This window comes from Lygodium microphyllum, chromosome 30 (assembly GCF_053477565.2).
Source record: "Lygodium microphyllum isolate KBCC chromosome 30, Lygodium_microphyllum_v1.1.10, whole genome shotgun sequence".
In the NCBI taxonomy this organism is placed as follows: Eukaryota; Viridiplantae; Streptophyta; class Polypodiopsida; order Schizaeales; family Lygodiaceae; genus Lygodium; species Lygodium microphyllum.
The window spans coordinates 81,302,679-81,374,767 of NC_141164.1; the positions used below are offsets into that span (position 1 = coordinate 81,302,679).

General features: G+C 42.7%; 1 protein-coding gene across 2 annotated transcripts; it reads right to left on the reverse strand.

Annotated features, from left to right (window-relative positions):
* Positions 1-24,083: 24,083 nt before the first annotated feature.
* On the reverse strand, positions 24,084-49,240 carry LOC148010040 (uncharacterized). 2 transcript variants are annotated; one of them, XM_087672757.1, is made up of 4 exons: positions 48,925-49,240; positions 48,784-48,857; positions 48,477-48,570; positions 24,084-24,357 (listed from the first exon to the last, which is right to left on the reverse strand). In XM_087672757.1, the coding sequence occupies exons 1-4, from the start codon at positions 49,123-49,125 to the stop codon at positions 24,340-24,342; spliced, it is 387 nt and encodes a 128-aa protein (XP_087528883.1). In that variant the 5' UTR covers positions 49,126-49,240; the 3' UTR covers positions 24,084-24,339. The 2 variants fall into 2 exon arrangements, with proteins under 2 accessions (XP_087528883.1, XP_087528884.1); XM_087672758.1 differs by lacking the exon at positions 48,477-48,570 and having other exon boundaries at positions 48,925-49,235.
* Positions 49,241-72,089: the final 22,849 nt, after the last annotated feature.

The window sequence follows — 72,089 nt, forward strand, 5'->3', positions numbered from 1 at the left end:
TGCCAAGTGACTACAAGGTTTGCATCACGAGGCTTCTTTTCTTTTCCACTCGTAATGGACCAAAGGCTCTTCTTCATTAGGATGAGTTTGATACGGGTTTGCCAGGTGTGAAACCCGACTCCTTTGAAGTGAGCTGTTAGAGAGTCTTTTCCCATGTTGGATTTGTAGGGACAACAGCAAATAAACTCCAAAATTCTCATATTTTATCAGTGGAAGAGTAGATTATAGTGTGTCAAGAGACACAAGTAATGTCAGTGTGAAAACACACTATGTAAAGACTGTGTCTGAGTTGATGTTGAACTTGAATCTTCTTAGTTCGAGGTTGTCGATCCTTCTTCAATATTTACATGTCCTTACTCTTCTTGATTTGATGTTGGGACAGTAGATAAGAGTGGCAATGGGTTTCTCCAGGTGGTAGGAGAGAGAAAATGATGAGATTTTTGAGCTTAGGTGAAAATGGCTATGTCACACTTAGGGTTTCTAGGGGCAGCTTGGTTTTTCTGACATTGCAAGAGCTATACTTGATCATTTTGAAAACTTTTTATATGGAAATGAAGCTTGAATGAGCTATCAATGCCCTATGGTGGTCGTCAACATCGCAAATTGTAGTGATAGCGACATCAGTACGAATGGCAACAGGCGCATTTTGGGCAGCAGCAGCGACCACAAATTTTGGCAATGTTGAGCTTTGGAGTGGCCAATGTCAAGTTGTTATGTGATAAGAAGCTTTTTCCTAAGCAAAGGCAAAACTCTCTAAAAGAAAGCTTCCAAACATATGACCTTTATGATGAGATATGAAAGCTCCAAGTACAACAGGTCATGTCTAGCTATGGCAGTGTGACTGAAGACGGAGTTGAAAAAATGAAGTCCTGAGTTGAATGTGAGTTGGGCAAAGATGATCAGAGGTGATGGAGAAGTAGTGCTATGCTCAGCTGAGCTCTGATACCATGTGAAAAACATGGAATCTAGAGCATGGTAGATGCGAAAACTATGGAGGTTGGAAGAGAAAGAGTGAGTTCATGAAGACACTGACATGACTGACTGTTACACAAGTGTATTAGGTTCTAAGATTGAGACTTGGACTCATAAACAAAATCTTGTGTATAAGACTGACAATGACCACAAAGACTTTACTGAAGGACAAAAGTACTATGACATTGCATTAGAAAAGAGAGCAAGTACAATGCTTTATAGGAAATTGGATGGTAGCACTTCTCCTATTGTGCATATGGGATTCTAGTCTTGAGCCCTCACTGCTCCTTACAAAGAGACTGAAGTAGGTGTGATTGCAAACATCTCAACAGATGTCACCCAAGCAGAAGAGGGAGAGTCCATGAAGGCAATGAAAAAGAAACTGGGGATGGCTCGTAGGTCAGTGAAGGCCCCGAACTGCAGATGCCGCCACAACCTAGTGGAGTTGGCCCAAGCATGGAATAAAAATGCCATTATATCCTATTGGGAGGCCTAACCTCACACGAAGTGGGCACACTTGGGTTCCTTGAAGAAGAGAAAAAAGAGCCAAGCTGGTAGAGGGAGGTGGATGTGAACTTTGAAATGGGACCACATGAAGAAGAGCTTGTCCCACCACCTCCTTCCCTGAGACCGGAAGAGTAGCAACATGCAGACACCTCCGCAGAAAGGAAGGCAGCACTGAGAGAAAGAATGAAACAAATGGTGGAGAAGACAAGGAGAAAATGGAACTCCAGGGGAGTGAGGCACCTATTCCACCATGTGCGGATGACACCCCCACAAAGCTTCCATGCCGACCTCATAATCTGGGAAAGGCAAGAAATGGCTAGGAGCCCCTTTGACGTCAAGTCCAAATTCCCCACCACCTTGCATAGAGTGTTACCCATCAAGGTGATGGAGGAGGCGATTAATGTCGGAAGCAGGCTGCTCGAACAAAGATGGCTAGAGGAGAGAGAGCGGAACCCCACATTATGGGCCATAGAAGATGCCAAATTTCAACAAAATAAAGTTTTTGAAGTACCACGGTCTGTGCCAGGCTACGAATGCCAACCTACATGGAGAAGAAGGGTCTGGGACACCAACCTAAACACTTGGATGGCCTTTTGCAACACTCAACCCTTCAAGCGGAATGACCCAACCTTTATGCCCTACCCTCGAAGGGTGGGAGTGAATTTTGACTCCAGTGTCCATGGCCGTTATGACTTCCCTGTAATCTATAATCATCATTGTACTACATATGAAAATGCCCTCATCTTCATGTCAAAGAACTTGTATGATGCTCTAATCCAATTAACTAATAAATTCTCTTCATGCCCTAACCCCACCTTTATTATCACTTGTAATTACATTAGGTTGCTTAGGATACTCCTAAGGCAAGACCCCACCCTACAAGAGCGCGGCCTCCCAGTACTCTATTTTGATCCTAACGCTATAGACAGTTGCACTATGACTCGATTAATGATGCAAGCTACTCTATTGCCTTGATTTTTCTTAGCTCTTCTAAAGGACATGAAGGATAGCCACTTCATCCGCTGCAATCATCCATTCCTCTCCACCACCACCCTTTAAGTCCACCTAAACCTCAAGGGATATCTCCAAAATCGTCGATTCCTTAATAAATCTATTAAACCCCCTTCTCCACCTCACTCCAATGACAAAGATTAAACTTCTATCACGAATATGTAACTTTATTATTATTATCACTATTAAAAAAGAGGAGGAACAAAGAGGAGAAAGCAGAGGAAAAGAAAATGAAAAAGATATCACACGTTGCACACCGCAAGTCGCACATCCACCACAACCACTGCACCTAGGGGTCCTCAAGTTAGGTGCATCCAATGGCCTCAATCAGTTGGCTCTGTTCCTAACCCCCTAGCCTCATTTTGATCCCCCACTTCCTACTTAGGGCACATCAAGGAAAGGACACACCTAGGGAGGTAACACTCGCCTATGGTTAGACCTGTCACCCTAAGCTACATGCACTGCACTTCCCTTATGCACAAACTAAGTCCTCATGTGAGCGGCAACACCTAGGCTTGCTCCCATTCCCACTAGCACACATACAATGTACCACACAACAATGGAACACACCCCTAGGTAGTGCGCCTTCTTTTCTTTTCAGGTATAAACAAAGGCCCCAACCACCAGCCCCGAGACCCCAACATCCATTCAATGCATTCCCCATCTTATGCGACAATGTCACCATGCCAGCAAAACAAAGCAGGGGCACACTGAGGCAACCCCAATCAAAAAGTGAATGAAGAAGCTCATTTGGAACAGTGCAAGAGAAGGCAATCGCGGAGGGCCAGGAGACGGATCCATCTAACACCATTTTCAATTTTAAAGATGGATCCTCCCATCAGCCTCTCTCCCCACCAGGATCCATCCAACGCCATCATCAATTTCAAAGGCATAAATCCCTCCAACACCAGGGATAATATTCAACGAAAGGACCTTTCAATTCCAAAAATCGCTCCAGTAGATCCATAAATCCCTCCAACACCAGGGAACATATCCAATGCAAGGGCCTTTCAGTTCCATAAATCACTCCAACACCAAGGATCATCTCCAACTCAAGGGCCTTCAAGTTCCATAAATCCCTCCAACACACCTCCCAACACAGCTTGTATACAAACTCAAAAAGCCACTTGGCTACTCCAACAGCAAAGCTTGACTCACCACCCAACAAGTGCCATGGGACTGGCACTTAACTAGGAGGGGGTAATGTTAACCCTCAAACGATGAAGCACAAGAGGAGCATCAATACCAAATTGTGGTCTAACATCACCTATGCCAATGACATCCAATGCAATGTCATCTCTGAGTCTAACAGAACATGTAATTGTGTATAGTAGTCGTAAAATCAATGGTGATGTGCAATAACATGGAATGGAGCCCTTGAATCAAGAAGTCAACATTGAGATAAGTGGATGGTGCATTGGTCAATTGAGTAGCATCAAGAGATTAAGGTACAAGAATATAATCATCGGAATTGTTCTCCAATGCATTTATCTCCTCTATATTCACACTAGACTTAGGCATAATCTCAATGGACTTTGCATTTTCCTACACTTTTCCCTTGGTTCCTACCAGGGGGTTCCTTCTCCTACTCCTTGGCCCATTTCTTTATTCACAAAGTATTGGACCCAAGCCATTAGATTGCTACTGTCCACCTGGGTCGTAGACTGGGAGTGGAGATGGCGGGGGTGATCAGAGCCTTGCCCTTGCCTTCTTACACTGCAGGTGGCATGAATTCAGGCACATAGGCACTTGAGCTCAGCCCCTCATCTCTGATGGGGCTCGCGGGTTTTGGCTCATCATGCCTGGACTGCTACTCAATGGACCTATGCGTGGCGAGGGCCATGTCTTCCTCCTCTTTTTTTCTCAGCTCCTCCTCCTGCTCTTCCAGCTTTCTCTTCCTTTCCTCCTCGACCTTTTTGGACTCCCTGCAGGCCTTTTTCAAGTCTGCCTTTTCTTGTTTCCTCCTCTCCTCTTCCTGTTGTTCTTGTGTAGTTTTCTTCATCATCTTCTTAGCCTTTCCCTGACTAGTTTTCTCTTCTTGTTCCTTGCTTTCTTCTTCTTCGCTCAATGTCCTTTCGCTGGACTGTGCCTCCCGTTCCTAGTGAAGTGGTGACCTGCTTGGTGTTTCGTCCTACCCCTTCCTCCTTCTTCTTGCCCCTGTCCCAAGGCTTCCCTCTTGATCGCAGTGAGGACCCCACCAAATCCAATGGTTGCAGCCTTTGAAGACAAAGCTTTCATTTTAGCTTTGGTGGCGGGAGATTCTCCTCCGACAGGCTGTCCTCTCGTTGCCAAGGCTTTTGCTAAGGTCTCAATGGTCTTCCTCACAAACCCATTGAGGTTCACTTCATCCAACAACCTTGCTGCGACACTCTCTAGCAAGGAAACGTTGATGCAGCTCATTATGGTGTTGTATCTTTGGCTAGAAAAAAACACATGCACCATCTTGGCTTGGAGTTGGATTTCGGGGTCAGGAATATCCACCAAGCTGATGCCGTCATTGGTGTGGACCTTTACCTTGTCCATCCCTAGCAAGGCATATACATCTCTTTTCAACTTCCTTTCTACTTTGTTTGCCAAGCCCAATGCCTTTTCCACAAGCTACGGGGTCAATTCAATATTTGCACTTGGCGAGTTTCCTCTCCCTCATGCATAGTTATGGTGCCACGGTTTCTGTGGAAAGTCCTCAAGAACTCTGCACATTGGAGTACTCCACCCCCCGACTCACTACTTTCATGTATTTTTGTAGATTGCATTGCTCAATGATCTACCTCATCGCCTGTTCTTTAATAGCCACATCTTCTAGGTTGAAGATATGTCGGAATTTAAAGTGGTTGAAGGCTCGCGTTTCCACCAAAAGCCCATATTTTGTTTGTTCTTCCTCTGAAAAAGGCAACTTGTCGGCCTTTTCTTGGCCTACCATGATGGTGCCTGTCATGAAGCCATATTCACCATTAGTGTTTTTTAGAATAATTACAAGTAACAAGAAATGACTACATACTTGCCGAACTAAAATGTTTGAGTGCAAAAGTATACTTTTTCCTCCTAAGTGGTCTATTTTTTTCACTTTTATTGACATTTTCCTCAACCACAAGTTGTTTCATCCTACTCTTGCAATGTATGTTTTTTTTTTTTTGGAATTTTTTTCCTTATGTGTTTGGTTTGATTCACCTTACCCTTTCCCTCCTAAAATGAGAAGAATCCTTCCTAGGATTAAAGGGTTAGAGGATGAAGGGCCTTCAGTAAATCGTATTAGTGTTCCACTTCTGTATGAGCCAGGCATAGAAATTTGGATTACATTCTAAATTAGCATAGCCATCTAAATTGGAAGGCCGGATGCCTACATGCGTAATGTAAGTGAGGACGTCAAGTAAGAAGTCACCAGAGTCCAGTCGGCTAGCAACATGTAACTCCTCCTCAGTGAGGATGCGATCTAAATAAGGATGTCCTATAATGTGTTCTTCGAGGAGTCGATTACGAAGGGTGGTCAATATTCTATATGAAGTTGGGGCTACATAGGTGGGTTCATACTTTGATGCCTTGATTGCGTGTCGTTGCTCCTCCTTTGTCATTATTTGGCATTCATCTAGCTCCCATTGCAATCGTAGAGCATACCATTTCCGTAAGAATGGGGAGTTGTTGTCAACAAGCTATTGCAAGTTCTCAATTTCCTGGTGTGTGGCCTTGATCGTGTTCTTGCTATACGATGTAATGAGATGTTGTTTGATTGCTTGTTCATTGGATAACTCGGTTGCAATCAACTCCTCAACAACTGCTTCGGAAGCTTTAACAAATGTGAATCCTCCCAAGAGCAAGGGAGTGTTCGTATTTCTATTGCTATAGGTTCTTACAAGAGGCCTAAGTCTAGTAGTTCGTAGCTTTTAGCCAATGTCATGAAGGTAGCATCCAAGCATTGGAGGCAAGCAACCAAGTCATCCCCGGTATTTTCAACTAAGTCCGCAACCAAGGTGAGAATTGATCATCGCTCATAAGAGGGTCGAAGGGGCTGGTGGGAGGTTGAGGCTTAACAGGACTAGAGAGTTCAAAAGCTAATAGTTGCAGTTTGGGTTCCTATTTAGGTTGGAGCTTGGTTTCACATTCGATGGGTTTGGAGGTAGTTATGGTTGTTGTGCTACTAGATACATTGAGATCTAAGGGGTATCATCAGTCCTAGAGCTGGGCCTTTTGCTAGTAGTAGGCTGCAATTTTGGACGATGGATTGATTCAAGCCCTACTAAGTTAGAATTTGGAGGCTCTATGGACTTAGCGGCCTAATTCTCTCATTTTGTGAGTGTCTCTAGCATGATGTTTCATGTGGTCAAGCTTGAGGGTAGCATTTGAGTAGGGCCTTTGGTTGTTTTGGCTTTAGGTAGCCAAATCCAGGTGTTACTCGGATAGTAGCCTTGCGCATGCAATAAGGCCTTGGGGACCCATCGTGGCTTGACTGTAGGTTGATGTTTATAGTTCATCTTGGCTTCCTAGGTTTCGAGTGTGGATCATTAGCCTAGCGAGGCCATGGGTTTCTATTCCTAGGTTGTGATCTTTGTTTAGGTACCCATTTGAATTGGGGTTCATGGGCATCAGCATTGGTTCCAATGGGTTGCTAGCATCGAGGATTGGTAGGTTGTGACAAGTCACGACCTCCCTCCTTAGTCTTGACAATGGGTTGGAAAGATTCATGCCGCCCTTGCCAAAAGCTGTAACAATGAGAGTGTTGCCCATGGCTAGGTGGATACATTGCAACTGATAGTCGACATTGCTACGAGTTTTCTTCTTGAAAGTTCATCCTAACAGTGATTCTGTGCCTACATTCTTAGTGTTGGACAACACATAGAATATTATCGGCATGCTTTCAGACTCGATAGAAAATGCAACCTTGCACTTTCCTAACAATGTGTAGGGTTGGCCTCCATAAGGGTGAGATTAGCATTAGTGAGCTGCAACTGTGGTTTGCCAATTTGGGTCCAATGATCATGAGTCAAGATATTAAAATCAACTCCCTCATTGATCAATGCATTGATAGTGCATGTGTATTTAGTAGTGACCGTCATACGTAGGTAAGCTGGTGGTACTGCTTCTTCATCCTCACTGTCCACCTCAGTGATAGTGGATACTCATACGTGGACAAGGGGTGCTAGCATTGGGGGCTCATGCAATGGGTGTGTGGGAAAAAAATACTTCTTTATGTGGATGCCATTAAAGAAGCCTATGCCCTCACCCTCTAGGGTTTTTGGTTTGATGTTGCCAGTTTGGCTGATGGTTCGAACCTTAAAAGGTCCTAGCCCCCGAAACTTCAGCTTTTTCTTACGTCCCTTGGTGGCTGAGTATAGCAATAGTAAGTCACCCTATTCAAAGCTGCACGGCTTGACATGATTGTCAAACTAGCTTTTTCGTCTTGCCTTCTCACATATGAGCACATGGGTGGCTAGAAGCCGAGTTTCCATTAATCATTCGAGTTCAATCAAGTGTTCCGTGCATGCCCCCTTCCCATCACATCTTTCTTGAAGGACGATCCTGATGCTTGGTACGAAGAATTCCAAGGGAAGGATTTCCTCTGTACCACATATCAATCTAAAGGGGGTATGTCCCATAGCTATCTTGTAAGCCATACAGTAGGCCTATAAGGCCGCCATCAATTTGTTATCCCAATCACTGCGTAAAGCAGAGACGACCTTGGTCAGGACATTTACTAGGATTTTATTTGTCGATTCAGCTTGACCGTTTACCTGTGGATAATAAGGTTAGGATTTTTTATGGATGATTAGAAAGGAGAACAGGAGGTGAGCTATTACTTTGTTAATGAAGTGTGTGCCCTGGTCATTCACTGACTAGTTTGATGGGGCAGTCAAATTGTGAGATCACTTGCTCCCATAGGAACTTAGCGGTGGTCCTAGCGTCATTCTTTCTCGTAGCTCATGCTTCTGCCCATTTGGTTAGATAGGCGGTGGCCACAATGATGTATTTAGCTTGTGAATATTGTGCCGCAGGACTAATGGGTCTGATGAAATAATCCCCCATTTCTCAAAAGTTTGTTGTGCGATAATTGGGGTTAGTTCCATGCGATCTTTATGGATAGGGACTTTAGTTCGTTGGCGCTCATCACAATGCTTCACGAATCACGTTGCATCTTGGAAGAGGGTAGGCCACCACAGCTAGGATTACAGCACTTTCAAAGTTGTGGTTTCTTCGCTGAAATGTCCCCATCATGCGACTATGCCATGTGCCTTTGTCAATACGTCATGCATCTCATGCTCACACACGCATCTGTGCATTAACATCTCTTGTCCCAGCCTGTAAAGTTGGCCATCTATCAACTGATAGGGTTGGATTTTCAAGATAAGCTACCTAAGTTGGGCCTTTTCTATCGATCATTCCCATAGTCCATGTTCAAGCACTTGAACTATGTCATCTGCCCGGTATGGCATCATGTCAGCTCTAAACAAATATTTTTCGCTGGATAAGCGGAATAGATGCATGTCTGGCAGTTCGTCCGCAATGCCTTGTCTAGCCGCTTCTCCCGTGGGGATGTGAGATAGATGGTCAGTCATGTAACATTGTTTTCCCTTACGCACTGTCACGGAGAAATCAAAATCCAAAAGCAGAAAAAGCCATCTAGCAATGCGTCCTGTAGTGCATAGTTTGTTAACCAGGTACAACAATGCTTGATGAAAGTAAAAGGCATAGCCAAAAGATAATGTCAAAATTTCTTTATGGCAAACACCATGGCCAAGCCCTCTCCCTCCATTGTTGAGTAATTCATTTCGGTCTCAATGAGTTGTCTACTAGCAAAGCTCACATGGTAGTCTAGATTGTGTTCACCAAGTTGGCACAACACAACTCCTATTGTGAATTTTGAAGCGTCAATGTGCACATGGAACGTGAGTTTCCAATCTAGGGCCCATAGTATCAGTGCAGTGGTTAGAGCCTTTTTTAGTTCCTCATATGTGCGCTGTCATTCCGCAGTCCATTGGAATACAATTAATAGCTTGTATAGAGGTCTAGCAGAAGATAAGACCATTGCTCGACTCTCGCGTTGTGCATCCATGGTCAGTCTAGCAAGATGTCGTAGTCCACTCCCTTCATGACCGTGATAGAGAATTGGATCCCTACGATCTTTACTGGCCAATTTTCCAACACTCTGAACAGCTTCACCTTCATTCCATTTGCCAGTGTGACGTTAAACCTAGCAGTCTCGACCGGTGGGTTACCCCAAGTTTGGAGTACCGCATGGCTTAGTACACTCATTCCTGCCCCTGTGTCCATGATCCCCTTTCTGATGGAGTCTCCCAGTGCTAGGACTGGTAGGACTGCATGTATTTTCGTGCCTTCCCAAAAGGCGTTGACGTGCAGGATTTAGGTATGGAGGAGTGTAACGTCAGGCTTAGTATTTGAGTTTCTACATCATGCTCATGCAAGTTTGTGGCAATTGGCTCGTTTGGTTCTTCAACCCACTATTTAAGCTCCTGCCATAGCATTGGGTGCTGCCTAAGCAAGTTGCCTAAACTCAGAGTTACTGGAGTGGTCACCAGTGTATTGAGGAGGTTGCTAGTCACTTGCCTATCTTCTAGATCTGTGGTTCTTGGCCAATGGCCTTGATTATTTTGCTGGCCTAAAGCATTTAGACTTTGCCCAAGTGGCCCAGCTTGTGGTTCCATTGCCTCCCTTGATTTTGGTTGTGGGAGAGAGATTGGGGTGCCTATTCTTGAGAGATCATCAATCTCATCGTCCAATATGGGCTCAGTGTCCTTTAGGTGCTCCTAGGCCTCCCTCACCCATTCTTTCATCTTCTTGATGGCTCTTCAAGTTGGCGCTTCGGGTTGGGGTACTCCTCGACCTTAGCACTTCTCTTTTCAGCAATCTGAGGTGCCAACGTCCCTTCTTCTGCGTCAATGACTTTTCCTCCAATCAACAGTGTCGTGGCACTTTTGGTTTTGAGGGTGACCTTGGCATCTAGTCTCTTCCTCCTTCATCTCCGACTCTTCTTTCCAACTACGGTTGCGTCAAGGTTGCTAGGCCCTGGCAATGATATGCCAATCTGCTTCATTTGTGCATGGGTCATGACATGCAACGAGATAGGTGTGGCCTCCTCGTCGAGTGTCTCGACACTGAATAACCCCAATGGAACCAATGGCTCAGTTGTTGCCGTCGAACTAGAGGATGGCCTCCGCCTAGGGAAATCGACAAAGAGATGGGCGATTCCACACTCAACGCATCTCAAGTCAGTCTTATCTCTATTTGCTTGCTCCCTCTCGAGGCAGCGCAAAGAAATGTGTCCTGGGTGATCGCAACTCCAACACATGATTGGTTCTTGGGTTTGCCCTCCTAGAACTCTACCTCTCCCTCTACCCAATGCCATCACTAGTATTGGTTGATAGTCCATGAGGACAGCATTGCCTTCCTCATCATATGACACGTATGGGTTTATATAAGGCTCATCGTTGCTAGGCTCGCCCACGTAGTGGACTAGAGCATCACTCGATGGATGGGTCATGTAGGGTCGAGGGACAACTATGGGATTGATTTCCATCTTGGGGATGGTCGGTTTAGTGTCATTTGGTGCTAGAAAAGCCAATGGGGCTCCCCTTTCAAAGAAGTTCAGTGGCATGTTTGCAAGGTGGGGTTGACCGTAAGGCTACAGGTATGGTAGCCTCCAAGGTAATCGACAATGCATAGTGTCATGGTCGAACCTACCACAATTAGCTCAAGATCGTGACCTAGCATCGTGACACTCAGCTGGCAAGTGGTTTCCGCTACAATGCACACATTGGACATGTGGGCATGTTGGTCGCCTCATCATCTCTTGTAGTTTGGCTATATCCATCCTAATCTCTGCTAGCTCTTGTCCCAACTCAGTGCCCTTCCCTTTGTCCTACTAAGTGCTTGAGTCTGCTCTCCCACTCGGTGTTGAGGCTCTCTCAAAACTCCTGGCACTAGACTCTTCTTGATTTGAGCCTCTGAAGCCTCTTTCCTTGATCTGGTCATCCACTCTAATAGCTTCTTCAAAAACCCTTGCTAGTGTGTCTCGCTGCAAGCTTGAGTTGCCAGCCAAAGGCTTTGTAGAGAGCTTCGCTTCGTATTCTGTTGATGAATACCATGCATACTGCCCTTTCAGTTGGTCTCTCACCCATGGAAATTCTCTTGAAGAGGCTCCTCCCTTGGGTCACATAGTCTTGAATATCCTCTCCCTCTTTTTGCTTGACGTTCATAAGTCGCACCAACAAGTTATCGAAGTATCCGAGTTCGAAAAATCTCTTAATGAAGAGGTTTTTTCAAGCCATTGAAATCGGTACGCTACGTAGCATCTAGACTCGTGTACCAGGTCTGGTGACCCTTGCACCTAGGCACAATCCGAAGGCTTGGGAGCATTGAGTAGGATCAATGAGGCTATTGGCCTCGCAGACCTACTCAATTTGCTCCACAAAGTTGTATGGGTCATCAGTTGCTTGGTATTTATCCAGCTATTTTTCTACCATAGGGATTTTCGATTGGCTCCTAGCCTTGGTTGACTCCCAACCTTGTCAATAGTGATGTTGCCAGAGTTGTAGCACTTTGTTCTGTAGCCATGTTATCTAGCAGTCACTTTGTCAGGAGCTCGCTCAGCATGAGGTCTCCTTCTAGGGCTCTCTCACTTTCTGACCAATTTCAATCTGTTAGGGCTAGCACTCTCTGGATTTCTCGCATTTCTAAACTCTAGCATAAGTTCCTAGTTTGTTGATTCTAGTTGTATGCAGCTAGGCCTTGCAGAGCTCTGCGGGCCAGTTTTCTTTCCTCCTCTAGGTCTGCTATGATGTCCTCCATTGGTCTACCACGGTGTTCTAGCTGGTTTTGAGCATCGTGTTTGTACACTAACTATTGGACAACCTTAGGAAAGTCTCCTAGGTTAAGCTCCTTGTTGCTTCTATGGCATGAGTTGCCCTCTTCCATGTCCAGAGCTTTCTGTTTTGCCAAGTTGTCGATCAAGTTGATAAGGCTGGGTAGATCCACTTCCACGATACTGCATGTTCTTGCTACGTCCAATTTTTTGGATGTGGTCTTCACTTGGGCCTACTTTTGGGGATTTGATCACCCGTCTATGTCTTTGGGTCTTCTCTTACTGGTGGGTTTCTTCAAGTTCTTAAGTCCGAGTGGGTTCCTTGTTAATTACAACCAGTGCTTAACTTGCCCTCACTCTGTGTGTGTGTGCATGTGTGTGTTCTTTTCCGTGCACTATACGAAATCAGGTTTTTAGCTCTTTCCAAGTGTGCTTTGAGTGATGGAAATCAGAGTGAGTGAGAAAACAAGGCATCTACAGCTCCGACATCCATGTCTACATGTTACCTCGATAGGGTCCTATGTTCGATTCCTAGGCTGTTCTAGCCAGCTTCTAGGGTTTTCTGATGCGCTATCCTATTTGGCTCGTTTAGGGTCAAGTTGGAGTCTTACAATCAGCCCACAACACCATACACCATTTCAGACTGTTCGATCGCGATTTCTAGGTCTGTAGCCACCTGTGAGGTGCTTGGTGGGTTCTTCCAGTGCGGGTCACGCTTCTCATCAGCCAAGATTTGTCAAATTTCTAGATTTTCTTTCTCAAGTTGTGTCCAATTTTGAAAATCAGACGTCCGATTTACCAATGTCCAATTCTAGGGATCAGATAGGATCGGGTCATTGTCACAATCCATGTGTGTCAGATCAGACAGCTCGAGTTGGTCTGATTCTGGGAGTCCGATCCTAGCGATCAGGCATCCGATGCGATAGGTGTCTGATTTTAGAGTATCCGTGGTCCGATAATGGCAATCGGATGACTGAGCGTCCAATCGGATGAAAGTGGTGTGTTCGATTCCTTATCGTTCGATTGTCGCGATTGGACACGTCGAGCATCCGAATCAGACGGGTTGTTTGTCCAATTCGGAGTTGGTCTGATTTTCAAAATCGGATAGGGATGTCCGATCAAACCAGCTGGGTTTGTCTGAGTCCGATTTTGGGAATCGAAAGGGTAGCTTGGTCCGATTCTAGGAATCAAACACTATGGAAGGCGTCCAATTCTGTCGGCGAGGCTGAAGTACGTGTCGATCACATTTTTGCCCCAAATCCTCACCTAAACGTCGCTAGCACCTATAAAGACTTCAAGGAATCAAGGAGTGTAGGCCAAGGGCATCCTACACCTGGATCTCACTGGAAACCCCAATATGCTCCGATCGATTTGATGTAAGCCTGAACCTGCAAGCTCTCTCTCTCTCTCTCTCTCTCTCTCTCTCTCTCTCTCTCTCTCTCTCTCTCTCTCTCTCTCTCTCTCTCTCTCTCTCTCTCTCTCTCTCTCTCTCTCTCTCTCTCTCTCTCTCTCTCTCTCTCTCTCTCTCTCTCTCTCTCTCTCTCTCTCTCTCTCTCTCTCTCTCTCTCTCTCTCTCTCAAAGCTAGAACTATAGATGAGGTTTTTCTTGGTCACCCAGGACCTTAAATCCTAGCTTGTCAGCACTTCAGTCCTTTCAATCACTCCACCTACGACTCCAAAGATAGCTGAGCCCTCTTCTTTTCCTCTTTTTTCCTGTTATTACCTTGTTAAGGATTGTTTTACAATAGTGAACTTCAAGCTTTCCACTCTGATTTCTCATTTTCCTATCCTACTCCAAATGCGACAAAAATCAAAAGCAAAGAACTGAATTGATTTCTCCTGCTCAATTAATCATGAAAAATCCAAAATACTTACTTGTAGCATGGATTAAAGCCCAAAACTTCTTATCTATCTCAAGCTCCGGTTCGAGGATGTAACCCTCACTTTGATGCTCGATTTAAAGCGCTCAAGCTTGAATTCCTTGTCCTAGAAATGGAACCAAAATGTAGAGGCGATAACTCCCAAATCCCATGGATTGCTTATTGTTTAAGCATTTCACGCAAGCACTACTGGCTACCTCTCACATAGCCGACGCACTATCCTTCTCTACGAGTGTAGTGAGCTTACATCGATGCCCGATCGAGTTACTTCCTCTCTCAAGCACTCCAATATCTCCACGAATCTTGATGCAAGCTTAAGCATTCTCAATCCTCCACCTCTAAGCTCCATCCTCCATAGCCGCACACACAAGACAAGAGAAGAGACGAGAAGAGGAGAGAAGAAGAAGAGAGGAGATGATAGAGAGCTTCACCTCCTTGATCCCTCACTCTCACACACTCACTCCCCCACACTCACACTCCCTCCCTCAAGCACACACAAGCAAGCAAGAGGAGAAGAAGGTGAGTCTATTGTTGCCACACACCAAAAGAATGAGCTCTCATTCATCTTTTGAACTTTATATACAAATCCCTAAATCCCATTTGGTTGGTCATCCCCTTTTTATATGGCCGGCCATAGCTTAGGCCCTTTTTTCCATTGTTCTCCTATCTTCCTAGCTTCCTTTCTACCGCCCATCTACATTTACAATTTGCATAGACGGTGCTCTTAAAATAAATCATGGTGCACCTTGCACTCTTTTACAAAATTATTGACTTGCGCTTTTTCTTGAGCACCTCCCTTTGATTTAGGACTTTTTCACACTTCTTTTATTTCCCAATTTTTCTTGGCATGCCTTCGTTCTCCATTCCGCTTTTGCCTTGGCCCTGTCTTCTGCTTTAGATTTTCTATATTTTCCACCTTGTTCGTTTGAGGGTTAACAACCTTTCGCATCATGACTGGTCTATACTCACTAACACGAAACAGAAAAAAAACCCCTTGGAGTAGGTTTTATTCATGCTAGCCTTGGGGAGGTCTAGCATCATTAAGAACACTGCCTCAGTCTGACGTTCTGTGCTCATCGGAATACTACCTCAATTGGCGATCTGTACTCAATCATCCATCTTTTAGCCTGATGATTTTAGGAAAGATCAGTACCCAGCTTGCAATCACAAATATCTTATTTCGAATGCATTATACATGACCTTTTAACAAGTTTATTTCCAAGACAAATCTTTTTTTTTTCAAAAAACAATAACATCAAGACAATTTAGCATAAGTAGCAAAATTAGTATAAGTGAAAAAATTAACGTAAGTGTCAATACCTTCCAATAATCTTCACGTATTTCCCCTTCCTTGGGGTCTAGTTGGATTGAATCTAAACAAGAATTTTATTCTTGAAAATAACCCCTTTGGAGTTTCGTGGGTCCTTGCCTGCAATAAAAGAACATCTTGGTTAGTTTAATTACAAACAATATCCCTTGGCAATTTCATCTCAAGGTCTATTATATACCAAGGACTAGTGCCCACGTTTGATACACAAATCAAAAATATTAAATCTTTAAGGGTCACAGTCCCTTCTTTGTACTCGCTTAAGTTCATCTTGTGCGGACCCAAGTTACCCCTTAGAACTTGTGGTTAAGAATTCTTTTAAAAAGATTATATGCAGGAATTGAATAAAATCTTATTTCACAAATGTAGCTTTTGTTGCCTGTTTATGGGATGAATGCTTGCTAGCTGTTTTTATTTTTAAAAATTAGTACCTAAGGATCCATGATGGGTGCTTGGTTGATGGTATTCACGGCTTTGTTTGTAATCCCCATACTTGCCATTCCGTTTTTAGTAATTGTGACCACACCAGTATTGGCAACTCCTGCCTCCGCAACCTTTGTAACTCTCTTCTTCAGGGCCATGGTATTTAATTGCAAGATTGAAAAGGGAATTTTGGCTAAGGAGCTTGGGGGTAATTAGATTGACGAAATTTTGATTGATGGGGAAAGTCAATCACTAAGAAATTAGAAAATTTGATAAGAGTCTTGATTCCACAAAGAAATAGGATAGAAGGGATGGAGAATTTGATTCCAAGAGTTCGCAGAATATCCTTATTATCTTTGTGATGACGATTTTCATCCTCGCGTTTCTCTTGCCCCACTTCCTTTTGTTCTATACTCGCGAGAAGGGCCTCTCTTCTCTTGCTCTAACTGCCCCCAACAGCTCCCCATGCCTCGTATTTATAGCTAAATTGAAGAAGAAGGGTCGTGGTCAAGAAGAAGAGCTCTTTATGGAGGGTATCTTGAAAAATCAACAATCAAGAAGCTTTCAAGATGCAATCTAATGTTGGAGATTTGATATTTGATGTCCAGAGATGCTGCCAGAGATGCCATGACTGATTCACCCAACTCTTGGATGATATTTCTTCAATCCAAGCCACTCGTTGAACTGAGAAGAGGGGGAGATTGCTGGAGTTAATTGTTGAATCACTAAAGGTGAATTCAGGTTTTTTGATTCAGAATCAAAGATGCCATTCAGAAAAATGTTGGGTTACGATCCTCATGTCATTTTGCTCGAGATCTTCTTTTCTTAATGATTTAGATTTCTTTGAAGTCCATTTTGCGAGAAGTCATGAAGATTGAAATTAAAGTCAGGATATCACATCCTCTCCCCCTTAGAGAAATCGAGATGTCCTCATCTCAAATGAAACTGGGGATATTGGTTACATAGTGATTTTTGGTCAATCCATGTGGCATCCTCTTCAAGGTACTCTTTCCACTAGACGGGATACTTTCTAAGAGTTTTGCTTCTTAGAGTCTTCTCCCACATGTCAAGTATCTTTTATAGTTGAAGTTCGAGGACTCTTTGACTTGGCATTACAATTTGTTGGTCGTTAAGTACATGGTCTGGGTTGGGAACATATGCTTTCAATAGATTAATATGAAATACATTATGTACTTTCAAGTTATTAGGGAGTTGCAGCTTGTAGGCATTTGGTCCTAGACACTTTAGCACCTTGTATGGCCCACAATACCTGGGACTTAGCTTCTTGAATTCCCCCAAAGATAAGGAACTTTTCTTTGGACGAACCTATAGGAAAACCATGTCACCTTGTTTGAAAATGTGTTCTTGCCTTTGTTGATCGGCATATGCCTTATGTCAATCCTTGGCAGCTTGAGTATCTTGCCTTATAGCTTTTACTTGTTGATCCATCTCTTCCAGTATTTGGCTAGATGCTTCTACCCATAGGGTAGGATCGGAAAAAATTAATGGTGTAAGATAATCTTGCCCATATAGTGCCTAAAAAGGAGTCATTTGAATAATTCGATGTTATGATGCATTGTAGGCGAATTCAACTAAGGGTAGGTATTGGATTCACCGTTTGGGTTCCCTATTATAATAAGCTATTAGTATATCCTCAATAACTTGGTTGACCCGCTCTGTTTGACCATCAGTTTGGAGATGGTAAGCAGTACTGAAGTAAAGTTGGGTTCCCAGAGCTTCGAACAAACTCTTCCAAAAGTTCGATGTGAATAGAGAATCGCAGTTGCTGATGATTCTTTGGGGTATTCCATGTAACCTGAAATTTTCCCTAATGAAAAGATTGGCAATATCGGAAGCCCTAGAACTGGTTTTTACAATAATAAAGTCTACAACTTTTGTTAACATATCAATGACTACCATTATGGAGTTCTATCCTCCTTGTACACCGCGAGTAATCCAACTATGAAGTCCATGCTAATATACTCCCATTTTATTTGAATGATATCAAGTGGCTGGAGCTTTCCTGGCAACTTGACACGTTTGGCCTTAATTCGCTGGCAGTTTAGGCATTTTGTGACATACTTGAGTACATCACCCTTGAGTCTTTCCCAATAGAAGCTTCTTCTGACTATATTAAGAGTCTTAGCATAACCAAGATGACCTGAAAATGGAGAATCATGAGCTTCCCGTAGTATTTTCCTTTTGAGTTCTTGACTTGTAGGAATACATAGTCTTGTCCTGTAATAGGCAACCTTTTTGTTTATGGAAAAATCTTGATATTTAGTCTTGAGTTTTGGATTTGAATCCTTGATGGAAATTTCTCTTAACAATCTGTGATAGCTTGGATCCTTCACTGCATCTTCTTTAGCCATTTCTATGAGAGAGTTACTAGGTATTGAAATCATTGTAGCAAGAGTCCCAGTCCTATAGGGTTCCTCTAGGATTAGAGCATTAAGAAATGATTTACGGCTTAGGTCATCCACAATCACATTCTCCTTGCTTGGTCTATACTTGATTTCAAAGTCAAATTCCTACAAGGTCTCAATCCATCGGTGTTGTCTCATATTGAGATATGGTTGAGTAAAAATCCACTTTACGCTTTTATGATCAATGATGACTAGAGAAAACTTATTACCAAGTAGGTCATGTCTCCATAATTTAAAGGCATGAATTACATCAAGTAATTCTAGATCGTGTGTGGCATAGTTTCTTTCATGGATCTTTAATTTTCTTGAAGCATAGACTACTAGATGTCCTTCTTGCATAGGCACGCAACCCAAAGCAAGAGAGCTTGCCTCGATTATGACTTCGAATTCTTTGCTTAGGTCGGGTAGCCTTAAGATAAGGGGAGTTACCAAACTATGCTTAAGCTTCTCAAAGCTAGATTGTTTGACGGATGTCCATGTAATGGAGACCTGCTTTTTGAGAAGGTTGGTGAGAGGTGCGGTGATTGAGGCATAGTCTTTAATGAAGACTCTATACCAACCCGTTAGCCCTAGAAAAGTTCGCACTTCCTTGACCGTTGTCGAGGGTGGCCTGTCTTGTACATCTTAGACCTTGGCAGGATCCACTGAAATGCCATCTATCGATACTATGAATCCTAGATATTCAATCTTCTTCTTGAAGAAGACATGTTTCTTCTTTTTAGCATACACTTTGTGGGCCCTCATTGTTTCAAGAACTATTCGTAGTTGTGGTCCATGGCCTTCTTCATTCTTGGAATATGTTAAGATATCATCAAAAAAGATGAGGACGAAATCATCAATGTAGGGTTGGAATATGTATATAAAGCTTTTCAGCAACTATGTGATAAGAGGGGTATTAAGCATTAGTTGATTGCCCCATACACCCCACCCTAGAATGGTATTGCAAAGCACATAAACAAGACTATTCAGAAAAGAGTCCGTAGTATGCTAGTCATGCAACCTTACCGTAATACTTTTAGGGTAAGGCAGTTATTACTACTGTGTATCTTATTAATAGATCTCCATGCATTGCTTTTAGTGATAAAGTTGCAGAGAAGATATGGTCTAGTAAACCTCCCTCATATGCACACTTGTGAGTCTTTGAATGTGAGGATTTTTGCTATATTCTCAAAGACAAGCATAATAAGTTAGATCCAAAGTCTATCAAATGCATCTTTCTTAGATATGAAAATGTAAGTAAGATGGGCTATCATCTTTAGGATCCACACGCTCAAAAAGTTATCCACAACCATGATGTTATTTTCCATGAGTATAAAATGAATATGAGATTAAAGCAAGTGATTGAGACATGTAGAGTGATCTTTCAAGAGGAGCCTCCTATTACAATACAACTAGTCCTAATGAGACAACCTACTACAATTGTTGATGATGTAGTGGCCCACGATCCGCTTGTTATCATGATATTGGACAAAGAGGACATGATCCACATGTCCTATAGCCAGTTTTGAGATGCTATGCTAGAGCTTCACATCCTCCCTATCGCTATGAACTCTCCATGGATTATGTCATGAGGGTGGTAGACTCTAGTAAGCCATTTATCTATGAGGAGACTATGCGCAAAGGTGATTCTCATTCTTGTGGGAACTCTTAGTTTAATTCGCTATAGAAGAAGTGCACATGGAACTTAGTTTTCTTGCCTCATGAAAAGCATGCATTGCTACGCAAGTGCATGTATAATTTGAAGAGTATCCATGGTCACCCAAAGCCAACATATAAGGTCAGGTTGGTTGCTAAGGGATTTAAGCAAGAAAAGGGAGTTGATTTTGATAAGATATTCTCTCTTGTAGTCAAGATGACTACCCTAGGCTTGGTCTTGGCCTTAGTTTCTTAGTTGGATTTGAATCTTTATCAGATGGATGTTAAGACATCTTTTCTACATGGGGACCTGCATGAAAATATTTATATACAACAGTCTGAGGACTTTGTGAAAAAAGGCAAGGAACACCTAGTGTGTAAATTAAAGAAGAGTCTTTATGGGCTTAAGTAAGCATCTAAGAAGAGGTACCATAAGTATGATGCTTTTATGCATTTGCAAGGATATTTCCATAGTGATCTGGATCTATGTTTATACACGAAGAAGGCATGTGATGGTACCCTTATTATCTTGGTGCTTCATGTTGATTATATACTTATAGGTGAGAGTACTTATGCTGAGCCGGATGCCTCAAAGACTCAACTCAAGAAGAGCTTTGAGATGAAAAACATGGGATAAGCCTCTTACATACTTGGTATATGCATTATGCACAATCGCTCTAAGGGACTTCTCTACTTGCCTCAAAGAGTGCATACACAGAGTACTTGAGCAATTCCATATGTAGAATGGTAAGCCTATTGGTTGCCCTTTACCTTATCATATGAAGGTTAGACATGTTGATTGTTTGCAATCAAATGATAAGAGAGCCAAGATGGCCAAGGTTCTATATGCATCTAGTAGAAAGTTTAATGTATACCATGATAGCCACTCGTCCCAACATAGCATTTGCAGTGGGAGTTGTGGCACATTATATGGCTATTTTAGCATGCAACATCGAGACACTGTGAAGGATATCATGAGATATCTTAAAGACAATGCCAATATATGTATTTGTTATGGTGCCAAGATATAAAAGTCATGGGTTACACTAATTCAGATTATGTAGCACATGTAGATAATAGAAAGTCCACATTTGGGTATGTCTTTACCTATATTGGAGGTGTTATCTCTTGGATATCCAAGGTGCAAAAATGCATGGCCTTATCTACTACCAAGGCTGCGTATATTGCAACCATTGAGGCTTACAAGAAGACCCTTTGGTTAGGCCATCTCATTGCAAATCTTGATATGACTATGACTCATACACTGCATTTTAATTCGATCAATTCCATTCAATTGGCCTATAATCCGATCTTCCATGCAATGACAAAGCACATTGAGATGCACCATTACTTCATCAAAGAGGTAATAAAGGATAAGTCCATTAAGCTTGCCTATGGATATAAATCCTGCACATTTGCTCACTAAAAGTCTCCTAGTGGAACAATATGCCTTCCTTCAAAGGTTAATGGGTATAGAATGAAATGATGTCTTTCTTCATCTTGTTGCACTCTATATACAATGCTCCTTTTTTTATTATTTTTTTCTTTTACTTCTTACTAAGGCACATTCACCTTCAAGTGGGATGTTATTAAAAGTTAAAGACCGCATGTCCCTAGCTACCTACATTTACTTATATACAAACCCACACACGTGTACACTGCAAGTGACATGCACCCATTACTGTCACCTTATTCTTTTAGTGACAAATAGAATAAGCAAAAACATGTCACACATTGTGACCCTTGGAGTTTCCACATATCGATTTCTCTTCTTGCTTAAACATCCATAGCTCTTGCTCTCTTCTTGCTTCCATTTATACTTCCCCGTTTCACTTACCTTTCGTGTAGCCCTTGCCTTACAAAGGCTTCAAGGAAGTCTCCCGTCTATGGACAACAAGATCACATGTGTTATTCATGCCTAGGTTTCTATGGAATAGACAACTTCCAACAACTCTACATTAACAATACAACTCATTTCATAAAACTAAATGTATTTATCAACTAGATATCATGCTCACAAGGCAAAGAATGTGACATGCTTCATGGAAGGATTTGACATTCTATGTTTTGAACCTTGCAAGTATGCCCTACATACCTAAATGGATGTCATCCACCAACCAACCTATACACCAATGAATGCTAGCCTCTTTTTTGCTTGGCCATCCAACTTAGTCCAATGTTGTTGTAATGGTTTTTAAGATTCAAATCCACGAAGCTCTTGATCAAATTTCCATTTGCAAGGAGTAACTAAGGAATAAGCTTTGCACACACACACACACACATATATACATATATACATGTCATCATACACTAAAACAAGATAACTCTTGAAAAGAAGGCACGAGTTACTAAGAAAAAAATACAAAAAAAAACACTTGTTATTTCGACAACAAAACGTCCTAAAAGGAGATGATGATGAAGATAAAGCACCAACTCTCCACTTTGAGTATAAAGTTCATTTCATATTCCAAAATATTGCCCACAATATTTTCTAAATGATTAATTAAAGTAATTTACATGTTCAAAGTCTTAATATCTTGCCAAAAAATGAGCTATCAATTAACTTCCTATTCTCCTTATTTCAAGGAAGGTAACTAATTGAACGAAGCTCTCAAAGCTAGTTTGGATTAGCAACAACTTATATGACCATAGAAATTAGGTGATTGGCATGACTAAGGTCCAATATTACTCACATGACTTATGTGATGTGTGCGTCTTCTAATACTTGACAAAAACTTAATGTGGCAATTCAATGTTTTGTATCCATTCAATTTCAGCTTGAGCACTCCCCTTTCTAGGCATTCTAGTTGTGACAAGGTGCACCCTATGACCCATCCCTAATACCATTCATTTATACTCATTTGTCACCAAAATGCTTCATTTCAATGCAAGGCCTTGAAAGTCATGTTAACCTAACAAAATGAGATTTTGAGGAGACCTTTCAAAGTGCAAGTTATGTTTTGGTTTTTTGAAAAGGCTTGCCATGTTTATGATCCACATATGCATGAGCTATAAACTATTGAAAAATATACATATACATGTTGTAGTTAATATGTTCTATACTCCACAAGCAATTGCCCATCATTTTGTCACCCATGAAGCTACAAATGAGTTCAAAAGGCCGCATGATTGTTCTGGATGGCTCTTAACAAGAGATGTTTGATGCCCAACACTCCTAATATTGCCTCACCATGTACTTTTTTCAGCTAAAACAAACTTACCAAGTTAAATAATCTGACCTTGATATGGGCTCATGTTGTAGTTAATATGTTCTATATTCCACAAGCAATTGCCCATCATTTTGTCACCCATGAAGCTACAAATGAGTTCAAAAGGCCGCATGATTGTTCTGGATGGCTCTTAACAAGAGATGTTTGATGCCCAACACTTCTAATATTGCCTCACCATGTACTTTTTTTAGCTAAAACAAACTTACCAAGTTAAATAATCTGACCTTGATATGGGCTCATGAAAGTAAACCCCATGCAAACGAAATCCCACCAAGTTGTTTTAACTTTTCATTGGCCAAAATGTAATGTTTATTACTGAGTTTTGATCAGATGAAAGAGAAAGTATCTAAGGCACCTCCACCAAGGCTAGACCAAAATTGAACCCACCAATTCCTTTATGTTGGTTTCTGGTGTGGGATGGATTTCTTGGTTCTACGAACCTGTAAGGTAAAGGGTGACAATTTACATTACAAGCAAGATTCAACAATGTTGTGTATCTTAGCCAATTACACCACCATAATAATGGCAACAGGGTTACCCATGTATAAGTGGCTCTCATGCTCCTTGGAGATGGGACTTAAATCGTATTTAATTAAAATCATATGTATACTGCAGAATAGTTAATCTCAAGAATGGACATGGCAAATTTTACAAGGCAGAGTAATCGCCCTACAAAACGAGCCTCCCAACTTAAAATAGCAGCCACATGATTCTGCTGTTTGGCACAAAATTCATGATTGTGCAACAGCAAAGAAAAGAAGAATTGATGAAAAGGATTAGAGAACTTGAAAAAAATTATACAACAACACTTGCAATCTGCATCGCAGGGCTTCTCCAATTCAGATTGACCGATCAAGCACACCCTTGAAGATTAAGAAATAACAAACCTTTCACATCAAAGAAATAAATCTGACATCAGACATTGCTATCAAGTCATCATACAACGCCCACAAAATTAAGAACAAGAAAATTCTGTATTCTATGCCCAGCCTTCGTGGAACTACATCTGACTTCCAACGGCTAGACCGCTTATAAAAAACTCTTGACAGGTACAACCTTGGAAGAATGAGAACACTAATCAGCTTTCTTTTCACCACTGCAACAAAAGAAGTGAGGAAGCTTAACCCGACCACAGGTCCTGTAAAGCAGCCAAAGGAGAAAATGTCACATAACACACACAACCAACAAAGCTTGTGTGTTCTCAAAATCAAAAAGGAATAATCAAAAATTAATGTCCATGTTCTCATTAATATCAAAAAGGAATCAGCGGTTATACCCCAGTGCCTCACTTTCTTCTTAAGTTTAAATTATTACAGACATAGCTTTCCTTGACAAGAGAAAGCTTACACCTTTTTATAACATTAGATCTTATCACATAATAACTTACAAAATTGAATCAAAGGTATCTAGTGATAGGAAACTGAAAACATCTAGGAATTCATAGTTTGTCTGGCACGGTTGCTGATTTAATATGCAGGTTTCTTAACTCTAAATAATTAATCTGAGATTATCTCTGCAGATGAAATAGGTAGACATCTTGAATATCCCATTGGCACGAGATCTATCTAAAACAAACTCACTCAGTCACAATGTTGATTGTTAATGATTGCTCTAGATTTGTATGGGCCTTCTTTTTGAAGGCCGAGTCAGAGGCTTTTCAGCACTTTTCTGACTAGAGGAGCGTGGTAGAGAAGCAGCCCATTCACAGAGTTCAAACTGAGAGCGTATCAGCATGAGGAGTTTACCTCCTATGAGTACCAGCAGTGCTGTTTTTCTCATGGCATTCAGGTGGAGCATGCTAGTGTTGGCACACCATCAAAGAATGGTGTGATAGAGAAATGGAAAAGAAGCATTGGACTGCTCCCTACTTGATCATTGTGGGCTGCCTCATACTCTTTGGGGTGAGGCTGTGTCCACTGCAATTCACGTCCATAACCATTCTCCAACCACAATTGTTTCTAACATGAATCTGTGAGAGTGCGCAGCGAAAGAAGAACACGAACACAGAGGAGAGGAGAGAGGAAGCAGAGAATGAAGGAAGAAAGTCTGCACTGACTGAGATGAATGCTGAATACACTGGAATGGACAGAACAGTCCCTGCACGCAGCCCGGAGCGTCAGTGAGGGAACCAGGACAGACTGGAAGCAGAGGCAACACCAATGCCGGAGACGGAGACGGAGGGAGCAGTGCTGAACCTGCAGAGCATGAATGCTGGACTGACTGGGGGGGCAGCTATAAATAGCCCCCAGCCAGAAAACTGGCCGACCAGCTAAACTGGCCGACCTGGCCAGATCTGGCCGACTATGGCCAGATCTGGTCCGACTGACCAGAACTGGTCCGACTGACCAGAACTGGTCTGACTGCCCAAAATAATGGGCAGTCAGCCCAAAAACAGCCCAGACCTGGGCTGTAAAATGCCCAAGGCTGCATGCTGACTAAAGCAGCCTAAAAACACACTGACAGAGCTCCTCTGTCTCCTGTCAGACTCTGACAAGAGCTCACAACCAGGAGATGACAGACTGAGACTGACTAAGAGCAGGCTAACACCCCCTCTCAACTCCTGGGAGAGTTTGAAGACCCAAGAACCGCATGTGATGAAGCAAAGAAGCCTGAGGCAACGGCTTCGTAAAGAGATCAGCTGCATTGGCCGCCGTAGGACAATAGACCACTACCAGCTCCGAATCCACGATCCGCTCTCAAACATAGTGATACTGAACCTCAATGTGCTTCGTACGAGCATGAAACACCAGGTTCTTGGCCAGAGCAAGAGCACTCTGGTTATCCACGCGCAGCTCTGTAGGTCCGGTCTGGGAAAAACCAATCTCCGCGAGTAAGCGACGGAGCCATACTGCCTCCATAGCGGTCGAACATAGGGCCCGATACTCAGCCTCTGTAGAAGAAAGTGCCATAGTAGGCTGCTTCTTACTGCTCCAAGAGACAGCACCAGATCCAAGGGTGAAAGCATAACCTGTAGTGGATCGTCGAGAATCCACATCACCTGCCCAATCCGAATCACTCCATCCAGAAAGGGTAATCCCATCTCCATACATGATCCCAAAGGATCGAGTCCCCTGCAGATAGCGAAGAACCCGCAAGGCCGCCTGCCAGTGATCCTGGGTAGGAGTCTGCATAAAGGAAGACAATAAAGCCACCACAAAGGAGATATCCGGCCGAGTGTGAAGCAGCCAGATAAGAGAGCCGACAAGGCACCTGTAACGGGTGAGATCGGTAAGAGGAACTCCAGGTGTCAAAAGCTTGGACTCAACGTCCATAGGACATGAGATAGGCCGACACTCAGCCATATCAAACTCCGAAAGAAACTCGGAGATGTACCTGTGCTGCGAGATAAAAATGCCCTGTGCCATCTGATAGATCTCCAGACCAAGAAAGAAGTGAAGGATCCCTAGATCCGTCATGTCAAACTCCTGCTGTAAAATGGACCGTGTATGCTCCACCTGCTGAGTGTCGCTCCCTGTAATGATAAGATCATCCACATACAAGATGAGGAACACCGAAAGAGAATCCACAACCCGTAAGTAGAGGTTGGGATCATAAGCGGAGCGCGCAAAGCCACTCTGTAGAAAGAAGTGGTCAATCCGCTGGTACCAAGCACGAGGAGCCTGCTTTAGGCCATAAAGAGCCTTCCGCAGCCTGTAGACATGATCCTCCTTCCCCTGCACAAGAAAACCAGGAGGCTGTGAAACATAAATCTCCTCCTCAAGAACGCCATTCAGAAAAGCAGACTTGACGTCCATCTGATAGACAGGCCAACGGTGGTGAGCAGCAAGAGCCAAAAGCACTCGGATGGTGGACATCCTAGCTGTAGGAGCAAAAGTCTCAAAGTAATCCAACCCTGCACGTTGGGCAAAACCCTTGGCAACAAGCCTAGCTTTGTGCTTGTCCAAGGAGCCATCTTCAAGATATTTAGTCTCAAAGACCCATTTCACACCAATCACCTTCCATTTCGCGGGACGCGGTACAAGCTCCCACGTATGGTTGCGCTCGATGGAGTCGAGCTCGGCCTGCATAGCCTGTCTCCAAATATCCTGTGCAAGAGCCTCCTCCACAGTGGAAGGCTCGGAATCCTGAAGAATCTGTGACATAAGAGCATAGTTCGCACATAGTGAACTGTCCCGCTGGGCCTGTAAACGGGCTGATCGACGAGGACCTGTAGAAGAAGCAGAAAAGTGAGTAACACCTGAATCCTGCATGAGCCGGCGATACCATAAAGGAATCCTGAGAGACTCCTCCTGTGAGGGAGACCGGGGGGTCTCCGGAACCTGTAAAGCACCCAAATCGGAGAGGGATTCCCCCTCACCGAGAGAAGGTAGATCCTCCACATCTGAGGAAGGCTCTATATCCTGTGAAGATCCCGAAGTGGCGGAAGAAGAGCTCGTAGAAGACGAAGGCACATCCACCAAGGGGGAAAGGGAAGCCGAGGGAGGAGGAACTGGGGGGGTGCTAAGAGGCATCCTGGAAGGAAGTGAAGGGAGAGAGGGTGGGGGGGGGGGGGGGGGGGGGGGGGGGTCGATGATGAAGAAACATCGGTAAGAGAACCATCAATCGGATCCTCAGAGACAGAAACCTCATCAAAGATCACATCCCTGCTCACCTCAACCTGCCGTGTCGTCGGGTCGTAGAGCCGATATCCCTTCGTGGTCGTACTATAACCAACGAAGATAAGCTTTCTCGACTTAGAGTCGAACTTCGTCTTCCTCTTCTTCTTGTCCACATGGACAAAAGCATCGCACCCAAAGATGCGAAAATGGGACACAGAAGGCTTCTGTCCAAAGAAAGCCTCATATGGAGTCATGTCCTGTAACGCCGAAGTCGGAGAGCGGTTGCGGATATGCACCGCTGTAGCCACCGCCTCACCCCAAAGGAAGTGAGGAAGACTCCTATGCTCCAGCATAGATCGGGCCATCTCAATCATGGTCCGATTCGCACGCTCCACCACACCATTCTCTGATGGTGTGTTCGGATGGGAATACTCCACCCGAATACCATGATCCCTGCAAAACTGAGAGAAAATGTGAGAAGTGAACTCTCCACCGTGATCAGCTCGAACACCACGGACTTTGGAAGTTGTTTGGGTCTCCACAAACACCTGCCACTCACAGAAACGGGAGTACGCCTCGCTCTTGTACTCCAAGAAATAAGGCCACACATAATGACTAAAGTCGTCCACAATCAGCATCAAATACTTGGCCTTCCCAAGGGAGGCCGTGCCCATAGGTCCGCAGAGGTCGGTATGTACCAACTCAAGCGGAGAAGTAGCCCTCCTAGAAGCAACCTGCGGGTGAGGCTGCCGGTGCTGCTTGCCCCTCAAGCAACTAGGGCACAAAGTGTGAAGAGGAGGGAAATCAGGAAGTCCCTCCACCATCTTCCTCCTAGAAGCCCGGCGAAGGGAAATGTGGCGTATAAAGCCCACCCTCCTGTGTACCTGTCCAAAGAGCATCACCTGTAGAAGCATCCTCCACTGTGACTGCATCCTGTGTAAAAATGACTCGGGTACCTAACTGAGTAAGACCATGTACAGATAATAGGTTAAAACCCAAATCAGGCACATAGAGAACTTTGGCGAAGGAAGACCGCCTGTCAGAAAACTCCATGAACAGGAACGGTAGAATTGTCACCGATGGTAACTGTACCCCCTCTGGAACGAAGATCCTGAAGCCAATCCTGACGGAAGGTCATATGTGAAGATGCTCCATTGTCGACGAGCCAAGGCTTCTCCTGTGTGGTAGACGCTAGGGCAGTGTCTTCCTCAACAAAGAGATGCACAAACGCAGATTCTGTTGTGGCTGGGGCTGCCTTCGAGTCCTTCTCCTTAGGCTTCAAATGGGGATACTTCTGCCAACACTTCTCCTCGGGATGAGTGCCCTTCCCACAATGGGGACATTTGGGCTTCTTCTCCTTCGCATCCTTCTTGTCTTCCTCCTTCTTGTCCTTGGCCTTCTCCTTCTTTTGTTTCTTCTTCTTGCCACCACCTGTGCCAGTCGTAAATGCTTTGGTGGAGCCTCTGGCTCCCACCTCTTTGAGTCGCTCGTCATGCTCCAAGACAAGCGGGGAAAGCTCCTCCCATAGGAGAGTCTCACGGGTTCTCGTAGTGATGAGGCTGGTGTAGAAGACATCATATCGGGGTGATGGCAGCTGAGTCAACAGAATCATCGCCATATCCTCAGACGATATCATACGACCAAGAGAGGCGAGCTCGCCTTGCATATCCTCCATCTTCGTGATGTGCTCCTTCATGGAAGAAGAACCATCAAGACTGAGCATCCACAACTTCTTCTCCAGGAAAATCTTGTGGGCAAATGTCTTGTGCTGATACAAAGACGCAAGCTTTGTCCATACTTCCGCCGTGGTCTTTAACCTGTGAACATGTGCAAGAACAGAATCATGGAGACTCATAAAAAGAAAGGAACGGGCTCGAGAGTTGAGCCTATCCCATAAGGCCGCACGGTCCATAGAGGTGCCATCGGACGAATCCACAGGGGGTCGGTTGATGGGCGAAGAAACAAGCTCCCATAGATCAAAGGTATCAAGGATGCAAGCCACCTTGCATGACCATAGGGAATAGTTGGAACCATCCAACTTGTCTTCCTTCGGAAAGGAAGGGAGAATCGGCACCTGGATAGAGGGAATCAAGGAAGGCATCCGCACAGTTGATGCAGTCTTCACTGAAGAAACCTTCGCAGTAGATGGAACCCTCTGAGATGCATGGACTGAAGAAGGACGAGTGCGAGGAGGGTCTTTCCGATGACGAACTTCACGATAGTCCCGCCTCCGCTCAGAGGAATGATGAGAAAGAAGCTCATCCTCTGAGTCTTCAAAGCCTGAAAACTGGTAAGACATCTTCCAATCTGCAAAATACCAAAAAAAAGTTGTGCCGCTGTTGAAAGAGGACCAACAGTGTGGTCACCAACCACCAAGATGCAGGCAGAGAGGGCCTACAACCACCTGGATCTGCAAAACGCAAATAGATCTGATGTCGAACACCAGAATCGAGACCACCAGCACTGGGAACTAGCCCAGACAGAGGTCGCCTGCAGGAAAGGAGCAGCCTGGGGTAGAAGTGACCTGCAGAGCAACAAAACGCAAGCTGTTGGAGGGTCGCCCTGCAGTAGAAGAGGTCGCCTGGCAGCAAACGCAGGGTTGCTGCGTCACTGGATGACGTGGCAGCCCCTGTGTACAGCAAACGCAGGCTGTACAGCCTTCTGATGCAGTCGCCTGGCTGTAAAAGACCTGTTGGCAGCCGCCTGAAGCAATCTCCTGGCTGTTGTGGAACTGTGGGCAGCAGCAGTAAGGTATTTCTCTCGTCCTCCGTGCTCTCAATCAGGCTCTGATACCATGTGAGAGTGCGCAGCGAAAGAAGAACACGAACACAGAGGAGAGGAGAGAGGAAGTAGAGAATGAAGGAAGAAAGTCTGCACTGACTGAGATGAATGCTGAATACACTGGAATGGACAGAAGTCCCTGCACTGTTGTGGGGACGACATGCATCACTGCAAGAGACATAGTATTCACAAATATTGAGAGCATTCTCAAGAATATCAACATCATAAGCATGATAGGCACCATGCTCATTATCAATTGAAAGATCAACATAAAGATCAATGCCAAGGTCATCATCAACAATAATAGGTGCAAGTTGTGAATCCTGATTTGAAGAGTGAATATTATCCTGTGAAGGAGGTTCATCATCATATAGAAAAGGAAAAGCAGTGAGTAATGACTTTGTATAGCAGAGGCAGCACCAATGCCGGAGATGGAGACGGAGGGAGCAGTGCTGAACCTGCAGAGCATGAATGCTGGACTGACTGGGGGGGCAGCTATAAATAGCCCCCAGCCAGAAAACTGGCCGACCAGCTAAACTGGCCGACCTGGCCAGATCTGGCCGACTATGGCCAGATCTGGTCCGACTGACCAGAACTGGTCCGACTGCCCAAAATAATGGGCAGTCAGCCCAAAAACAGCCCAGACCTGGGCTGTAAAATGCCCAAGGCTGCATGCTGACTAAAGCAGCCTAAAAACACACTGACAGAGCTCCTCTGTCTCCTGTCAGACTCTGACAGGAGCTCACAACCAGGAGATGACAGACTGAGACTGACTAAGAGCAGGCTAACAGAATCCCTATGAGACTTTTTATGGGAGAAAGCCCTCCATTTCTCAATTACCTAAGGAAAAGAGGAGGAAATTAAGTCCAAGCTTCACACCCTCATTGGCTATAGCCAAAACACCCAAAAGCTCTCAACTTTATGACCTTGTCTCCAGTAAGGTCAGAGTTGGCCAAAAGATGGATGTCCATCATAGCACTCTGCCAAGTGGTCCTACTTCCAATTCTACTCCTATAAAGGCATAGCTTCTCCCTATTCAAGAGCCACCTTTCAGCCTCGGCTTTCACCCTTGCTTCCAACTCCGCAAAAGCCCCTACCCCACTCCCACCTACACCTTAGGTGTAATGCACCTAGGCAATGCCCACGCACACATGCTCATACGTCAGGAAAGCACTAGGAAATGCGGGGGTGTATGACATGGCAAGAGAGCTGCATGGGCAGCAAGACCACACGACAGCTGAAATTGTGCGCATTGCACAACATGATGCCACTGCATAAACCACCCTAAACTACCCTGTACATGCCTATGCCCAACCAGGCAATGACCATATCTCTAATACCTGCTCTCAGATCCTAGAAGAAGTGAAAGACTAAGGGATTTGCAATGCTGACAAAGAACCGCCTGAGGAAGTGCTTTGGTAAAACAAATCTCCCACATTATCCTCTATCTTGCAATACTCCATCAACGGTCTCGTCCAAGTGCTTCTCACCAATGTAGTGATATTGGATCTTTATATGCTTCATCCTAAGCATGGAAAAATGGGATTCCACACCAAGGCTATGCAACTCTCATTGTTGCATAGAAGTGTAGTAGCCCCTATCTATTGTGAAGACCCAAGCTCCTCTAACAATCTCTGAAGCTAAACGGTCTCACAAGTGGTAGTACAAGCCTCTCAATACCCAGCCTCTATAGGCTATTTCTTGATGCTCCAAGAAATCCCACCTATACCTACAAGAAACAATGCCCTACAGCCCATCTCCTATGATCAACATCTCCAAACCAATCTGAATCCATCCAACCTCATAATAGCCAAACCATTTGCACTTGTAGGATAAAATAAACCAAGGACGGGGGTCCCCCTTGGTAACCGCAATATCCATAAGGCGGCATGCCCCAATGAACCTTCTTAGGTTCACTCATAAAACATACAAGCGAACCAACTGGAAAGCACAAATCAATCCTAGTATTCAAAAGCCAAATCAACAACCCAATCAACTATCTATGCAAGAAGCATCCACCAACGATGAATCTAGATGAGCCATAGCCTTACAATTCGAATCCATGGGAGTAGATATGGTCCCACACTCCTATATCTCAAAAGTAGTCAAGAGCTCCTACACATACCGTTGCTAGGAAAGAAAGATTCCCCTCTCAGTCTAGCATATCTCATGACCTAGAAAGAAATGAAGGAGTCCATATCCCTCATCTCAAACTTCTCATGAAATGTTGCCTTAGTCTACTTGATCCTCAAGGTATGATCACCTCTCAAGATAAGATCGTCCACGTAGAGTACAAACACTATGTGCCCTTCAGCTGACGCATGGGCATACAAATTTGAATCGGATGTAGATATCCGATACACTAACCTATCTTGAAGGAATAAGTCTATATTTTTGTTCCATGCTCGGAAAGCTTGTTTGAGGCCATAGAGGGTGTTATATTAATAAGGTAAATTACGGGAAACAGGCATGAGGGATGACCGTCCGGAAGCCTTGGGCGCCCGAACGGGGTTTAGGGGAGCCTAGAATTAAAGAGAGTCCAGGAATAGTAGGACTCACCAAGAAGTGACGGCTAGCAATCGAATCACGATGGGAGTTGCTAGCAATTAACTAGGCAAGGCTGGGAGGAAAAACGTATCTCGTGCCCCTATTGAGAATCGAACTGTGTACTCTTCCGTTCTCCTCATATCATCAGTTTCTTCATTGAATCACCATCTCGACTACAACATTGATATCCGAGCCGCCATTGCATCCTGCTGGAGCCGTTGGGTCCTGTTTCAGCCAGCGGGTCCTGATTTCGTCAGTTATTCACGAAGATTTTTTTTCGGCGTCTTATTGCGTGAGGGTCAGGCGATTAAGGCGTGAGGGTCAGGCGACTAAGGCAAGGGTCAGGCGATTAAGGCATGAAGGTCAGGCAATTAAGGCGAGGGCCAAGCGACTTGATGGACACGTCACCCGTCATCCGTTTAAACTGGCCACAGGGAGACGTATAGCGTGAGACGGTACTCCACATGCCACATGTCATACACGACTGTCCTTGGAGAGCAGTAATACAACAGCAGTCAAATCCGTCACCAGCCGACTGAAGTCAGTCAGACCTGTCCTATACATAGAAGACATACTGATGGTTCACGTGACCATTAAGAAGGGGGATATTTAGTCCCCTTCTTACTAGTCGTTTCTGCCAATAAGCTTCATTTCCAGCGTGACCGGCTTAGTTCGGGAAGGTAAAAATTATCCCTCACTCTTCGGGCTTATTAATAAAACCAGCAACAGTTGCCCTGTCATTATAACCAGGAAAGTACTTTACTTTGTATACAAATTTCTTATCTTTGCTTTCCAATTCCAGTGTATTAATGGCAGAAAAAGGGAAACAGGGAGTAATGGAAGGTTCTAGTTCTGGGGACCACCCTATGGTAGATCCCCATGAAATGGAGATGCAAGAAGAACAGTGGGAAGAATTCTTTGCCACACGAGAACAATTTGATGATCTAACTGCTCGTGTGCAAGCACAGGGGGTTCAAATGGAATTTTTAACTCAAACACTCACCGAAATAAAATCTCAATTAACTTTATTACTAGAAAGGGATAAATAAGATAGAAACCTCAGATATCCCATCTTCATCGAAAGATTTAGATGTGACTATGCGAGATCCTAAGGAACCCCACCATAAGTTGAGGGATAATCCAATTCTTAAAGATATGAAACCCCCTCAGTTTCACGGGGAGAAAAAAGATAGAAATAAAGACACTATCTTTAATTTTCTCCAAAAATGGGAAGATTTACACAAACTTAAAAATATTCCACCACATCTCCAAGCGTTGGAGGCTAGTTTAACTTTGGGGCCAAAGGCGTATAAATGGTGGCGAACTTTAAAGAAGGCAAATAAAATACCTGAAACTTGGGCTCAATTTGAATCCGTCTTTTTGAAAGAATTCCTTTCTGAAAATGAAATGGAAAGAAATTGGGAAGATTGGGATTATGTCAGACAAAAGGAAAGACCCCTGCTGACATATTTGGAGGAATATCGTGAGATAATCCTCAAATTGGAAGGAATAGATGAATTTCAAAAGACAAGAGGATTCATTAGGGGACTAGATAAGGCCTGTAAAAAGGAAGTAAAAAGGAGTTCACCTAAGACACTAGAAGAGGCAATTAAATTTGCATTAATCAATGAAGATAGTACGCGTCCAGGTACACTCACTAATCTCATTGATACGGAGCACAAGTCTAAGGAATTGAAAACCTCAAAATTTGTAGGCAAATTTAAAAGAAAAATGCCATTTTTTAAGGGCAAGAAACAACCTTTTGAAAAGAAACAATATGTAAGGCCAAAGTTAAGTCCAGATGACTTTGATAAGGCCAAAAAAAAAAAGCTGTGTTTTAATTGCCTATCCCCTAACCATGCTGCTTGGAATTGCCCTCAAAGGAAAAAGGGGGAAGACAAAGGCAAGAATAAGAACAATGGCAAAGGAAAAGAAAAACAAATCCGCATGAAAGGTATTAATCTTTAGAAGTCTTGCACAAGGATATACAACACAGGTGTTGTATGTCAACTTCTATGTGGCAGCCTACCTTTGGGACACATGATTTAGTTAGAGTGCATGGATTGATAACTAGAAAGAGAGTTAGAGTCATGATTCATGACTCTGCTACATGATTCATGACTCTGCTACCCACAATTTCATAAATAATGCACTTGTCAAAAAATTGAAACTTCCCCAACAAAAGAGTGGACATCAATATGTTGTTCGTATGATGCAAGGTCAAGATAATAAAATATGGGATACAATGGTATCCAATTTGGAAATTGAGATCCAAGGATATAAATATAAACTTAATTTCCAAATTATGAATATGGAAAGAGCAGATATTGCTTTAGGGAGGGAGTGGCTATGGGGATTGGAATCATCCTTAAAACGTAGTTATCATCATAATACACTAGAATTTGAAAGGGATGGTAAGACTTTTGTGATTCAAGGTAAACATGAAGTATCTGATAATCCTTTGTTGTGTTCCACTGAGGTTCAGAAGCTGATAAAGAAGGAAGCTTGTGAGGTATATATGTTATGGTCTCTTCCTCTACAAAACACTTTTACTTTCTGTAATATAAAGCAACAATTTTCTTATGTTTGTGAGTAGAATGTAAATAATGAATTAAGTAGTTTGTTAGATGAATTTAGAGATGTGTTTCCTTCTGATTTACCAAGTGGCCTTCCACCAGATAGGGGTCATATAAATCACCCAATTGATACAAATAAGGATACGCACCCTATTTCTAAACCACCGTATAAATTAAGTGAAACACAGCACTAAGAAGTTGAAAGACAAATTAAGGATTACCTTGATAAAGGATTTATACAACCCAATAATTCACCTTGGGCTTCGCCAATTTTATTAGTAAAAAAAAAAGATGGTTCTATGCGACTTTGTGTTGATTATAGAGCACTTAATAAAATAACGGTGAAGAATAAATTTCCTATGCCTAGAATGGAAGATCTTTTTGATCAATTACAAGGGGCAAAATTCTTCACAAAGATAGATTTAAGATCAGGCTATCACCAAGTAAGAATTAAGGCACAAGATGTTCCTAAGACAGCATTTCGTACTAGATACGTGCATTATGATTTTCTGGTGATGCCTTTTGGTCTCACTAATGCACCTGTGAGAGTGCACAACGGAAGAAGAACACGAACACAGAGGAGGAGAGAGAGAGAGCAAAAAATGAAGGAAGAAAATCTGCACTGACTGTAATGAATGCTGAATACAAAACTGTGGACTGATCAGCCCCTGTACGCAGCCTGAAGCGTCAGTGAGGGCACCAGATCAGGCTGATGATGACGGCAGCACCGAAGACGGAGGAAGATGACGGAGTCGGAGTGTGCACCTGCCAAAGAAGGAGGGAAGATGATAATACAACTGACTGCCAAGTGGGAAATGGCTATAAATAGCCAAAAAACCCAAAAACTGGCCAACCTGAAATTTGAGGCCATAAATATGTCCGACCAGCATTTAATGCTGATCCGACCAGCATTTAATGCTGGTAAAAATGCCAAGAATGCTCAGAAAAATCCCGAAAAGGGTGGACAATGTCCGGCAGGTGAGGCAGGCTGAAGAATGCAGAAACTGCCCCGGGAAATGCACATAAAATCCCGACTAGAGGAGAAAATGCACTGAAATGCAATAAACTGAGTGCTCTAGAATGAGCTACCTCCTCCTTCAAAACAAGTGATAGACAAGTCAAAGCTCCTAAAGTCCTCATCTGACTCAGACTGAGGCTCACAGGCAAGAGATGACAAGGCATGACAAACATGACTACTAACAACCAGCTACCTTTATGAAGCTGATGAATAGTGTGTTACGGCCCTATCTAGAATATTTTGTAGCAGTCTTCTTGGATGATATCTTGATCTTTAGTAAATCAAGAGATGAACATTTGGAACACTTACAATTGGTATTCCAACTATTAAGAACACATTCCCTTTATACGAAGAAAACTAAATGTGAATTCTTCGCACAAGAGGTCAAATATTTGGGACATATTATCTCGAAAGAAGGAATCAAGATGGATCCAGAAAAAGTAAGGGCAATTATTAAATGGCCATCTCCAAGGAACTTGGAAGAGCTGTAGATCTTCCTAGGTTTATCTGGATTTTATCGTAGATTCATTCGAGATTATGCCAAAATAGTTGTTCCAATGACAGACCAACTTAAAGGGAAAGGAAAGAGCTTTAAATGGGGAACAAACCAAAATGAAAGTTTTCAAAAACTTAAGGTAGCTATTGCTACAGCTCCAGTACTATTAATTGTGGATCCCAATAAACCATTTGTGGTTGAAGCCGATGCCAGTGATAAGGCGATAGGCGCGGTCTTATTACAAGAAGGTCAACCAGTTGCTTTTGAAAGCAAGAAATTAGACCGTGCAAAATAGAGTTATTCTGTTTATGAGAGGGAGCTGTATGCAATAGTACATGCAATGAAGAAATGGAGGCACTATTTGTACGGTGCCAAACTTTTGATCTTGTCGGATCATGAAAGCATTAAGGGGCTTAATGACCAACCGGATCTACAAGGGCGTAAAGCCAGATGGGCCGAACTCCTCCAAGAGTTCGACTATGAGATAAGATATAGAAAATGAAAGTATAATATAGTAGCTGATGCACTCAACAGAATGCCCATCATAAATGAATTGAGTTTTACTCAGTTCACTTCCGATTTACTTGAATCTTTAAAAGGGAAATGCCAAGTTGATCCGCCATATTCCAACATATGGGAAGCAATATAAAATGGGGATCCAAATGAAAGTGCCTCCACTGAGGAAGGAATATCTGAGGATGTTCAACAAGGAAATGGAGCATCAGGGGTTGCTCAAACCGGATTCAAGTGGAAGAATTTTACCATTGATAATGGTTATTTACTCTACAAGGGTAGGGTATGTGTCTCGAAAGATAAAGAAATAAGGCGCCAGATACTCTTTGAGTGTCATGATACCCCTAGTGCGGGACATCCAGGAGTTAATAAGACTTATAGTCTTATTAAAAGGCAGTTCTATTGGCTTGGCATGAATAAGGATGTCCTTGACTATATGGTCAAATGTAATAAATGCCAGGTTAATAAAGCTAAAAGATTGAAAATGGGATTTTCCATCCATTAGAGATTCCTTTAGGAAAATGGGAGAGTATCTCCATGGATTTTATTGTTGCATTACCCAGAACACAGAGGGGGCACGACTCTGTGTGGGTGATTGTGGATAGGTTAACCAAAATGACTAGGTTCATTCCAACTTCAACTGATGTTAAAACACTAGAATTGGCTAGATTGTTCGTAGAGAACATATACCGATTGTATGGCCTTCCGGCAAATATAGTTTCTGATCGGGATAGAAAATTTGATAGTCAATTTTGGAGGCGGTATTTAGGAAGTTGAATACTAAACTTAGAATGAGTACGGCGGACCACCCGCAAACTAATGGGCAAACTGAAAGGGTTAACCAAATCCTTGAAGATATGCTTAGGGCATATGTAAGTAAAAGGCAAACTAATTGGGAAGAATATCTACCAATAGCAGAGTTTGCATATAATAGTGCCAAGCACTCTTCCACTGGGTATAGTCCATTTATGTTAATGTATGGGTTTCAGCCCAGAGCTCCTCATACAATAGGATTGCATAAGAAAAAGGTTCAGGTAGCCAAGGACTTTTTGGAGGATATGAATAGTATGTTAAAATTTTCTCAAGAAAATATTAAGAAAGCTCAAAATCGAGCTAGAGCTTGTGCAGATCCTCACCGAAGAGACGTATCCTTTGAAGAAGGAGAATTGGTCTATCTTAAAGTGCCTGAACAAACTAAAACCATGAAAACGGGACAATGTCCAAAGCTTTCACCCAGGTATTGTGGTCCTTTCACAATACTTAAAAAGGTGGGAGAACGGGCTTATAAGCTCCAACTACCTACTGGTAGTAAAATACATCCAGTTTTTCATGTGAGTAAATTAAGGAACAAGCTGGGTGATTTGGATAATTTAATCTTAAATGATAACATTGAGGAGCTATTAGATGACCAATCTAATCCACATAAACCAGAAAGAATATTAAATGTTCGTAACAGACGAACAAGGAATACTATTTATCAAGAATGTTTGGTCGAGTGGAAAGATTGTTCAGAAGAAAGCTCAACATGGGAGCGAGAAAGTACCCTAAGAAAAAGGTTTCCCAATTTACAATTAGACCTTCCAAGTATCGTTTTCGAGGACGAAACCGATTCTTAAGGGGAAGGAAATGTTATATTAATAAGGTAAATTACGGGAAACAGGCATGAGGGATGACCATCCGGGAGCCTTGGGCGCCCGAACGTGGTTTAGGGGAGCCTAGAATTAAAGAGAGTCCAGGAATAGTAGGACTCACCAAGAAGTGACGGCTGGCAATCGGATCACGATGGGAGTTGCTAGCAATTAACTAGGCAAGGCTGGGAGGAAAATACGTATCTCGTGCCCCTATTGAGAATCGGACTGTGTACTCTTCCGTTCTCCTCATATTATTACTTTCTTCATTGAATCACCATCTCGACTACAACAGAGGGCCTTCTTTAACATGTATACCTTACCATCTGAAAAAGAAAAGCCAAGAGGCTACTCAATATAGATCTCCTCATTTAAGTCGTCATTCAAAATCGTGGACTTGACATTCAACTAATAAACCAATCATGTTTTAAGCCTGCTGACTGCAAAGATTGCTCTCGAGGCTGACGGAGATCGAGATCCTCGAGGTGGAGACATACGCATTTATTTTCTCTGCACCTGTGTATAATTCTGCATCCTTATACAGCATTCTTCACTACAGATTCTCTGTGTTTCACTATCTCTTTCTCTCTCTCTCCTCTCTTTGTTCACTGTTTGTCACGGTCATTCGCTTCCGCATTACTTCACTCTGACATGGCATCAGAGCATTGAAGGACTTGTTAGCCTGTCCTGGGCCAGTCGGTCAGCTCCTGGGTATAGGCAGTCGGCCCATTTTATGGGCAGGATGGACATTATAGTGCAGTTGGCCAGTTTTGGGCCAGGTCGGCCAGTTTGGAGGCTGGGGGGCTATATATAGCAGTCCCCCCCCATCAGTCCCATATACTGTTTTGTAGATTTCAGCACACTCTCCCTCCTCTCCCACTCCGGCATTGGTGCTGCCATTGTTTCCAACCTGATCTGGTGCCCTCACTGACGCTTCGGGCTACGTGCAGGGACTGATCAGTCCACACCTTTGTATTCAGCATTCATTTCAGTCAGTGCAGATTTTCTTCCTTCATTTTCTGCTTTCTCTCTCTTCCTCTGTGTTTGTGTTTCTTCTTCCATTGCGCACTCTTACATGGTGTCAAAGCCTAACTGAGAGCACGGAGGAGCTTCCATCGACAGAGAGACACCGTTCCCTTCCTTGCTACTGCCATATCTTCTCCAACAGCCAAGGCGGCTCATTCTGGTGGTCCACACTCTTGCGTTTGCTGCAGGCGGCAGTTTCTTAGGCTGCCACATCATCATCTCACTCCTCCTGGGTGCGTTTTCTGCAAGGCGGCCTTCCCCACAGCTGGGCAACACTCTTTCTACTGGCGTTTTGCTATTTTGGAGGTTTTCTCACCCTCTGTCAACCCTCCTCTTGCTGGCGACTTCATCCCAGGCTGCATTTTGGTGTTTGGCGGCTTCTACTTCGGTGATCTACATCATCCATACTTGCGTTTTGCAGCTCCAAGTGTTGGGTGACCTCAAAACCCTGCATTTTGGTGGTCTTCTTGGTGGTTGGTAACCCCTCTGGTGGTGATCATTCGGCATCGGCAAATTTTCTTTGGTGTGCTTGGTGTTTGCAGATTTGGAAGATGTCTTACCAGTTTTCAAGCTTTGATGACTCAGAGGATGAGCTCCTTTCTCATCATTCCTCTAAGCGAAGACGAGATTATCAGGAGTTTCGTGATCGACGACGGGAGGAGACTCCTCGCACCCGTCCTTCTTCAGTCCATGCATCTCAGAAGGTTCCATCTACAGTGAAGGTTCCATCGGTGAAGACTGCTTCAAATGTTCGGATGCCTTCCTTGATTCCCTCGATACAGGTGCCCATTCTCCCTTCCTTTCCGAAGGAAGACAAGTTGGATGGTTCCCACTACTCCCTCTGGTCGTGCAAGGTGGAGTGCATCCTCGATACATTCGACCTATGGGAGCTTGTTTCTTCACCCATCGACCGTCCCCACATGGATCCGTCAGATGGAGCTTCTATGGACCGTGCAGCCTTGTGGGATAGGCTCAACTCTTGAGCCCGTTCCTTTCTCTTTATGAGTCTTTACGACTCTGTTATTGTTCATGTTCACATGTTAAAGACCACGGCGGAAGTGTGGAAGAAGCGTGCGTCTTTGTACCAGCATAAGACGTTCGCCCACAAGATTTCTTTGGAGAAGAAGTTGCGGATGCTCAATCTTGATGATTCTTCTTCTATGAAGGAGCACATCACGAAGATGGAGGACCTGCGAGGCGAGCTAGCCTCTCTTGGTCGGGTGATTTCGTCCGAGGATATGGCGATGATTCTCTTGACTCAGCTGCCCTCACCTCCGTATGATGTCTTCTATACCAGCCTCATCACCTCAAGGACCCGCGAGAAACTCCTATGGGAGGAACTTTCCCCGCTTGTCTTGGAGCATGACGAGCATCTCAGAGAGGTGGGTGCCAGTGGCTCCACCAAGGCTTTTACTATAGGTACCGGTGGCGGCAAGAAGAAGAAGCAACAGAAGGAGAAGGCCAAGGACAAGGAGGAGGAGGACAAGAAGGATGTGACGGAGAAGAAGCCCAAGTGCCCACATTGTGGGAAGGGCACTCATCCCGAGGAGAAGTGTTGGCAAAAGTACCTCCATCTAAAACCCAAGGAGAAGGACTCGAAGGCGGCCCCAGCCACCACAGAGTCTGCTTTTGTGCATGTCTTTGTTGAGGAGGATACAGCCCTAGCTTCTACCACTCAGGAGAAGCCTTGGCTCGTGGATAGTGGAGCATCTTTTCACATGACCTTTAGACAGGATTGGCTTCAGGATCTTCGTTCGAGAGGGGGCACTGTCACCATTGGTGACAACTCTACAATTCCTGTTCGAGGCGTGGGGACTTTACCTATGTTTTCTAACAAGCGGTCGTCTTCTACCAAAGTTCTTTATGTACCTGATTTGGGCTTTAACCTATTGTCTATGCATGGTCTTACTCAACTAGGTACCAGAGTCATTTTTACCCAAGATGCTGTCACACTAGAAGATGCTTCTACAGGTGATGCTCTTTGGACAGATACACAAGAGGGTGGGCTGTACAAGCTCACAGCCTTGGCTGCGAGGGCTTCCCACGAGCTTGGGCTGCTTTGGCATGCTCGTTACGGGCATCTAAACCTTGATTCGATTTAGCGGGCTTCTCGGAGGAAGATGGTGGAGGGACTTCCAGATTTCCCTCCTCTTCACACTTTATGCCCCAGCTGCTTGAGGAGCAAGCAGCATAGGCAGCCTCACCCACAGGTTGCTTCTAGGAGGGCTTCTTCACCACTTGAGTTGGTTCACACCGGCCTTTGCGGACCTATGGGCACGGCCTCCCTTGGGAAGGCCAAGTATCTGATGCTGATTGTGGATGACTTCAGTTGTTGTGTGTGGCCTTACTTCTTGGAGTACAAGAGCAAGGCGTACCCCCGTTTCTACGAGTGGAAGGTGTTTGTGGAGACACAAACTACTTCCAAAGTTCGTGGTGTTCGAGCTGACCACGGTGGCGTGTTTACTTCTCACCTTTTCTCTCAGTTTTGCAAGGATCACAGCATTCGGATGGAGTATTCCCATCCGAGAATGGTGTGGTGGAGCGTGCGAATCGGACCATGGTGGAGATGCCGATCCATGCTGGAGCATAGGAGTTTCCTCACTTCCTTTGGGGTGAGGCGGTTCAAATTTGATGTGGAATATTTTCGGATTCTTGATCGAGGATCGAAAGCGGTTCTTTCTTCAAGTTATGAGGAGAATGGAGTCTACAAGTTGCAGTCTTCTTCTACCTTGACTTCTCTTCTTCTTACCTCCCAAAATCAATCCGAGCTTTGGCATGCTCGGTTTGGTCACCTCAATTATGAGTTCTTTCGGAAGGCGTCTAAGGACCAGTTTGTTCGAGGTTTGCCAGATATTATGGTGAGTCAGCAACCTTGTGTATCCTACATCCGTGGGAAGCAAACTCGTGATGTTGTTCCCAACAAGGCTTCAAGGCGGTCTTCAGCACCCTTGGAGCTTGTTTCCACTGAAAATTTGTGGACCGATGAGGACGGAATCCCTTCGAAGGAATTTGTATTTCATGCTCATTGTAGATGATTACAGCAAGATGACGTGGGCCTATTTCTTAAAGTTGAAGTCAGAGGCTTTCTTCAACTTCAAGGATTGGTAGCTCTTTGAGGAGAACCGAGCGGGGCAAAAGCTGAAGACCTTACGATCGGATAAGGGCGGAGAATTTGTTTCTAATGAGTCTGCTCGGTTTTGTGCAAATCGTGACATACACCAAGAGTTTGCCAATACAAACAACCCTCAAGAGAATGGCATTTTGGAGCGAAAAAATCGTAGTGTGATTGAGATGGCCTGTACTATTATGAAGTATCGCCAGACACCTCAATGTCTACGGACTTAGGCTGTGGCTACTTCAGTTCACATCCTTAATCGTTCCCCTACTTCTGTTGTTGTTGGTATGACTCCTTTTGAGGCGTACTTTGGATCAAAGCCCGATGTTTCTTATTTTAGGGTTTTTGGGTGTGATGCTTGTGTTCACATCCCGAAGACACAACGTGACAAATTTGAAGCGGCTTCCAAAAGACAGGTGTTTGTGGGCTATAGCTCGCAATCTCAAGGCTACCAATTGTATGATCCTGTTAAGCAAGATGTCTACACGAGCTGTGATGTTCGATTCGTGGAGGTTCCAACCCTAGAGGGGGCTAAGAATCACCTTGTACTTGGAGATCCCGATGATAGCTAGGCCCCAGCGACTGTTCCTCTCGAGCCTGTCTCTTGAGGACTCTTCTTCGGATGAGAAGCCTACTACCCAACCACCGGATTCACTGATTGGTCCTCTGTTGACGGTGGACCTTCCAGAAATTTCAGCAGATAGAGAACGTTGAGGCGAGATTCGGCCTCCTCCTCGTTGGGCCTGTGACAGGCTCCAAGATTCAAGGATCGAGGGGGTCCCTAAGGAGTGGCAACCGCAGAATGGACCGCGAAGGTCATGGTGGCACCAGGCACTTACTAAGGAGCTTGTTTGCTCTAACCACTGTTTGATGTCCCGTGTTATACAAGATAGAGAACCTATATCAATGAAGGAGGCTTTACAGTCTGATCATTGGCGGAAAGCAATTGAAGCCGAGTTGGAGGCTATTGAGCGGAATGGCACTTGATACCTTGTGCCTCGTCCCTCTCATAAGAAGGTGACTGGTATCAAATGGGTCTTCAAGACCAAGTACCATAGTGATGACTCTTTGGAGAGGCACAAGGCTCGCCTTGTTGCTAAAGGTTTTGCACAGCAATTTTGAACAACGCCCAAGTGTTGATTTTTAGGCGGTCTCCTCCTGCAGGACAGCTTCAAACATATGGTCGAAGTTGCACCTAATATACGAGGCTCCTTCCACCATGAGGGTCGTTACTCTCTATGGCCAGCTCCAGCAACTAAAGTTTGAACCCAAAGATACGATCCAATCCTTCCTATTTCGAGTTACCCACATCCAAGACCACCTTCGGACTATGCAATCAGCCCTATTAGAGGCACATCTTGTTGGTATGGTACTCTACAAGCTTCCTCCGGAGTTTGATGGAGAGTGCTGCAACATTGGTGATAGGATGTCATGTGTGCTACATCAGAGACATCGTTGACGGACATGAGAGCCGCTATAATTCTTCTCTATTTTCAAGAGTTGGTACGATTGACATCGACATCAGGTTCTTTCCGAGGCACCTTGGTGGTGGCTTACACACCCACTACTTGGGTATCCATGGTTCTACTCTGATGGACATTGTTGTATGTACTATGATGAGACATTATCGTTATATACTATATTGTATCAGATCACCCATGATCTGAGAGAGGGTGTTAGCAGATTAGTCATAGTTCGTGGCTCAGTCTATGCATGTGGCACAACACGCTGGGCACCAAAGATATTTTAGGTATTTTATTTGTCAATATTTATTGTGATTTGGCATTATTTGCAGCCAGTCAACCAACATTTAATGTTGGCTGACCAATGATATTTTATGGCATTTATTTGGCCTATATATTCTCAAGCTCCCTCCTCCACACTCATTCATTACTTGATAGTTCTTGGAGAGAGAGAGCATGTGCCAATGTCCCCATAGCCAGTGACTCACATTGCTTCTATACTGTCTCATGTCTTGGTATATGGATTCCATTTCCCAAGCATACATCTGAGTTCTCATCTGTATTGTGTTCTCTCTTTCTTTTCTTTTGTCTTGTATTCAACAGTTTATTTCAGCACATGTTTATGCTTCATTGCTACACCACTTCTAACATGGAGCTGCATAAGACAAAATGAAGACTAGAGAGAGTGTGCATCTTCCAATTGGGAAGGCAAGCTATAAATAGCCAACAAAGTCAAAAAACCGGCCGACCTGCACCTATAGAAGCAATAAATGCTGTTCGACTAGAATTTAATGCTGGTCACAGTAGAAAAAATACAAGAAAAATACTAGAAGGCCACAGAAAAATCCCGAATGGCAAGGACAATGTCCGACAAGTAGAGGGAGCCTCGGAAAAGTAGGAACTGACCTAGAAATGCACATAGGAAGCCGACACCTAAAGGAAATGCACCTAAAACTCCCAAAGCTCCTATGTCTCCATTCGACTTTGATAGAAGCTCACAACTAAGAGATGATAGACTGACATGACTAACATAGGCAAGCTAACATTGCTTTGGCACCTTGCAATGAAATCGAGGACAATTGCAAGAATTTCAAGGGGGAGGACTATCACGAGAATGTGAAATTTTGATACTTTGCTTCACATTTCATGAAAAAATAATCAAATATGCAAATGTAACTTGCACATATAAAGTGTAAGTTAATTACTAAGACCCTGAGATATCAATTAGTGCCAAAGGCAAAAGTTATAACAATTTATATTGGATAAGTATTGGGTGGTACCTGTGTCAAATTTTGGCCTAGACCATTTAATTAGCACTAAGTGTCAATGGGGTGGCATTAGAGAATTGGCATCAATTAATCAATTAATGCTAGTTCCAGTCTAACAAGTGCTTAGGATTACTTGGGTGATAAATTAAACTAGCCAATTTAATTGTTGGCTAATCAAATTATTTTTTTGAGCCATAAATAATTACTAAATTAATTTCGAAATGCATATTCTGAAAATTAGTTTAATAAAGCTGAATAATGCTGAAAATTGTTTTGGAAGGCTGCCACTTGGTAAAACTTACCCATGCAAGTGGGAACAACATTTTTTGAGGCTAGGAGAAAGAGGGAGAGGCCATTCCGGAGGTGGAGAATCAAGAGAGTTTTGCTACATGCGCTAGTAGTCAAAAGGCATTGTTCACACAGCAGGCGGTTGTCTCCAAAGGTTGTCCAATAGTAGGCGGCTGCATACAGGGGCTAGCAACAACAATAGAAGGCTCCTGGGCAACAAGCAACAGCATTTAATGCTGTCCAAATAGGGCAGTGGCAAATTTTCTCACATTTCTCACAAAGAAATTCATAATTCTCTCTCTATTCAACATTCCCTCTCATCCTCCAACTAATTTCCATACTTCCTCAACAATTTCCAACAAGATAAGCCACTAGAGGTGCAAGTTTTGACTAATCTCTCCCATAACCCCTAATTTACAACAAAAATTAGAAAATGATAGCCCTTCGGAGGCATGCTTAGAATTAAGGCCTGAGACTTGAAATTCAATCACTAAAATTGAGGCAATTTCAAGAGATTCAAGTGGCCATTTAGCCAACAGACATTTGGGGCTGAATTTGTCACCCTAGAAGCACAATTGAAGGTCAATCCCCAAGCAAACCAAGGGGAAAATTGGTTTGAAATCTTGCTAGTCATTCTTGATAGCAAGAGGCAATTGGAGAGTGAAGGTGATTCAAGGAATCTCAATGTATTCTATCCAAATTACAATACAAGTTTTAGAAACACCAAAAGAAGTGCTAGTTTTGAGGCCAATAGGCTATCCATTGTCCAAGATTAAGTGACGAATTGTACATTTCAATTCTATGTAATTAATTACATACTACAATTGTTGATTAATCAGGTCAATACCACCCTCTCCAAAAAGAAAGATTGGTTATAGCTTTTTTAACCAACAAACATTTGCATTTGTTGCTAGAGGTCATTTCAACAGAAAACAATTTTGTTTTTACTGCTATTGCCCTTAGAGACCATCCCAAAGGCCTTTTCCAACCAGCAAACATATACATTTGTGCTACTACAAGTCCCTCCATCAGCAAACAATTTTGTTTTTGTTGTTGCTGCCCCTAGAGACACTCTCATAGCATTTCTAGCTAGTTCACATCTGCACTTTTTGCTAGCGCAATTCCTCCAAACAATTTCATTTTTGTTGCCATTGCCCTTCGAGATCATCTTCATCATCACCCACAACTTCAAAGAACTAAGTTTTGCCCTCTTCACTAATGTCCACCTTTATCCAATATCTTCTTCAACACAAACCCTACCCTCCCCTCCCCCCCCCCTCCGCCTAGATGATTGTATCTCTCCCTCAACGTTGCAGATTCCTTCATAGGTGCTACCACCTCATCAACCAAGACAATGCAATCATCTCGAGCCATTCCATCAACTCCAAACTCTATGATCTCATGCCTTAGCCTCGGTCCTAGGACACAAAGGCCAAGAACTCCCGTTGTATCACCATTAGAATTGATTCAACATTTCATTCCAAGACAATGCAATCATCTCGAGCCATTCCATCAACTCCAAACTCTGTGACCTTATGCCTTAGCCTTGGTCCTAGGACACGAAGGCCAAGGACCGCCATTGTATCACCATTAGAATTGATTCAACATTTCATTCATTATCAATGTTTCCGAGTTCATTCATTGTCACTATTTGTCACAAAATCTATCATCTCCACCAACCGTCTCCTTACGTAGTATCAAATTAGTCATAGGGCTTCCCTATGCTTTCTTTACATATACCATCATGGCCCACTGACAAGTGAGCTCATTGTGTAAGCATGGTATATATATGGATGGTTCCATCTATCATCTAAAAACCACCGAATAGCATCGAGAGTATAAGGACACTAACAAGGACACACAACTTTCAAATGGGAGATCTCAAACAAGCATTAGCAGTACAAGACACCAATAAGGACACCTGCGCTTTCAATGGGAAGGCAGGTTTGTGAATACAAAGCCTATGGTTGGGAGGTTACTGGGTTGCATGCTTGCTTTTCCTTTATTTCTTGGTTGTGCTTGGTACAAGCTACGCCTCCACACAGTGTCATCCTTGAGGAAACTTTCCGTGTACTGTAAAACCAAATGTGGCAAGCGAGGCAATGGCAAATCATAATATTCTTGAAATTATATTAAGTATTTCCGATCTAGATAGCAAATATTTGCTTCGCCAAAATATCACAGACATTAAGGAGGACGTGTTGAAAACGATCGACATTTTGGTAGCAGCCAAATCGTACATGAAAATGGAAGCCAGAAGAAGAAATGCTAATGTAGGTAACTTACTTGCATTTGATAATCACTGGAAAGGGCTTCAAAGCTTTAGGTCCGTTCCGTATCCCTTTACGCGACCTACTAACCTGGTTCAGCATGGATTAGAAGACGAAAACTAAAGAATCTGGAATCAAAGAGTGAAAACACCCGAACCTTGCGTTTAGGGACGGCCATGAGCTCCATAAAAGTAGAGGGGGAAGGGGCCAGCTCTCTCACGTCCGAAGGCCGTTGTGGCAGAGAATCGAGCGGGAGAGAGGAGGAGAAGGGAGCGGCAGAAGACGAGGTAAGACGTCGTCTTTGTTGCTCGATCAAACAGGATGAACGACGTAGGAGCTGCTGTACGACACGCGCCATCGTTAAGCCCGATTGTGTTCCTCGCGTTGATGCTTCCTTCCTCCTAAATTTTACTTAAGGCCAGGTTCTGCTTTGTCGCCCGTTTCTCGTAAACTTTTTCAAGAGCGGTCGTTTCTCGTAAACTTTTCATGAGACCACTCTTGAAGAAAAACATTTTGGTAGCATATACAAAAACCTTCGATTTAAAATTTTGGAGAGAATTTTAAATTCAAGTATGGATATTTATTATTTTTTAAAATATATGCTTTAAAATTTTAAAAATTTTACATTTTAATCTTTAAATTTTAAAAATTGTCCAATTCATTTTACATTAAACCTCTATTTTTCATGAACACTACGTGATGAGACCAATTAAATAACCTATACACCAATTATACACTGTTATTACATGGTAGAGAAACATACCAAAAGAAAAAGAGAAGTGTATGTTGTTACGTGAGAGCTTAATGATTGTTTCAAAGCAACTTCACATGACCTCAAATATCTAGTCATGGAACTAGCATACACAGAAAGAGAAACATACAAAAAAAATAGAAGTGGGGATTGCTCTGCAAGAGCTTAATGACCATTTCAAAGCAATTCCATGTGACCTTAAATGTCCGGTCATGGAACCAGCATGCATAGGAAGAGATAGCAAGACCAATTATTCAAGTGTTTGACTTCAGATGTTTGAGCTTGTGATTTGCAATGTCTTCATGATCATCTTCTACCCACTGCTAAGGGTAAATTGCTACTATATTTAAGTTTTTATGCTTGCAAATAAAGATTTTTCCTAGCTATAGGATGTTGATCTCCCCACTCACCTCCGGATTTTCCTAGAGCAAGGATAGAGAACTTTAATGGGCCAAATTTCATGCCATCTAGGCTAGAAGAAAATATCAAGTCGTTTAGGTTTACCTCCACATAATGTGACATGTGAAGGATTGATATGCTCTAGAAATTTCCAAATTGGCAAGAAATGGGAGGTCATGTGAAGTTGCTTTAACTTTGATACTTTCATATTAGACTTTATCATGTTATAGACTTAGTTCTTTTGTGTAGAAGAATAAGAAGATTTCAACCCTATCTCTATGTGTTTTCAAGTCTCCATTGTTTTTGTGTGTGTGTGCTCTTAGGTGCTTCAACTCTCTCTCATATTGTCTATTTTCATATTTTTGTGTGCTCTCTGCAGGTCTCCTTTGAGCATCACAAAGAAGGATTTTAGAATGACCAAAGAGTTCTTCTAGGTATCCATCTTGATGTGGACTACTTTCTTCTAATTTTTGAAGAACATTAATTCATTACCCCAACCCTTAATGACTTAAGAATTCCTTATCCAACTAGCAATATGTCAAGGGCCATCCCATGACTAGGATACAACTATGGAATATGAAAAGGTTGAAGACAATGACTCAATATTACAAGAAAGTGTCGAGAGTAAAATCTCTCTTGAGTGCAAAGGAGAAGAGGGTGATGTCAACAGTCTTGATATCATAATGATGGAAGCTCAAAAAGCTAGCCCTTAATTAGCCAAAGCATAGCAAAACCTCTATTTACACAAGGAATATTCCATTAACTCTAGGGAAGCTCAAAAAGCTAGCCCTTCATTTGCCAAAGCATAGCAAAACCTCTCTTTGCGTGAGGGGTATTCCATTAACTCTAGGGAGGATATTCTCCTCCATTTCGAAGCAAACCCCCAAGTTGTGTGGCAGATCAACTGGCTAAATCATTACAAAGGAACATGAATGAGAGGAACTAGGGTTCTTCTAAGAAAATCACCCTTGAGGCTCAAAAGGTTTGCCGTGTTAATGTTCTCCACTCTAAAGTTGTCTCAATATTTTTCATAGGTAAGCCTCTAGGGCCAATGGAGATCGCAACATAATTTAACTCCATTCTCAAGGGGGATGGTGTTGTCAATCATAGCTATTATGGGGGTAGGGGTTTCTTTGAGGTCGTGTTTGACAAGAAGGAGGCAGTGCAAAAAGTCTGAGCCTAAGTGTGTTTTTCTAGGGCCTGGACTTAGTCTACATGATGGCTTAGTAGTCCAAAGAGATGGAAACATATCAATTCAAGAAGGATTGTTGCATCTAGGTTAAAATCCTAGACTTTCTTGCCTATTTGTAGAACTTTCTTCCTCAAATTTCCAAGGGTCTTGATAGACCTCTCTGCATAACCCTCCATTGGCTAGTCCCTTTTGTAATTAGTTTTGTTTGCTCTAAGATACTACTACTTCTAATTTTGAGTTCATTAACATTGATATCCCTTATGTGGGCAACCTTCATCTCAAGCTCTTATGGAGTAAATTTGCTAGCTCTACTATCATTGTGGTATGTGGAGGCATTATTACAAGGAATGCCTTAGACTCATTATTCAAGGGAAGATGCATAATTGCAAGGTCAAAAACCTCTTGGCTTGGAGTGGTTAGAGGAGAATACATGAAAGATCAAGGTAATGATAGAATCCAATTTGGGAGTAAAGGCAAGTGGTAGTTGGTCCAAAATGGAAAAGCCAAAGCATTCATTAACAAGTAGAGAATCAAAGTCCCTGACAACACATGGGCCAAGTCCCCCTCTAATTAGAAACTTTTGGAGCAAAGTTGTTATTTTTGTTATTCCTAAAAACAACAAAGGTTGTGCTTATGCATTTTCCCAAATCATCAAGGTACCTCTAGAACACTTGGACCAAGGGTATCTTAGAATGGATGCCAACATTAAAGCTACTTCTAAGCACAAATTTTGTTGGGAAGGTCCACATTGGTTTGCTATTCAAGTTAGCTCTAAACAAGAGGGTATTGGGATTTCTTCCTATGATTAGCTCAAGAATCATGGTAACCTTGAAAAGGAGAACAAGGGCTATGAAGAAACAACAAGAACTAGTAACCATGTCAATGATGGCTTGTGTCATTCTTAGCTTAGCTATGCTAAATATAAAGGAGTCCAATGGGGATGCTAAAAAAGGCTTGCTTTGGACATGGATTGCCAAAGAGAATGTGAATGGCATGCCAGTGTAGGAGCACAAGATGCACTATTGCAGTGGTGTTCTTTTCCCACCACAAGGTGATTGCATTTGTTTTTTGGCAAGAACACCAAGGAGAGATTGAAGATTTGGCACATTTGTCAAAACATGTAGGCAACCTCAACCAAAATGTGCCTACATTGTTTCATGGCCTCGTAGCTAAGACTCCCATCCTCCTCTCCCTATATCTTTTTCTTATTGTACCTTCAAAAACTATCACTATTGTAGATCATATGGCTCATATTGTGCCCTATGAATCCAATTATATTCACTTGCCCTTACATAAGACAACCGTTCTGAATCCTTTGAGGGTTTATTAATGTCAAATTACATTCAAAGTGTCTCAAATAAAAAGTCAATTTCTTGTCTTAAACATGTAAGAAAGATGTTGTAGTAAGAATGTTTAGAGAAGGGATCCTTTAGATCATTTTTTGATGCTCAAAATTATCAAGCTTACACGAAAGAGGAAGAGAGGATACCAAAAACCCAATTTGCTCTAAAGGCAAGTAGTGTGTGGAGGCATGTAATATTCAATAAAACCAATCAATTTGTTACATAGATATCTTGTTCCTCTTAAATGTGGCATCATGGATGCTTCTAACACACAAATTTCGTACTTGATTTTTTTTCTTTGGGAATTCTATTTCTACCACATTTGTCTTTAAGAACTACTTTGTTAGGATATCTCAAAATCCTATTTACTGATATGAGGAAAGGATAAAACATTTTTCTTTACATACTTATACATAAATACAAATGGACACCTACATATGTAAAGATTTTCTTTATAGACTCCTATAAAAATCTAGATGGACGCTCATTAGAACGCCCAATCATACATTTTCTCTAGTACTTTCACTTGCTTGCTATCATCACCTAGAGATCTCCACCTACATAGAGCAGACTCTCTCTCTCTCTCTCTCTCTCTCTCTCTCTCTCTCTCTCTCTCTCTCTCTCTCTCTCTCTCTCTCTCTCTCTCTCTCTCTCTCTCTCTCTCTCTCTCTCTCTCTCTCTCTCTCTCTCACACACACACACACACACACACACACACACACACTCACACACACACGCACACACACGCACACACACATGCACACACACACGCACGCACGCACGCATGCATGCACGCACACACACACACACACACACACACACACACACAGGGGCTTTCAAGTTCCTACATAAACTTATGATTGTATGAATTGACACTTATGTGCACTCATATATGCTCCCAAAAATTTCATATGTTTGATCGCATACTAAAACATCACATAAGGTCACACCGCATACACAAGTTTTATGAAAATCTTAAATATTGGATTTCATGTACAAATTCAACACCATCACAACAAAATGGAAACATAGACATGCTTAGCACATGTGCACTTGTGGGCAAAAGGTGACTGTAAAAGGGTACATTTTGCAAATTTAAATGCATCAAGTTTGGACTTTTTCTTTCCAAACACAAAAAGCAAGAGAATAAAGCAAAGACAAATTCACGCAATAAAACAGCTACTACGCGCACACACATGCATGCGCACACATGCGTGTGCACGCATGCATGTGCACACCCCCTCCACATGCACACACAATTTGACTTAGTAGATAACACCTTCTACTTTTTTTATTTTGGACATTTTGTCTCAGTGTATACAAGCTCTCTTACAATGTTGATTCATTGGCCACCTGATGCATTGAGCATTGTTACACTTTAAGAAAAAGGACTTGCCCTTCCTTTGTATCAAGTATATTCATAGAAGCATTAATAGACCCTCAAATTGGTCCCACAAAGTAATTCTCTCCTAGGTTGGACCTATCTTATACTCCAATAATTCAGCCTTTAAAGCACACAGTAAGCTTTGCAGTCTTGTGCAAGCATTCGCAAACAATGGTTTCCAAAAAGCACATATTTGGCGATTAGTATGCAAGTACCTTAAATTTGGATTTTCCCATGTTAAAGCTAAATGTGTTCCAACTCCTTTCCACAACTTGCAGCTAATCTTGGTGGGTATCTTGAGACCATTGCTTTGGTCCCTTGGTATACCTGACCATAGCCCCAAATGATACGGGTTGGTTGGTTGGTTACAATTGCATTATAATTGATACATGGCAGTATTATGATACATTGTACTCCACTCATGGCCTCTTACCCTTACCCCATGCTTGTAGATCTTCATTATGTCTAGCAACTACTTTGCCTTTAATAAATTTACCCTCTACTGCATTGGAAATTGTTTTTTGCTTAACATTATGATGCAACAGACTGCATACACCTTTGCTCCATGATTGCAACACTCATTTCTGTCTAGATACAACCTTGTTTTTCTGTTTCCAAAATCTCCCTTATTTTAGCAGTACTAACTCTCTATCTTGTAACCTTTACAATATTTTTTAACACGCATGTCTTAGCCAAGTATGTTTTTGATAAGTCATTACCCCTTTGGAAATTGTTGTTTAATCATGGGCTAGTTTCGTATTAGTGTAAAAATAAATTTTAGTGGTCATTTTTTCTTATTTGTGATGATTGCAAATAGGTAATACCAATCACCATTTAATGTAAAGATAGTGTTTATACTACCCTAATCCTTATACTAGTCCTACAAGCAATACAAACTCATCATGTGATTTACCTTCTTTTCCCCCTCTTAACTAATGACCTTTAATTTAAAAAAAATTTGTGGTCCCCACCCTCTCTTTTTGCCCATCATTAATTGCTCCCTGCACTTGAGCTTTTTGAGCTCTCCCCCCATTCGATTACATCATATTCATCCCCTACTTGTGACAACCAATCGTAGTTTATGGCTCTTTTAGGATATTTAGCATTGCATATGGCACATGCAGTAATAAATTTTTGCATATGGTTAGTTTGTTCACGTTTAAAGTCTAACCTTTAGACCAACAATAGAATGGCATGATTGTTATATGGTAGTAAATTTCTACTTTTATAATTCTTGATTTACTAAATATTATATTTACTCTTTCTAACCTAATGGTAATTGGGTCTTATGCTCTAAGAAAAGCTCCTTATCCTTCCCTTCTACCCCTCATCTATGTCACCTACATGTTAACTTTCCTATCATGGGATATAGAGGTTCCTAGTCCAAGGCCATTTTGCAATACATCAATCATTCCTGTTACAATGAAGCTATTGGAAACTTTCACCCATTTGGCATTGATTGTAGCTGGCTTGACCTTTCTCAGGTCACTCTATTTAACCCCTTGATCACTACGATGGGTACTTGATAAATTCATGGTTATCATAAATTGCAACTAAATCTAAATAATGAAATAGGATGGTTAAATCCCTCCATCGTTTTTTTGGAACATGATTTGTTGTTATGACTTTGCTCTTACCTCTCCTTCTTATTGCTTATCTACTTGATAACTTTCATGGGCGTAGCTTGATAATTGTTCAAGCTTCAAACAAATTGGGTCCTTTAATTGCCCCCCCCCCCCCCCCCCCTGCCACCAAAAAAAAAGAACTTTGAATCTCAAGGTTGAATTGGGGAAGGGGGGAGTTACCTGGTTTCTCTAGTAACTATTTCTCCTTGGGGATTGATAGCTCGGATTCTTAAAAGTCCCCTAATAATTCTCTATTTGGAAGTGTTTTCTTAAAAAATAAGAGCCTTATCTAGTTCAGTTCTTTGCCTAAGGCCTATGTTTATATGTGCCTCTATACTACTAAGACATATTCTTGGTTATGTTCCATTTTTGCACTTCTATTCATGTTCTGTGAATAGCTATTATTCTGCACTTTTGAAGCTCTAGTTTACCCCCCTTGGATTATCTCCATGGACATGAACAAGGTAACAAGGTAAGCATGTTTCATGTTGGTGACATGTACATCAACATAAGATTGATTATTTAGTCATTACTAATAATCTTCTTATTCGGCTTGCAGCAGGTAAGAGGTGGTACCCTTCCTTTGTGAACAATTTTTCCTTGTTATACCTTATATATTCCTTAAAAATGTGGGTTGTAATATTGCTAGATTTAGCTTGGCATACATTGATAATAGAACTATCCATTTATTCTAACTTGTTGTTTAGTCAAGTTATTGTCAATGCATTAGTATTGTATTTTGCTTTGGTTCACACACACACACACACACACACACACACACACACACACACACACACACACACACACACACACACACACACACACACACACACACACACACACACACACACACACACACACACACACACACACACACACACACACACACACACACACACATCAAAGGTGCAATGTACAAGAGCTTCAATGGTGCCAAGGAAAACCTCTTCTCAAAGGATCCAAGGTATAGATTCTTTTCTTTATTATAATAACTAATGGTTTTCATAGTTTCTATTTTCTTTGTTTAGGCCTTGTGGTCAAAGGTTAGATTTCTTTTGTTGTTTAGGCCTTGTGGTCAAAGCTTAGATTTCTTTTGTTGTTTACTTTGTGAAAATTTCATTGCAAATCATGATTTTTGGTGTTGCGAACCCTTATGATACCACAAAGAAAAATAAGCCACAAATGCCCAAAAATTTAGTGGACATTTTTTGTGATCCCATTTTATTCCAATGATTATGATAATTTAGGCCACAATTTATTCAACAATCCAATGCAATTAATCTTGTGAGAGCTCACTCTCATGTAAATTGTTGAAAACTCTCGCTAGAACTTTAGGCAATTCAATCATTGGTCAAAAGAAAGGGTTCTTACTACTAAGTGCTTCATAGAAAGTGGATCATCCCAAGAACCTCAACAAAAGATAGGGTACCCATGTATAAAAGCTAGAAAAGTTAGATGGAAGCTCATTCTAGTGTGTGTGAAGTGGGAGCTCATGCTCGACCCCAAGACCCATGAACTACTTATTGTTTCAAGTGTTTCAAGTGTTTCAAGTGAGCTCTAATGGCTATCTCTCACCTAGCTGACACGCTTCCGATCCTACTAGTGTAATGAGATTACCTTGATGCTCGAATAAGTAGCCTCCTCCCTCAAGCACTCCGGTTGCTCCACGATCCGTGATGCAAGATCAAGCAAGCTCAACCCTCTATCGTCAAGCTCCATCCACTATAGCCATGCGTGTGAGACAAGAGAAGAGAACAGAAGAAGAAGAAGAGAGGAGAAGATGGAGAGCTTCTCCACCATGGTTTCTCATTCTCACACACTCACTTCCTTACACTCTCACACTCCCTCTCTCAAGCATAAGCACAAGCACAAAAAGCAAGAGGAAGAGAAGAGAAGAAGAAGAAGAGAGCTACTTTTGCCACACACCAAGAATGAGCTTCTCATTCACTTTTTGAGTTTATATACAAGCCCTAAATCCTTTGGGCACCCATCCCCTTTTTTACATGATTGGGCGACTTGCCAAGGTCCTCTTCTCCTGGTCCCTTCTATTTACCTTATCTCTTCACCTATGCTCGTCTAGATTTTACCATTTGCACAGGAGGGAGCTTGGCGCTCTTTTACAAAATTTTAGGGGTGTCTTTCATTTAAACTTGCACTTTCTATATTTTAGATTTTTTTGAGATTGCTTTTGCACCTTTTGCCTTTTCTGCTTCTTGTTGACTTCATTGGGTTTGCATTTTGAAATTTTCTTAGATTTATTTTTGCTTTTTTTTTCTTGTCTTGTAGTACTAGGGTTAACATTACCCCCCTCCTAGTCGAGTGCCAGTCCCATAGTACTTGCGGTTCTCCGTTGATGAGGCTTGGTGAGTTGAAGGGTGGTTGAATGGGTCGATCATGGGGCCTTGTGGGGATTGGTCATGGGAGAGAAGCTTTGTTAAATAATTGAGGTGGTGGAGGCTGAGGGTATGTCAAGTGAAGGATGGGGCCTCCGAGGTCGGTGGTTGGTCACCTTTGTCTTAACTTGAAAGGAAAAGAAAAGTGCACTATGCCTAGGGGGTGTGTCTACCTTACCGTGCGGTGTAATGTGCTCGTGTTAGTGGAACTGGGAGAGCTGGGTCAAAGCCTGGTGTCGTACAACACTTGAGGACCTAGTTTATGCATAAGGGAGGTGCGGTGGGTGAAGCTTAGGGAGACATGTCTAACCATAGGCGAGTGTGACCTCCCTAGGTATGTCCTGCCCTTGATGTGGCCCTAAGCATGAAGTGGGAAATCAAAAAGGGGCTAGGGGATTAGGGACGGAGCCGGCTGACCGAAGCGACCTGGTGCATCTAACTTGAGAATCCCTAGGTGTAGTAATTGTGGTGCTCATGTAGTGAGTTTCCTACTTTCTCTTGTGATTTTTCTCTCTGTTTTCTTACTCTTTTCTTTTCTTTTCCCATTCTCTCTTTTTTTTTTGAAAGGAACAAAGAACTAATATTTGTCATCATGATCATGAGAGGAAGTTGGGGGCCTGAGGGACCTGCTAAGGAAAGCTTTTCCCTACATATATCCCTTTAGATTCATTTTAACTTGGAGAGGAGTTGTGGACAAAAATGGGTGGCTACACCTAGTGAAGTGGATGTCATTCATGTCCTCTAAGAGGGCCATGCAAAAATATGGTAAGAGAGCAACTCGCATCATCAACCTAGCCATAGCATAGCTATCTATGCCAGCATTAACATCAAAAAATAGGGGTGGGAGACGGTACTCCTGTGGCGTAGGATCTTGTCTAAGTTGTACCCTAGTAATCTAAGATCATTACGAGTAGTGATAAAGGCGGGATTTGGGCAAAAAGTGAACTCATTGAGAAAATGGGCAATTGAGTCCCATAGGTCGTTCTCGGAGAAGGTTAGGGCATCTCCGGGGGCTGGTGGCATTTACATTGTATATCTTTAGGAAATCATATCTGCCGTGGATGTCAGGGTTGAAGTCCACCCCTACCCTTTTCGGATATGGCATATATGTGGGGTATTTCTCTTGAAGGGTAGTGTGTTGCAAAACAAAATCTAGGCGTCCATGTTGCCATCCCAGATTCTCCTTCTCCACTTTGGTTGGGACTCATAGTCTTTCACTGTCCTGGGTACCTCCATGACTTTGTTTTCCCAGTAATCAAGTGCTTCCATTTCCCATTGTGTTGGATTCTTCTCCCTCTCTTGGTTCCACCTATTGCCGATATTTCTCCCATGCTTATCACCTCCTCCAGCACTTTGATCAATAGTACTCTGCATAGGGTGGAGTGGAATTCGAAAGTGAAGTTGAAGGGTTGGTGGCCATTTTCTTTTTGCACCCACACTACGAACTCCACATTCCAATCCACTAGGAAATAATCTATTCATGGTGAAATGGGTACTCCCAAGCCTATTATTGGTTGGACTTTTAATCTTCTCCTTTATTACAGTTTAGAGAGAAAGGGATGGAGACAAAGACACAGGAGCCAGGGTAGCAAACATGCTCCCTGTCAGTTCATTCCATTACATCATTACACACACGATCGAGTCAACTTTGTACCTCACACTTACAAAACAAAATGACCTAGTACTAACCATGGTTAAGTCAGTATGACTTAACTTTAATCAACTAGGGTAGGGCTATGAGCTTGAATCTCAACACTCCCCCTCAAGCTCAAGTGGGGTACTTCACTCCAAGTAGTTCTCTGAAATGCATAAACTTATCTTTACCCAATGACTTGGTAAAGATATCTGCAACTTGGTCTTCTGTCCACATGGACCAAATCAATGTCACCTGCAATCACTTTTTCTCTGATAAAGTGATAGTGTACCTCAATGTGCTTAGTCCTAGCATGATAAACAGGATTACTGGCTAGGAGCACACTACTCATATTGTCACAATAGAGTGTGACATGCCTGACTTCCTGCATGCCCAAATCATTAAGAAGCTTCATGAGCCATGCTGCCTCACATGCATCTAATGCATCACCTCTATACTTTGCCTCAGTACTAGAGAGTGCAACTATAGGTTGCTTCTTACTGCTCTAGCTGACCATCCAAGGGAAAATGCATATCAACTAGTAGATCTCCTGTCATAGGTACTTCCTGCCCAGTCAGCATTTGTATATCCTGTAAGCTCCAAAGACTTTACCATGCTCATAGAATAGACCATAATTTGATCTAGCCTTCACATACCTCAAGATCCTCCTCACTGCATCCAAAGACTTTACCATGCTCATAGAATAGACCATAATTTGATCTAGCCTTCACATACCTCAAGATCCTCCTCACTACATCCAAGTGCGGCTTCATAGGCTTCTGCATGAATTGGCTAATCAGTCCAACTAAATAGCTAAGATCCGGTCTAGTAATGGTAAGATAAATCAGGCTACCCACCATTTGTCTATACATAGTGACATTCTCAATCTCATGTCCAACATATGCAAGTAGCTTAACATTTTGCTCCAATGGAGTGCTCAAAGACTTGCAATCCAACATACCATACTTGGTCAACATGTCTTGTGCATACTGCTTCTGCAACAACCAAGTACCACAAGGTGTAGAGACAACCTCAATCCCTATGAAATACTTCAATTCTCCCAAATCTTTGACTTGAAATTCAACATGTAACATTTCCTTGATCTCTCCAATTCCTGTGACATCATCACATGTAATGATCAAGTCATCAACATAGATGACTAATATCACAGAACAAGCCCTTGTTTTCTTTGTGAATTGGCTATAATCAGCCTTGCCCATAGGAAAACCAAGTTTCTGTAAGCATGCACTTATCTTAGCATTCCAAGCTCTAGGTGCTTGCTTCAGCCCATATAATGCTTTCTTCAATCTACACACACGTGTTGGAAAATCTGGGTGTACATAGCCCTCAGGTTGATCCATGTATACTCCCTCAACCAAATCACCATTGAGAAATGCATTCTTTACATCCATTTGATACATAATCCATCCTTTAGATGCTGCCAAAGCAATCACTATCCTCATGGTTGCCATTTTAGCAACAGGGCTGAATCTTTCCTCATAATCAAGACCATATTGTTGTGCATACCGTTTTGCCACAAGTCTTGCCTTGTATCTTTCCAATGTGCCATCTAATTTGCACTTCACTTTGTATACCCATTTGCAAGCAATAGACATTTTTCCTTCAGGCAAATCAACCAATCCCAAGTGTCATTTTCAGCCAATGCTGAATATTCCTCATCCATTGCCTTGCACCAATGATCATCCAAGATAGCTTCAGAAAATTTTGTGGGTTCCTTGAAGCTAGTGACTTTTGCCATATATGCATAGTGCCTCACTATGTAACCACTGTATGTGAGCCTATCCACAGGCTTCCTGACTCTTTCTGATCTCCTCAATTGAGGTGCAGTATGAGACTCTCCTCTCTCATGAGGTGGTATATATCTATGTCTCACACCAGGAGTGACAACTCATGGGATACCAAACTCACTATCCAAGCTGTCAGTGCCAAGTGAATCATAACCACAAGTGAGTGGCCCTGTAACATCATCAAGTTTGCCTTTGCCTTTATCCGCATTTCTCCCCCTCACTGACATACTCATGTCAATGGACAAAGATGCTGAAGTCCTCAATCTACTTGTCCAAGGACTAACTGATGAAGTAGCATCTTTAGAAGGCCCATAAATTTTTGCACTTTCATTTGTACCTGCATGCACATGAGTCTCCTTACACACATCATCATCATTCAGCAAGGTGATCTTCTTCTCATGCCATGATTTCAGCTCATCAAATACCACATCTCTTGAGATTAATGTCTCATGAGTAGAAGGATTGTAGCATTTGTATGCTTTCCTATCTTGTGCATATCCAATAAAGATGGCCTTTTCTGCCTTGGGATAAAGCTTCCTTCTCTTTTCATCTGGAATATGTACATATGCCAAGCATCCAAAAACCTTAAGATGGCTTATGTTCGGCTTTATCCCATAAAGCCTCTCATGAGGAGTCACCTCATGTATACTTGCTATTGGTGTATGATTCATGACATACATTGTAGTCATTACAGCCTTTGCCCAATATGCATTTGGTAGGCTCTTCTCATTCAACATGGCTCTTGCTAATTCCATGATCACCCTGTTTTTCCTTTCTGCCACATCATTTTGTTGTGGTGTATACCTGCATGTCAGTTACCTTTTAATCCCATGAGTTGCCAAGAAGTGATCAAAGTTTTCAGAAACATATTCTCATCCACTATCAGATCTCAAGCATGAGATGTAGCAAGCCAATTCTTTCTCCACATGTCTCTTAAAATCCTGAAAAGCATCCATGACATCACTCTTGTGCTTTAGCACATACAACCATGTGTACCTACTATAGTCATCACTCTTGTACTTTAGCATCCATGACATCACTCTTGTGCTTTAGCACATACGACCATGTGTACCTACTATAGTCATCTATGAATGACACATAGTAACGTGATCCCCCAAGAGATGCATTCTGTGAGGTTCCCCATACATCAGAATGTACAAGCTGTAATGGTCTAGTAGTAGTGCTTACATGCCTCATAAATGAAAGCCTTGATTGCTTCCCAAATTGACAAGACTGACATACATGTCCCAATTCTGCATGTTTGAACTTAGGAAGTCCAAGTACAACTTGCTTATGCTGCATATTCTTCAACTTTTGAACATTTACATGACAGATCCTTTTATGTCATATCTCAATGTCCCTTATTGCAGCATTGTCATGTGAGTACATAGTAGCATTCAATGTTGGAATTTTCATATCCAATGTAAACATCTTGCCATTTCTTTTGCCTTTAGCAATGAGTTTGCATCCTTGACCATACTCTTCAATGTAGCATCCATCTCTATTGAATCTAACTTGTAGATTCTGTTGAGCCATTTGTCCCACAGAAAGTAAGTTTTTGGTTATGGATGGTACATGTAACACATCATAGAGACTCTTTTTCCTGTCACCATGCATCATCAAGGGAATAGTACCTGTATGCATAATGTCATGATGCGTATCATCCCCTGTGCAAACATATCCATGAGCACCTTGTACCAATGTGTCAAACCACTCTCCATGAGGAGTCATGTGGTTAGATGCCCCTAAGTCTATATACCATACATCATTTGCTTTGCCTTGTGTAGGCAACCCTTTCGTCACATGTTGCATAGCAAACAACCTATCATCCTCCTGCATACCACTAGAAGAAGCATAATTACCATGTTGCTTCCCTCTTGCTTTCTGATCATTCTGCTTCTTGTAGCAATCCTTAGCTACATGCCCATATTTGCCACAATAACGGCAATCCTTATTTGCATTTGATTGTTATCCATGAGTCATTTGAGGCTGCTGCCAAGTGCATCTTCCCCTAGGTGAATAACCTCCTCTTCCACGAGCATTTGAGGCACCTCTAGTTGCTTGAGGCTGCCTATTTTGCCATCCAGTAGCTTGCTGTCCATGGGTTGCATATGCATTTCCAACACCTCTTCCTCTAAATTTTGATCTTCATCTTCCACCTCTACCCCTTTGATTGGATTAGAAGACACTGTCCCTGCTGTTTTTAGACCCACTGGAACTTGTATTAAGTCCAAGTTTCACTTCTTCATGCAATAGAAGTGCCACAAGTTCATCAAAGTCAGGCTACTCCTAACGCACTAAAATGGAAGTATCAAACTGCTTATACTCCTGTCCAAGTCCATGGAGGGTAGTAGCCACCAAATCATCATCGTCAACTTTAGCTCCAATTGAGCTTAGTTGTTTTGCAATGGATCTGATCTCACTAACATAGTCTTCAATAGACCTTCCATTCCTGGATATGTGGCTGAATTTTTGCTTCAGTTGTGTCTTCCTCGCATGAGTGACATGCCCATAATTCTTCATCAATAAGTCCTAAGCAGCATTTGGGGAAGTACAGTTTGCAATTTGCATAGCCTTTGTGTCTGACACACATAATGACAACCAATGCAAGACCTTGCTAGCCTTTTCCAACCAAGTCCTGTGTGCCTTTAACTGATCCTCTATTAGAGGTCTATCCTCTGGTAGCTTGGGCTCATCTTCAAAACCTGTAACTAGGTCCCAATAGCCTCTTCCAATTAAGAAATTAGACATCCTGAATTACCATAGAACGAAATTGTTGTATCTGAGTGACAGTGTCCTTCTTTCCTACGTTTGCCATTTTTAAGGTCTTCAGCTTTGCATAACCAGTAAATTTCAGTTTACACCGATATCATACACTTCCAAACATGTGGTAAAGCACCAATGCTTGTCTAGCTCTTTAGGCAACAATGCCACAAGTTGTTAACAATTAGCCCCAATGAAAAAACTGTAGTAAATTGGTTCAAACCTGAGCATTTAATGCTTACAACATTCCACCTTTACAAAACCAGTCAATTTCCCAAAAATGCAAGCATGCAATATACTTCAATGACCTGTAGTGCAACTAGTTTTTTTAAAAAACTATAAAAAAAAACTGTAGCAATAATCACTATTACATTTTCAGACAATACATGTCCTTTATTCTAATTTAACTGCAGTTACACTGCATCAACAACTTTGCACTCCAATGTGATATGATGACTGCATGATATCCAATACATGCAGGAAATAAATACTCAGTATTCCTTCAATTGACTACTCAGATACATTCATATTTGTCATAGCATTTCTGACTTATCCATGAGAGCTTTACTCAGTCATCATACTCTCCACAAATATGCCATTCATTAGCAATGGGCTGCCATTAGTCACTGCCAGTGCATAAGAGAGCATCAAGTACAATTCTTCAAGTCTACTTGATACATTCATTGCTTTTGCAAATGTGAGACAAATACAAGCTTCAAATAGTGTTCATTGATACCAATTGTACCCTTGAATTTAATATTCGGAACTTGTTGTACATGGCAACCATGACTTGCTAAAATTGTCTCCACAATCAAGAAGAACATGCACGTTTTTTTTCTTGCTATCCACATTGTCTTTCCCACTTGGATAAACACATCATCTGGCCAGATTTACACTCATTGCATTTTTATAAAATTTGATGTAGCCTCTCAATTGTTTTGGGTAACCACACCCTTGCTCGACTTTGTGATAGCCAATTTTCGAGTTTAACCTGACATGGAGGCTAAATCAGAAACACGTAGGGGCTAACTTTTGACCCAAGCTAGGATTTTTTCAGCTCAATCTTAGCTAGTCTTGACTGTGCCCCCAGTGTTGCAAGTAGTTTTGAGTTCCATGATAATGATGTGCCATAAAGCTATGTCCAGCCTACACCACTCGGGTTCCCATTCTCAAGCTCAACAATAAAGGAGTAGCTTCCTCAAAAGTGTGGATAAACACACATACAGTGAGATTGATGATGAAGAGTTTTTAAAGATGCTTGAGACCTTCAAGGATTCAAAAAACTTGGCAAAGTGGCTTATCCACTCCATCGGCAGCCCATGGTAGCCATTTGATGGTGGGAACGACACCTGAGAAATGTCCAAGAAGGGCTAGAAGAAGATTGCGTGCTTCAGCTAAGTCATATTTGTAAACATATTCATTGTTATCCCACCATTACAAGGATATATGTATCCTATGCTGGTGCCTTTCGCTCTGTGACGTCGTTCTTTGCCTCTGCTATACGAATCCTGTGCTAGTGCCTTTCGCTCTGCGCTGTCGTTCTTTGCTTCTGCTATACGAATGCCACTGCTCCTCTGAAAAATAAAGATTGGCATGTTAATTTCTTTGTGGGTTCAGGCTCCTTACTTTCTAGACAGATAAATTCGGGCCTTGAATAATGCCTCTTGCGCAGCCACATGATGAGCTTTCCCATCCGAACTCCATAAGGGAATGTTACAAACCCATTCATCGCTCACTTCTCAGAACTGCTCTCCAAATTCTGGCCTTTGTCTGCACCTCTTCCACTTGATGATTCTGATAGTGGCAGCTCCAGTAGCTCACACAGAGCTAGCTTGAGTGTATATTGAGAAAAGGACAATAACCAGCTCTGATACCATATTACAGTTCAGAGAGAAAGGGATGGAGACAAAGACACAAGAGCTAGGGTAGCAGACATGCTCCCTGTCAGTTCATTCCATTCCATCATTACACACACAATCGAGTCAACTGTGTACCTCACACTTACAAAACAAAGTGACCTAGTACTAACCATGGTTAAGTCAGTATGACTTAACTTTATTCAACTAGGGTAGGCCTATGAGGTTGAATCTCAACATCCTTGCATGTTCCAACATCCTCATTCTTTTCTTCTTGAGTTCTGCTTTTCTCTAGGTAGTGGTGTCCACCTCTTGCTGCGTTTCTGGTCGTGGAGAGGGAGCGATACCAGTTCCTCGTTTGGCTATCCCATTTCAAATTCGAGTCTCCTGCTTTTGGAAGTGGCCTCTGCATTTCAGCTTCTCTCATGGGCTCTTGTGGTTCTCCTTCCTTCAAGCCTAGTAGGTCCACATCTTTGATAGTTAGCCCTACCCTTAGCAAATAATCTCTTTGATTTTGTTGGCTTAGGCTGGTTGGTCCCCTCTCCTTGTGGTTGAGCACATAGTCCATATCTTACGGCTCTGTTGGCGATCTCCAACTTTTTCTTTATTGTCTCAACGGCCTCCTCCTCTTTTAACTGTGTGACATCCAATATAATGCTAAGGAAGGCATGTTGTTGGGCTTCTAGTCTTGTCTGTGTGGCCTTTGCTGCCCTACTTTCTGCTAACACTCTATTTCCCTCTACAAGGGCCAGGCGGCTCACCACGTCTTTCACTCTTCTCTCACTCTTCGTCACCCATTTGTTAGTTTCTATTTCATTTCTTCTAAGCTTTTATTCTATCTTTGCACTAAGGCCACTATGGTTGGTTCTTGCTCTTTCCACTTTTCTGTTATTCTCTCCTTCTCCTTCTTCAAGCATTTGATCTCTCTCTCTCTAATATCCCTTGCTCTTCCATCTCCATCATCAGCCTACCTGCCATTTCATCCATTTTTTTTAAGTGCTCTTCTCCTTCTTAAGCTTTCGTTGCTTCTTTTACTGTAAGCTGATCCATGGCTTCTTTTACTGTGAGCCGATCCATGGCTTCTTGGATTTTGTCCATCCGCCCTATTAGCTCTTGATTTTGCACAATGAGGAGTTTGTACCATCTTTGCAGGTTGATCAGCTCCTGATGCTCTTCCTCAAGTCCTTTTTGCCACTTATCTTCTTCTCATTCTTTTGCCTTTTGAGAGCTGCTTTTAGCTCACTTATCTCTTTCTTGTTGCCCGCCACTTGGCGTGTTTTCTCGAGTTGGTAGGTTGCTAGTGTCTCCTCCTCGGCCTCCAACTTGGCTATTGCTATCGTCTTATCCTCCTTTGCTTTCTCTAGTTGCGAGAGAAGCTCTTTGATGTATTCATTGTAGCCTATAGAAGGCAGTAGGGCGGTGGGGATAGAAGTGGTGGAGGCCTCTATCCTTTTGGGGTCTTGTCTCGACTTGATGTCCACAGACGTCGGTCTCTTGGTTCTAGTCATTAGGGTTCTTGCACTTACCTCTCGGGCTGTCTCCTCTACCATATCCACCAAGAACTACACCCAGGTTGCTGTGAGGTTGCTGGCGTCTACTTTGGGCATAGTGCTTTGGGTGGTTATGGTTGTTGGGATAGTTAGCATGAAAGCGGGGGAGATTGGTTGAAGCAAGCCCTTTCCCTTACCTTTTGCCACCACTTGGGGGTGGTATGATGTCTGGCACTTGGGTACTAGTTCGGGCCTTCTTCTTTGAAAGGGCTCATGGAAACCAACTCCTCCTCCTTGGAGAGCTGCTCTAATGACATCTGGATGGCCCTAGCCATGTACTCATCTTTTCTCCTTCTAAGCTCATCAACCTCTTTATCTACCTTTCTCTTTCTCTCCTCTTTGGCCTTCTTGGACTCCCTTTGTGCCTTGAGAGAAAGTCAGATTTTTCTTTATTCCTTCCCTCTTCTCCTCTCTTAGCCCCTCCTTGGCTAGATTGTGCCTCATGCTCTTCTTCCTCACTCACCATTCTCTCACTCGATTATTCTTGCTCACAGAAAAGTGGCCTGTTGGGTGTCTCCCCAACTTGTTCTTTGCATCGCACCTCTCCTACTGCCTTCTAGATTATGGCCATCAATGCCCCACCAAATCCTATAGTTGAGGCCTTGGAGGATGGTTTCTTCTTTGCCTTGGAGGCTGGGGACTCTCCATCTACTAGTCTTCCACTTGTGGCCAATGCTTTTGTTGCTGAGGTTTTGATCATTTTTTGCATGAAGCTATTCAGGTTCACTTTGTCCAAGGTTTTGGATGCAATGCTTTCCAACATTGCAGCATAGGTACGTTGATCTGGCTCATTAGTGCATTGTACCTATGACTGGAGAACAAGGCATGCACCATCTTCACTTGCAGTTGGACTTTCGGATCTGGAATGTCGGCGAGGTTGATGCTATCATTGGTGTGGGCCATCATCTTGTCCATTCCGAGTATGTTATACACATCCCTTTTGGGCCATCTCTCAACTTTGTTGGGGCCAGGCCCAACGCTCTCTCCACCAACTCAGGGCTCAGCTCAACCTCCACCTAGCAAGTTTCCTCTTCTTGCCACACAGTTATAGTGCCACGATTCCTGTTGAAGGTTTGAAGGAATTCCACACACTTTTCGTAATCCACTGTGACTTTCTCCACAGATACTTCTACAGGTTGCATTGCTTCACTATTTGTTTCACATCCTGTTCTTCCATGGCTACATCTTCCAAGTTTAGGATGTGCCTGAACCTAAACTGGTTGAAGGCCCTTGTCTCCAACAGCCTGTTCTTTGTTTGTTCCTCTTCCGAGAACGGAAGTTACTGCTTTTCTCCTAACCTGCCATTGTGGGTCCCTCTCATAACACCATAGCTCACCATTAGTTTTCTTAAGATAATTCCTTGCAGGAGGATGAGTAGAGAATGATTGTGCGCTTATAGAAACATGAAAAGCTTAAGTACATAAAGAGAAATTTTCTTCAAGCAATCCACACAATCCAATAAAAATCCATGAAATTTTTCATAAAGTATGTTTTTCCACCTTACCCCCTCCCCTCTTGGAAATGAGAAGAATCCTTCCTAGGATTAGAGGGTGAAGGGTTAAGGGCAATCAATGCACATTCATGGTGCATTACTTTTGCATAAGCCAAGTGTAGAATTGCAGGTTGTATTCCAAGTAGGCATGGTAGTCCATGTCAAAAGGTCGAAGGCCGATGCATGTTATGTATGTCAAGACATTCGTTAGAAAGTCACCAGAGGCAATTCGACTAGCAATATGTAATTCCTGCTCAGTCAAGATGTAGTCTAGATAGAGATGGGAGAGTTCTTGGTCATCTAGAGTCCACAACTGCGAGTGATGGCTAAGACTCTGAATGAGATAGCAGTTGCGTGAGTTAGATCATACTCTAAGGTTTTGATTGCATGTCTTTGCTCGACATTGGTCATGATGTGACAACCCTTTTGTTCCCATTGGAGTTGAAAAGCATACCATTTACGTAGGAATGTAGACTCAGTGTTGGTTAGGGCTCTTAACGCTTCAATTTCCTAGGTCATTATAGAGATCGTGCGCATGTCATAAGATGTGACGAGTCGTCGTTTGTGCACTTGCTTGTGAGAGATTTTGTTATCAATTAATTCTTCAGCTATTAATGAATACAAATTTAGATTCCTCCTAGGGAGCAAGGTAGTGTATGCACTTCAGTTGCTAAAGGCTCTTCTAAAAGACCTAAGTCTAATCGGTCATAGCTTTTAGCAAGCATGGCGAATGTAGCATCTAAGTGTTGAATGCAAGTGACCAAGTCATCCCTCATATTCTCATCTAAGTCCTAGGCCAAGGTAGGGATAGATCATCGCTCGTAAGAGGGTTTAAGGCTTGTAGGAGGTTGGGGTTTGATTGGGCTAGATAGCTCAGCAGAGCTGGTGGTTGCGACTTCTGTGGAGTTGGAAGGGTCAGTTCATATTTTTGTGTGATAGGCATGGTTTGCAATTTTGTTGTTGTGCTGCTAGATGCATGTGAGGCTCTTGAGACACTACTAGTGCTAGGTTGAGGTGGTTTGGAGGCAGCAAGCTATGTGTTCGATTGATAGACTTGTCGAGACTTTGCACGCATAGTGGGTTTGGGCTCTATGGGCTTCGTAGCTCGAGTCTTTTGTGGCTTTAGCTCCTTAACTACTATGATGTCCTGTTTAGACAAGTTCAAGGATTGTGTTTGAGTAGTGCCCTTGGCAGTCTTGGCTTTAGACACCCATATCTAGGTATTGCCCTCGTAATAGCCTAGTGCTTGTAGTAGGGTTTTTGAAACCCATCGTGGCTTGACCGTGCATCGATGCTATATTGCCCTTTTTTTGCCTTCTAGGTCTTGAGTATGAGTTTCTAGCATCGCAAGATAGTGTTAGCACATTTCTAGGTGGCGGTCCTAGGTGTTTAGATACCCATTTGAATTTGGGTTCATTGGCTTTTATTGCACTCTCAATGATGCTTTGGCGTTCAGGCTTGGTGGGTTGTGATAAATCACGACCCCCCTCAACCAAGCTTTCTCTATCGGTGGCTTTGCAGGCTTTGGTGTGGCTGCGCTATCCTTGTTGAAAGCTGTCATTATGCGCACATTGCCCATGGCAAGGTGATGCCAGGAGGCATATTTCACGATGGATTCCGTGAGGTTTTACGGTGGATTCCGTAAACTTTGTTTACCGGGGCTCATACACAAAGTGGATTCTTTGTGCGAGAAGTCGATGGGGACGCCTATCATTTTTGGGCGTTTCGTTAATTTAGTGTGTACATGGGTGATTCCATAACGGGTGATTCCGCAAAATACATATTAAATTAATAAACGTTTATGAGTTTCGAGTGCGCACTCGTGATAAATTAAGGTTAGGATTGATTTCTAACCAATTGATTTATTTATGTAGCTGAAGACTACTAGGTATTCACTTTTGTCGGTTTAATTGTATTATTTTACTAATGATTGTGAATGCTTCAGTTGATGTGTAGAGATAGCAGCAGTGGTGGAAAAAAGCATTGGAGGATAGTGTGTATTCGAGTTATCACTTATATTTTGATGGGCGCATACCTTAGGCATGACGCCTATATTTTATCGCGCCTATTTATTAAGGCGTTGGATATTTATTTATTATTTTTGTATGCGCATAGGCGCACGATTATGATATTTGTATTTGGACATTGTATTGGGTATGCCTGACTTCTTAGGCGCCCGCCCATTAGCTTTATTTCTATTTAGCACTAAAGCAAACTCAAAAGCCAAAAGCATGCTATTTTGTAATTTGGACTATTATTTGAGCTTGAAGATGATTAATACATAAAATACATGCTTTGTGGAGCGCTCACACAAGGCATGGGGGGAGATTGCACCCAATTGGTCTCTTGTTCATGTCGTGCATGCTTTCTACCTTGAGTTTTGTGCAAAAAGTAGAGTTCTTTTTTTCTTGGGGACCTTCCGGCGCTCACTACGCGCGCTCACGGCATCCGATATGTGCACCAATGGTATCAGAGCGAAGCTAAGATCGAGAGCTTCCAATCGCTACACATCTTGTGCGAAGACGGAGCTCCTGGAACGATTGAGCTCTACAGTCAGTTTCATCGCGAATGGTTGATATGGGTGGATTCCTGGCGGTTAAGAACCTCTATCTACAGCCTCTGATCGCGAAGGACTGGCCTGAGAAGCAGAGGACCACTCCTATATCTCCTTCATCAAGTCGTTTCTCCACAGTCAATAACAGATAAGCTTCATATCTAAAAACTTCATAAGCTTAAGCTAAAGCTTAGAACTAAGCTTTTAAAAAGCTTAGAACTAAGCTTTTAAAAAGCTTAGTTACTTCAATTTTAAAATCGGCGGTAGCAGCGGCTTCTTTCCGTGATTTTCGGCGCAGCAAAACGGCCCCCTCCCCCTAAAATTCACCGCCAATTTCAAATTAGTTATAAGCTTAATCAACTAAGCCACAAGTCACTAATCTACAAAGTTTGTCAAGTTCTGCAAGTTTCGTTACTCTACAAGTTCACCAAGTCAGCAGAGATCAAAAGTGACTTACCTCAATTACTCCTATAAGGACTGTTCCTGCGCAGAAGCATAGAACTACAAAGTTATTCCTCCCTAGAAGACTTTGTTCGCATACGCAGACTTGCTAAATCAGTTTCAGCACACGCAGAAGGT

Bases quoted from the DNA above. Each gene is read 5' to 3' on its own strand.
- LOC148010040 (XM_087672757.1), bottom strand. From the start codon at position 49,125: ATGGCGCGTGTCGTACAGCAGCTCCTACGTCGTTCATCCTGTTTGATC. The intron at 48,858-48,924 runs GTTCGGGTGTTT...ATGCTGAACCAG, and splicing joins TGGCCGTCCCTAAACGCAAG to GTTAGTAGGTCGCGTAAAGG. The intron at 48,571-48,783 runs GTAAGTTACCTA...TTGGTTTTACAG, and splicing joins CCAGTGATTATCAAATGCAA to TACACGGAAAGTTTCCTCAA.